Raw genomic sequence first — 60,948 nt, 5'->3', positions numbered from 1 at the left:
CCGCCAAGGTTCCGTAGCCAGATCCCCAATTCACCTCAGGTTCCAAGTGCAAATTTAAACGGATTTCTTCCATCATTCAATTCAAACATATGGAAAAGCAGTATTTGAGAACAAAGAACTGGGTTCAAATCTCAACTCTGTGAACATACTAGCTCTGCTACATTGGGCAAGTTATTTCCTAAAAAACTACTTTGCTTGCCATCTGTAAAATGGGTATTCCCAATTGTAAAAGGTAGGTAAGGAGCATAACATTGCATCTGCCACAAAATGGGCGTTTAGTGTTAGTGCTTTTCCCACCCCTCCCTCCCCAACTAGCAAACGCAGGGGGAGGGACGTTTCATCCACCAGAGAACCCTCACAGGAAATCAGCTGCTCATCCAGATAAGAGCTGAGGCATAAAGCTGGCAGAGGGTCTTGGGGCAGGCACAGAAGAACCATGCGGTTCATCCTGCCTGTGGGTCTGATTGCTACCACCCTTGCAATTGCTCCTGTCCGCTTCGACGGGTAAATCTCCCCACCCTGTGTTCCAGGCTCTGTATAGGATGAGGGTGAAGGAATGCTGCTTTACAGTTCACGTGTTTCATCTTCTTGCATTCTCAAAGGGAGAAAGTGCTCCGCGTGAAGCTCCAGGATGAAAAACAAGCAAACATCATAAAGGACTTGGCCCAAACCAACCAGGTAAAGCATCTAGAGGGTTATTTTATCTTTTCTTTCTGTTCTCTAAAAGCTGCCTCTTTTGTATTTTATTTTTAATGCACACGGAGCTTCCCGAAACAAAGATGGAAGAAGTGGCAGGAGCTACTTGGGTAATTCAGCCAATTGCCGCTACTTCCCTTGTTTTTGCTTATTTTTTTCCCAAATTACCTGTCCTGTTTTCCCTCCCCAAAGCTTTGCAAACAACAGCTTTTTCTAGGTAAAATTGTGAAATAAGGAGTCAGGCACTTGTGATACCTTTATGGGGGGCTCTTTCCCCTCCCTCCTCTTTGCCACCCTGATCTCCACCAGTGGCATAGTTTCTCTTAAAATTATGATACCATCAAGGTACTGGTTAACTGATAACATCAAAGTAATGGTTGATAATACCAAGATGTGACCCTTCCCAAGAGTAGGTCCACTTTGAAAGGAAAGTTTTAAAGTTCAATCCTATTTAAAATTCAATCTAAAGTTCAAGTCCTAAAGTTCAATCACTATTTTAAAATCCAAAAAGCTAGGAGCACCTGGGAGGCTCAGTCGGTTAAGCATCCAACTCTTGATTTCGGCTCAGGTCATGGTCTCACAGTTGTGGGATCGAGCAGCACACTGGGGTCTGCACTGGGCATGGAGCCTGCTTAGGATTCTCTCTCTGCCCCTTCCCAGCTCATTCTCTCTCTCTCTCTCAGAACAAATAAATAAGCATTTAGAATAAAATAAAATCCAATGAGCTAACACAGTCACTTTATCATTTACTCAGCTGCTCCCATACACTGTGCCAGCCACCCGATACATGTCACTTCAAATTCTCCACCAGATTTTCAGTGTCAGTGGCATAAACCCACTTAAAACAAAAGGACTGAAGTTCAAAGACAGTTACTTAAATGACCTAAACGACACAGCAGACTTAAACCCAGAACTGAATCTGGGATTTATTCCAGTCACACACACCCTCACCACCACATCAAACCAGTCAAAAGTTCTGCTCTTCTAATTCCCAAATGTGTTTCAAATCCACACTTTTCATTCCCTTGCCACTGCCAAATTCATGTCTGCCCTACATTTTACCAGGACACTTTCAATAGCCTCTTATCCTTCAATAGCCTCTAGCCCTGCCTCCCACAAACCAAATCTGCACTGCAACCTGATTGCTCTAAAACTTGATTATTCTATTCCTGCACCTGAAGCTTTTTAGTGAGATGTCGCCTAGTGTGGAAAGAGCATGGCCTTCAGAGTTTCAAATACTAGCCATACGCTAGCTCTGTGGCCTTAGGCAAGTTACTTAACCTCTCTGGATCTCAGTCTCCTCCTCGGTAATTTGAGGATAATAATCATACCTACTTCCTAAGGTTGTTATAAAGGCTAAGTAAGCTAAGAGTTAATGTTCAGAAGGGCTCCTGGCCATAATAAGCATGGTTAAAGAAGTTTCTGTTGGTATTGGTGTGGCATTTGAAGTCCTTCATAACCTGCCAAACTGCTAGGCTCTACGGTCTCCTGCTCCACCACCCTTTTTCTCACTCTTCAAGCTCCATGAACACCAAAAATGACTTTAAATCATACTGCATCCCTCATATGTCCAATTTATGCTGTAGGAATCCGATAAAAATAAACCAATAAATATTGATTGGTTCATAGCAGCCTCATATCAGCACATAACTGGCTGGCCTAGAGGTAGAATGCGAATCAACTACAAAATAGCCAGGTGGACTTAGACATGTCTACAAGCTTGGAATGGTGGGTGGAAAATGCACCTTTCCTTCACATTTCCCAAGTTGGGGAATTGTATTTCATTTGTTTTCACAATTATGGTTTTTTTTTTTTTAGTTTATTTATTCATTGTGGAGAGAGAGCATGCCAGTGTGTGGGGGAGGGGCAGAGAGTGCGGGAGAGAGAGAGAATCCCAAGCAGGCTCCATGCCATCAACGCAGAGACCAACGTGGGGCTCAAACCCACGAACTGTGAGATCATGAACTGAGCCAAAATCAAGAGCCTGATGCTTAACTAACTAAGCCACCCAGGCACTCCTTGAGCATGGTTTTGAAGAACAACAACAAGAACTGAAATCTTCTCTTATTTATTTTAATCCAAATGTCATCCTTTTGGGTCCATTCACCGAGTTTCTGAAATTCTCAGCTAAAGGAAGAAAAAGAGAAGGGAATCAACAGTTGTTAAATTCCTGCATGTCCCAGACCTCATATGCATTTCACAATCTTTACAACACTCCCGATGGAGTCCTCTTAACCCTATTTTTGGGGAAGAGACTTAAAACCCAAGGAGGTTTGTTTTTTTTTTAAGTGTTATTTATTTATTTTGATAGAGCATGAACAGGGAGGGGCAGAAAGAGGAAGAGAGTGAATCCCAAGCAGGCTCCATGCTATCAGCACAGAGCTTGATGCAGGGCTGGAACTCACCAACTGTGAGATCATGACCTGAGCTAAAATCAAGAGTCAGATGCTTAACCCACTGGGCCACCCAGGCGCCTGTGAAACCCAAGGAGTCTTAGTATTGCCCAAGAACATATTGCTAGAAAAATGACAGGGCTGGCGATTATGCCTTCTGTTGGACACAAACCTTCTAGGAATTTCAAAGTTTACAGAGGCAACTGGTTTTGAGGCCTGACTCAGGGGCAGGGTGGGAGAGCCATTTTTTAATCTATATTCCCAATTAGAGTCAGATTCTATGGCTAAATCAATTGTGAAACAACTCCAATCAACTCCAAGATGGTAGAATCAAACAGATAAACCAAAAGCTACTCTTTTTTTTTTTGTTGCATTTATACATACTATCTATGTCCTGACAAAGTGATCAGTACAAATGGTTTCTTTCTCACTCCCTAATATTCAACAGTATATTTGCAAACTCTCATAAGCTTATTAAGAGAAGAGTCAATACCTTAGCCACATTGAACCCCAAATTCTTTTTGTAGTATATGATACATAATTATTTCTTAAGAAATACGTGTTGAGTGAACAAGGAACTGTGACTAACATTGAACTCATCTCCACAGCTTGACTTCTGGTATCCAGATGCCGCTCACCACGTAGCTGCTAATATGACAATAGATTTCCGAGTTAGTGAAAAGGAATCCCAGTCCATCCAGTCTTCTTTGGATCAAAATAAAATGCACTATGAGTAAGTCCTATGAAATATTCCAATGTGTTAGATGTTCAAAGTTTGAGGAATCTTGAAATTGAGAGGGAAGTATTATTTTTTAATTGGGCCAAGAAAATCAAAGCTCTATGAGATAAAACTCATAGTTACTTCCAGACTATTGAGGCCTAATTATAGAGGGGATAAAATCAAACTTGGCCAATCAACTCCCATCTTTTTTGTTCTGATCTGCAAGAAGGGCAATTACCTATATCTGCCATCTCCAAAACCCATCCCCTAGTAAGGATATCATGCACTGCTGCAGGCATAGATGGTTTAACCACACTCATCACCTCTGACAGGTAATCAACACAGAGCTCAGGCACTATGGTGAGCACCTCATTCTTGAGAATTTGAATTCGCCTGCTAAATAAAAGGAGACCCAAATAACTGTGCTCATCTTTAAGTCAGAGATGTGGGAATATAAGATATATAATAAATAATTCTTTGTGAAATAAATTCTTCCTCAGAGAAAGCAAAGCAATGCAATTAAGACTTAAATTCAACAGGAGAGAATTCTCAAATGGCCAAAGAGACAGAAATGAGTCATTATGGTCCCACAGAGAAATAAGGGAAACTTAAAACTCACTGAGCACCAACCATGGGCCACGCACAGTCTAGGCCCTGGGGCAGTGAACAAGGGAGCTCAGACATGAATATCACAGACCCAGACATAACATAAAAAACAAAATGTGTCTGATGGGCATTGAGGGGGGCACCTGTTGGGATGAGCACTGGGTGTTGTATGGAAACCAATTTGACAATAAATTTCATATTTAAAAAAAAGAAAAAAAGATTCACAGGGAACATAAAAAAAATGTGTTTGATGTAGTGAGGGGTCCTGTTTTCACTCCACCAGCTCCTGTCATCTCAGCAATTCCTTTTAAAATATATATTTTTTTTATTTATTTTGAGAGAGATAGAGGCAGAGGGCAAGTGGGGGAGGGGCAGAGAGAGAATCCCAAGAATCCCAGAGAATCCCAGAGAATCCCAAGCAGGTTCCATGCTGTCAGCACAGGACCCAACATGGGGCTCAATCTCAAGAAAAGTGAGATCGTGACCCCAGCTGAAATTAAGAGTTGGACACTTAAACAACTGAGCCACCCAGGCACCCACCAGCAATTCCCTTTACTGAGACCTTCACCACTCAAAACAGTGCTAAACACTAGCTCTTTCTTTTTGAATTGCTGTTTCATGCCTCTGCTACCCAACATCGAGCAATAACTAAAAAAGCCTTCTTCTTCTGGCTGAGACATTGCAGAGCAGGATTTACTGCTGCTTATCATGACTTGATTGTGTTTATATTGCTACAGTATCCTCAATAAATATAAACTCAATTAAAATTAAGGAAAGACAAATATAAGACAAGTAAGCAAAATTCTTTTTCATAGCTTAATGGATTAAAAAGTTAGCAGGCCATTATCTGTGATTGTTGTTGATCATTGTCTTTGTTTTTGCTGTTGTTTAAAGAGATTGTGAAACAAATGTAGAAGTTAATAATTGAGGAGCACATATTCAAAATTAATTTATATAAGCATTTAACCCTTTGTAATGTATCAATACATACTTTTCTATTCACCATTAAAATTTCACCATTAAAATTAGAAATAGACACTTTTAAATGTACCTCGAAGATCTCAGAAACTGGTAGTGTATTATAGACTCTGCTTATGCTAAGGTTCAGATGGTCTTCATTCTTGCATCTAAAAGAAATCACCCCTCCACCCTGGATACCCCATGGTGACCATGTCTCTTGATTCACTTCACAGCCAGTCTTCTTAAATGTGTGCCTCAATTACTATATTCATTTTACTTCATTACTATAGACCTGCCACAAATTCCTGTGATCAACTAATTCTTACTAAGTATCCATCCTGAGCTAAAATAAATTTTAGTTTGTCAATTTTGTTTAATATGATTTGAATAGCAGCAGAAAAATGAAGTATTATGTCTTCCTTAATATTCTGGTAATGTAGACAAAAAGCTAGTTGCCTGACATGAGTATGGACAGTGGAATAAATCACTGTGACAGAAGATAACTATGCAGGTGGCACCTCTCTCTCTCTTCTTTGGACTTCCAGGTCTCTCCTAGCCTGAAACAATTCTGACTCAAACAGAGGTCTAAATCCAGATCCGCACAAATATAGTGTGCTTTTCACTTCGTCTTATGCCAAAATACTTCTTTGCTATCTACTTCAAGACCCAAAGTGTTAAACTACCAATAAAAATTAGTTTTATCTAATTAGGACATGATTTCTAGAAATTGGTCCAAATTAGCCACAGTTGTGGGAAAGCCACATAATTAGATAGTTACCTTCCTCAGAAATATAAATATGTAAAGTGATCTGTGCAGACAAGGACTACTTAAATCTTGTCTCCAAGTACTAATTATATAGATAATTTTATTTGCATATTAATTATATGTGTTACTTGGTGCCAGTCAGTAACAGAAGAGTGTTCTAAGAACAGAAACATCTGGTGGACCCAGGCAGCAGTCTGAATAAAACCACATTAAGAGGCTGGTTTGACACAATGATTTACTTAGACACCCTTCATTAGACAGTGCATATAAACCACTCTTTAGTTTAAAGTATCTGTGTAATTTTTTTTAGAAAATTAAATTACTAAGACAGATTTGATTTGAAAGTAGCATGTTTGCTCCATTTTTGTTTATACTTTCACAAAATCATAAAAGACCAAGTCCAAAAAACAAACAACATATACATACCAACAAATCTGAATAGACTGGTGAAAAAAATGTCTAAAGAAAAGCACACCTATTGGACGGAGTCTAAAGGAGCAGACACCATATTTATTAGAGTCAGCAGTTAAAAACCCTAGTGTTTTTACTAATTGCTTTACCTTTTAGATATTTGTATTTCAGATACATTTTAGATTATCTGTTCTTTGATCAAAAGTTAAAATTAGAAAATAAAGAATTGTTAATGAAAGGTAATTCAGAAAACTATCAATATATATGATGTAACACAAACACAATAAAACTCAAATTATACAATTAAGTGAAATCATATTAAAATACACCTAGGATTATATATGCAAAAGATATATCTTTTCTTTGATCAAGAGTTAAAATCAGAAAATAAAGAACTGGTAATGAAAGGTAATTCAGAAAACAACTATCAATATATATGATGTAACACAAATATAGTAAAACTCAAATTATATAATTAAGTGAAATCTTATTAAGATGCACATAAGATTATATGGGAAATGCAAAAGAAATCCACATTGAACTGACTATTCTATACCAAACTTACTCATCAACACTTCAGATTAATGCCCAATTACCTAATAAAGCTTAGACACAAATTCATATTCCAAGTATATACACAGTCCTATCAAATAAGTATTTCAGTCAAATAAACCATTCTAATGTCTTGTCCCATTCATTCTTCCTTCTTCTCTACATTTTTATATATTACTTGCCCAAGAGTAAAGCAGGTATAGTTATACCTGATACAAATGGCAAAGAGATGTTGGTCATGGTGGAAAGCAGAAGAGTGTGGTAAATAAGAATTTGGATTCTCCATGAGGCTGTCCAAGTCAAGTACCATTTAAACCACACATTAGCTACTTAAACATTGATGATTTATTTAACTTCTCTTAACCTCATTTTCTTCATCTTTATAATGGTATTTCATAGAGGTTTTCCAAGAGTGACTGGGACCATAAAATTGCCATTTGCCTGGTTCCTTTACTTCTACTTATGCAAGTGAGGGAAAGACCACTTATACATGTGTTTAAATGAGTACACACACACACACATGCACACATACACACTGTATAATAAGGAATAACTAAAGGCTATCACCACATGCTCCCCTTCCCTCCTAGTGAATATATTAGTGCCTTAAAGTTTATATCCAACACAGAGGTATGCCTCAAATGTTGAGAAATCCATGTCAGTAAATGCAAAGTTGGATACATGGTAACTCAGGGGGCTACTAGGGACAAATGGGATCTTGTGGAAACATGAAATCATGCTATTTGAATAGCCCCTATCCTGATGGAACATTGGCATGGAGGAGTAGAGGCAATCCAGACCAGTTTATAAGGCACAAAACAATGACTGCCTCCCTGGAACACGCTTCCCCACTGCATGTACACACACACACACACACACACACACACCAGAGCCTATGGCAGTCACATACATTGACCTACCATTCTCCATTTCTCTGTTACTCTTTAAAACTAACAGATGGAGGGAGTATTGAAATTGTCAAAATAGGGGCGCCTGGGTGGCGCAGTCGGTTAAGCGTCCGACTTCAGCCAGGTCACGATCTCGCGGTCCGTGAGTTCGAGCCCCGCGTCAGGCTCTGGGCTGATGGCTCGGAGCCTGGAGCCTGTTTCCGATTCTGTGTCTCCCTCTCTCTCTGCCCCTCCCCCGTTCATGCTCTGTCTCTCTCTGTCCCAAAAATAAAATAAAAAACGTTGAAAAAAAGAAAAAAAAAATTGAAAAAAAGAAAAAAAAATTTAAAAAAAAGAAATTGTCAAAATAGGATTCATCCTGCCTCTTCTCTGAACTTCTTATCTATTTCCTGACCTTGGGGCACAGCCTTCCAGGAGAGTTGATCAGCTGGGCGAATGCTGCATAGTACTCAGCAGACTAAGACTACAGATTCGAGGGCGATACCCAGGGAATTTCACTCCTTGTGCCTGGAGGCACCGTTGTATAATGGCTCGAGAACACTGAGGTCAGACACCTCTAGGTTAAAATCCCAAATTCTGCATTTTAACAGTTATGTCAGCTTTGGAAACCTCTATCTAACTTTTGGGAGTGAAAATGGTACCAAATTAATAGTGATGATTTGAAAATTAAATGACAGAATGTAAATACTGTGCTGAGCTGAATGTCTGGCACATAATACAGGTTCAATAAACATTAGCCATTTCCATCATTAAATCCTCAGTGATAATTATTTATCCTTTCATCTACATTTAGGAATTTCTTTAACAAATTAAGCAAATCTTGGAACACTAAAATAATATTTGGGAGAAAGTAATTTGGTTTCATCTGCTTAAGCCTGGCTGCTGGTTAGTGGAAGGGCTCATGAAAATAACATCTGGCCCTGGCTCTTAATTTCCAGCCTTAGGCTTAATTTCTAGTCCCTATCAGCAACAATCTGGCACCATTCTCATGTCCTCATGCAGCTGCTTTGTGGAAAGGTCGTATTTTAGCTCACACGATTTTCTTTTGCTGTTGTTATCACAGAGGCTAAATTGATACGTGTAAGTCTAAAAATATTCTTAGATACGAGCTCCCTGTGACTAATTAATACTGCCTTATGTTACGAATCAACCTCTGGGACCATAAAATTTCTCTTTTGCCTGGTTCTTCTACTTCCATAAATGCAGGTAGAGCAAAAGCCTCACACCCTCTTTAGAACTTAAAACAATTAATTAAAGGAATTCATTGTCTATAGTGACCACCCATAATGTAATTTCCAATGGTTCTCTCAGGCTTCGTGAGCTTTAGTGCAACGTGACTCCAAATCTGTTGTCACAATTTTTCTTCTGAGAAATCCCAGATTCATCATAAGTCAAAAAGCCAAGCATACAGTGAATTAGATATAATGTGCATAATAATGTGTTTGTCAGTAATGTTAATGGGAATCAATATTCATGAGTAGTACTTGGTGTCATGTGCTAAATAAACTCTAATTAGAAGTATACCTCATTTATCTTCTGTCTCCAAACTCAGATCAGCCAGTCAATCAGCAAGAAGAAACCGACAAGTAGGGTTGGTGCTACAGTGTCACAGTTCATTATCGTAAGAAATTGAAGTATCAGAGTCAAACAATCACATACCGCCAAAGCCTTGTTTAAAGACACGTTAAGTCTGTGAATTGGTTGTCAATTTTCTGACCCAACTTCCCTGGGAACCTATGGCTTGCCAATCGCTTCCCACAGTTCAATTCATTTCATCCTCACCACAATCCTGGCTGATGTTTGGTTCCATTGTAAAAGTGAGTAAACGGAGGTTCAGAGAGATAGTTAACCTCCCTCCCCCAATATCACATAAAGTATAAGCCACAATGGGGTTGGAACCCAGAAATGACCATAGCGCCTCTTCCCACCAGGTCACCACTTCCTTACATGATAGGATTTATGGAGGTAAGAGTGCATGATACTGTCCTAAATGACTTGAATGAATGTTAAAAAATAGACAGTATCTTCCTATATAGGACTTACTGCTAACAGAGGGAAAATACACATGCATTTCATCCACAGCAGTAATGCTTTTATAAGAAGTCAATGGCAAATATGATAATCCAAATAAGGAAACTGCTCAAGTACAAATTCAAAACATCCCTGATTTTAAATATTTCACTGAAGTATTTCTATTATAAGCCATTGATCTCCGTCTGCCCTGTAAAATACAGTGAATACTATAGTTTAATATAGTTGAGGGATTACTATTACCAACCTAAATTTTCACACTGTGCTATAAAAGGATGATAACCAGAAGGGCTATTTACATTATTAAAATATATTGGGTCTTTGGATTTGCACCAAAGGACCACTGACCTATGTTTGCTAAATCCTTCTATTTATTAGTTTATTTTCCTTAAGCTAACACTGACTGATAGTATGCTTGCTTCCCACAAGCCATTTTACCTATGTCCAATGTATTCCTTCTAGATTAAACAAGCTTTTTAATAATTATATCTAAAATACTATGGGGACACCTGGGTGGCTCAGTCAGTTGAACATCTGACTCTTGATTTCAGCTCAGGTTATGATCTCACGGTTTCTGAGATCGAGCCCCACATCAGGCTCTGTGCTGACAGAGCAGAGCCTGCTTGGGATTTTCTCTCTCTCATCTCTCTGCTTCTCTCTCTCTTTCTCTCTCTCTCCCAAAATAAATAAATAAACAAAAAAATTTTAAATAAGAAGAATGAAGCTTTATGTGAGGGTGTTTGTTAATCTCTTATGGCTGTAATATATTTAACATTAAGGAATCTAATATAAAATTCAATGCAACTGTACATCAATGGATAACAATTTGATCGTATCAATAGACATTGCCATATTAATCTCAAATGGCAATCAACATTATATACTGTGGTGAAAGACAGATTTTCTTGTTGAAACCGGGAAAAAAAATAGAATGCCCTCTTTCACCACTATTATTTTCCATTGTTCAGAGTTCAGCCAATGCAATAAAGCAAGGGGAAAAAATAGTTATTGGAAAAAAGTACAAAGCATAATTTTTTGCAGAAGAAATAACTACCCTAAAACCCTTATAAAACCCATAAAGACATTGCTAAAAAATCCTTAGAAGTAAAAACATAGTTTTTTAACTAATAAGATAGCTAATATATAAGTATAACCAAAGCAATAAGTTTTTTAATATATGAATAATAACCAGTTCAAATGTTTAGTGAGAAAAAAAGCCACTCACAAGGCTAATAAAAATATATAAATACACAAAATATACAAAATTTTACTGGAAAATCAGACAGCTATGTTATCGTCCATTATTAATAAGATTCTTCTCAAATGTATTCTTAATTTAATATAATTCTAATGAAGAGCCTATATTTTTCTAATAATTCTATTAATTTCTAAAATGATCCTGAAAAAAATTTATTAATAACAGGTAAAATTACTCAAAAATTTGGAAACAAGAATAAGGAGACACTACATTAAATATTAAAATTCAGTATTAAAACTATAATTTAATATGGTTTGGTTCTTACACAAGAGCAGGAAAACAGATCAGTGGAGCACAAGAGAAAATCCCAAAACAGACAAAGTATACAAAAATATTTGTGTATATATGAGATGACAATGGCATTTTTAAAATATAAATCTTAAAGTCAGACAAGGTTGCATTCAAATTCCCAACCCCAACATCCACAAATTATGGGTATTTAAGCTTTATGAGCAACAATGACCCCATCTGTAAAAGGGTAATAATATTAGCAAGATAAAAATAATGTATGTAATGTATGTAAAATAATGTATGTAATAATATTAGCAAGATAAAAATAAAATAATGTACGTAAGATAAAGTATGGAACATATGAAACAAATGGATAATCAAGTGGAAATGTCATGTAGGCAATTGGACGCATAAGCCCCGGGAGAGGCAGGGGAAGAGCTAGAGCAGTGGTAGTTTCAGGGGAGAGTCCAGAACTGGAAATACAAATGTGGGAAACCATTAGGTCACCATTAGAGCCACGGAACTGAATGAGGTGATGAGATGAAATAACTCAGGAATAAGATGAAAATAGAGAAGAGGGTAAAGGTATAAGACTTTTGGATCCCCAATATTAGCCTCCTAAGAATTCTTCCTGCATCTTATTTCACCCCCTCCATATCAGCCTAACCATTTTCCAGCTCTACAGCTATGGACAAGTTATTTAAACACTTTGTACCTTGGTTTTCTCATCTGTAAAATGGGGGTAATAATTTCATGTGACAATTAAATGAGTTAATGTATATAAGGTGGTTAGAGCAATGACTAGCACATGGTAAGCGCTAAATACTATTAGCGCTAAATACTATTATTGTTATTCAAGTTTCTCCCAGCTCTGGAAGTGTGAAGTGATAAGGGATGGTCAGCAAATTTGTACATAAGAATATCCACTATTGCCTGTATTGTGTGTATGTGTGCATTTGAAGAAAGTTAGAGAGTGATTACAAATCAAGGCTGACCAACAGCAATATAATGCATGCCACATGTCCAATTTTAAAGATTCTAGTAGCCACATTAAAAAAGTTAAAAAGCAACAGGCAAAATTTATTCAGCAATATATTTTATTTAATCTAATATTAAATCTAATCTAATACTGAAAAATATTATTTTTCAACATGTAATGAATATAAAACTCATTAGTGAGGTATTTTACATAATTTTTATACAAAGTCTTCATAATCTAGTGCATATTTTACATATCAGCAACCTCTTTTTTGGACAAGCCCCATTTTTAAGTGCTCTAAAGCCATATGTGCCCAGACCACCACCTTGAACAGCACAGCTCCAGATAAATGGGAATATATGAAGCCATACATACAACATTTATAAAAGAGATGGTTAGAGAATAATGAAGAAACAGGACAACCCTGATCAAAGATAGAGCAGAAGGAAGAGAAAATTTCTGTAAATGAAAGATAACTGTGGGTTTTTTTCCTCCAGTAAATGTGTATTTTATCATTCCCCTGTCACACAGAATCTTGATCCATGATCTACAAGAAGAGATTGAAAAACAGTTTGATGTTAAAGAAGATATCCCAGGCAGGCACAGCTATGCAAAATACAATAACTGGGACAAGGTATAGTATAAAATGCCTGTAAAAAAACTGTAACCCTTAATATTTGTTCTCATTTATTTTTTTTTTATTCTAATTCCTCAAAATTGGTTTTGCTCTTAAGATTGTTGCTTGGACTGAAAAAATGGTGCATAAGCATCCTGAAATGGTCTCTCGTATTAAAATTGGAACCACTGTTGAAGATAATCCACTATATGTTCTCAAGGTAAAAATAATTCAAGAACTACTGATTCTTATAATTGTTGAAAAAACACTAATTTAAAAGTTACTTTGAGGGGCGCCTGGGTGGCTCAGTCGGTTAAGCGGCCGACTTCAGCTCAGGTCATGATCTCACGGTCCGTGAGTTCAAGCCTCGCGTCGGGCTCTGTACTGACAGCTCAGAGCCTGGAGCCTGTTTCAGATTCTGTGTCTCCTTCTCTCTGACCCTCCCCTGTTCATGCTCTGTCTCTCTCTGTCTCAAAAATAAATAAACGTTAAAAAAGAAAATTTTAAAGTTACTTTGACACAGCTAGTGAATTTTGAGACAATAAAGTCTTATCTTTTTGAAGAACATATAAGCTCTAAATGTCCATTCAAAAATAGAAGTGATAGGTGGTTTTAGGTGAAACCAAGAAAGTCCTTGAATAAACCATTTGTGAGACACAACGGACAAACTCAGACAAATACCTTGTCCCATACCTTTATTATAAGAGTTTATGATGTGCCTGGTGTATAAAATAGTGTTCCATCCATTAAAATTCAGTGTAACTGATGACTAAGTGTTTAAGTCAGAGTGTGTTTAAGTGTTTAAGTTAAGAGAAGTTTAAATATCACAGAATCATAGGGTCCCAGAACAGTAAGTGAGGTATTTCAATCCTATGTTAATAGAGAATTCCCTTCTATGATGGAGCTGACAATTGCCATTCAGCTGCTGCTGGATGCTTGCACATCCAGAGACACTGCTCCCTGAAGCATCCCCTTAATAAATGAGAAGCCCTTCCTTACCCTGAATTCCCATCCATTCATTCTCTCCAACTAGCCAAAACAAATCTAAATTCCCTTCAAAATGACAGCCCTTCAAATATCCAGCCACCATTCCTCTTCCCCACTGCAAACACAACTACAAAATCTTTTCCACCCCAGGCTAAACATCCCATTTATGAAGCCAGAAAAACAAAAGGAAATGGCCAAAACAAAATAACCTATCATCTATTTCTCAAACCAAAGGATATTAACAATAAAATAAGAAAAACAATATATTGTGATTGTTTTAAAAACCATAAAAGCAACTCTAACACTAGGAAAAATTTTTTTAAAAGATATACTATATAATCGATTATGAATTATGTATAGACACTTCAGGATATAGAGTGAAGTGATCCTCCCTGAAAACAATATGTGCATAAACAGTTATTCAACAGAAGGCAGGGGAAAGAATTGCTTTGAGCACAGGAATGAGTTATTGGACAACAAGGGATCAATGTGTGAGTTCATGCAAAATAATATCTCAAGTTTAATTTTAAATAGATTGGGAAAAGGGATGAAAGGAGAAAGGCTATTTTTATGGATTGTGGCATTCATGCACGAGAATGGATCTCCCCAGCATTCTGCCAGTGGTTTGTCTATCAGGTAAGTGAATCGGAACGCTCATACAATTCTCCTTTGATTGTCAAATCTCCAGCACTTCACGGAGTGGCAACACCCCTTTCCAAATGAATGCAGTTCCACTTAACTAGAAGGGCCCACATTTGGTGCTGTCAGGAAATAAATGCTCTGGATTTTACTCATCGTTGGGGTTTTTATAAAATTGACACCTTCCTTCAAAATTCTTGACTTCCAGCTGACAGTTTATAAAAGTAAAAGAATTTTTTTTGGGGGGGGGGGGCATGATACGGTTTCTCCTATAGTGAAGTATGGATGATCTGAAACTATCTTCATATTACAAGCTACAATCTTTGCCTTTCTTCAATGAGCTCAAAGCATATAGATCTCTAGCTCCTGTTTAATTAATTGGCCAATCAATTGGCACTTGGAATTTTCATAGTTAATTTCCTTTCCAAGTGAAAAATAACTTACTTTTTTTAAAGGCAAATTCAGTTTATAAGTTGTTGTTCCTCTCATTCTAGTCTATTCTGACTCCCACCATCTAATAACTTTCTCTTTTCTGCCAGCTTTTGCATACAACATGCTGATGTAATATGAATGACAATGGCTTTCTGGGCATAGATACTTTCACTAGGAACGATTCTGCCAGGAGAACTGATTTATCTCTACACTTGTTTTAGCTCTTCCAGCTGAGGGCCAAGAGCTACAAAGGAATACATGTGATAGGGCTGCAAAAAATCTCTTGGCTCTGGAACAGATGTACCTGGAAGAGATTTTCCAAGAATGAGAGAGATTTTAGGTAGCCATAGAAAGTACAGATAATTAGATAAATTTCAATCTGATAAGAGAAAAGGAGTTGATTGGCCAATCTAAATGCTTGAGCCTTTTATTAATGGAACATTTTTATTTAATCCTGTTTATAATTAATTTATGAATTTTCTCCAATAGTTACAGATTCCTATGTTTATAAACTCAATCTGTATTTACCTAGAGGATGTGAGGGAAAGAATCCATTTAGAACAGTATGTACTGCTAATTTTTCACTTGGCCTCCATTCTTCCTATAAAACATCTTGCATGCTGTATGTGGAATGCTACTGTCTTGACAAAATGATCCTTTAAAGAATGTTCAGTTCAATTAATTTCACCAGTCTGAATAAGTGACTTTTATATGGGTCACTTATTTTTATGCTATTTAGGGGAAATATGTTTGAAATCATGTGAACTTGAGTAAATGACTTAAGGAGTGATAGTTATTACTATTATAACCACAGCTTTCCACATGGTGTTAAACTTTACACCAATAGTTTAATTTTTTCCTACTCCTACAGGCAGCCAAAACTTATGGTAAAAACAAAATTATGACCAAACTCCTGGACCGAATGAATTTCTATGTTCTTCCTGTATTCAATGTTGATGGATATATTTGGTCATGGACACAGGTAACGCTCTATGGTCTCTTGTTCACATTTGGACAACATAGTATTTACCAACTTGAATGCACAGTGATTGCTATGTATTAAGTTGGATAGCCAGTTAATTCTGATTCAGAAAAATATATTTTTAAGAATTTCAATTTCAGACTAAGGCAAGCATGATTTGCTGGTTGCAGTAGGTGTCCCTGAAATAATAAGAAATTTTTGCCGCTGAAGCTGGTGAGGAAAATGAAATTAAGCAATAATTATAAAGGAAATGTATGTTATAGGATATGGCAAAAGCACATTCCACCTAAAAATAAAAGTCATTTAAAGACATTATGAACACACTGGAGCACGTGGGTGGCTCAGTCACTTAAGCATCTAACTCTTGATTTCTGCTCAGGTCAGGATCTCGTGGTTCGTGAGATCGAGACCCACATGGAGCTCTGTGCTCACAGCACAGAGCCTGCTTGGGCTACTCTCTTTCCCTTTTTCCCTGCCCCTCCCCCACTCCCTCTCACATGCTCTGTCTCTTTCTCTCTCTCTCCCAAAATAAACAAATAAAACTTAAAAAAAAAAAAAGATATTAAGAACACTGACCTCAAAGCAAAAGGCACTGTATTCCAATCTATCTGTAACAAAATTTGATGTGGAATAACTATATCAAAAAATAAAGACTGACACAAATAATCTGTCCTTTAACGGAATCCTGTATTGACTCACTGCTGTTAAAAAAGATTCATACTCGGGGCGCCTGGGTGGCTCAGTCGGTTGAGCGTCTGACTTCAGGTCACGATCTCACGGTCCGTGAGTTCGAGCCCCGCGTCGGGCTCTGGGCTGATGGCTCAGAGCCTGGAGCCTGCTTCTGATTCTGTGTCTCCCTCTCTCTCTGCCCCTCCCCCGTTCATGCTCTGTCTCTCTCTGTCTCAAAAATAAATAAATGTTAAAAAAAAAAATTTTTTTTAAAAAAGATTCATACTGAACTTTCAGACAGATACTATCACATCCACTTATTTTCTGGAAATTATACTCTAACAGTCACAATTTGACCTGTATTATACATGAAATCTATAAATGCTGAAGAATTTAATGAAGTTATAATTTAAATCATAGGTAATTTCAGAACATTGTTGATAATTTTCTAGTACCGAGAACTAATCAACAGTTTTTAAAGCTAACTAAATTATCCTATCAAGGTCTTAGAATATTAATATAAAAAACAATGTTGCTGAAAATGTTACAAATTATAAGAAAACAATATATTTTTCTTCATAATAAAGAGCCTCAAGTTAACTAGGTATGTTTCAAATAAAACTGTAGACACCTGCAGAGAGGATCTGAAATGATCGAACTGAAAAATGCAAATTGATCTGATGTAAACACTTCCATCATTCAATCCTGCAGAATCGCATGTGGAGAAAAAATCGTTCCAAGAACCAAAACTCCAACTGCATCGGCACTGACCTCAACAGGAACTTTAATGCCTCATGGAACTGTGAGTAGTAGACCTGATCTCAAGAAAAAGAGCTATAAAGACTGTTCAGACACCAAACTCAGTTAAACCACTTATTTATCTCAGCAAATATTATGTATTCCCTGAGTGTTAATTTTCTAATCTAAAAAATAAAGATAATCATCCCTACCTTAGAAACATTATGAATGTTTTGTTATATGGGAGGAAGTAGGGATGGGGTTGTTTATCAAACCATCTCTTTCTTAATATATCTAGCTTGCTAAAAATCAGACACATCCAGATGCATAAAAATTCAGATAATCTGAAGAGAGGTCTCGGGTCCCTCCTCTTCCTGGTCTGATAAAAGCCAAGAAATACCAGTGGTTAAAACCAACACAGAGATAGCTCTTCAGATGTTTGTGAAAAGAAACAGCTGGGGGCAAAGAAAGTGAAAAGGCTTAACAGAAATGCAATGATAAGCAGAAGTCTGCTACATCAGATGACAGTTGCTAGACAAATATGACTTCATCATTACAGTCAAGGAAAAATTACCACTACCCCAATTCATAAATTTTTTCTGTAACTAATTTTGTTGAAAATACCACCTCAGCTCTTAATTCTATTCTACCATAAAAATTATGAGAATAGCAGCTATCCCTAAGTGAGAGCTGCCTGCTGAACCAGGATGAAGAAACTCAGGCTCAAAAAATGAAATTCACACCAGTCCCCAACAAATTGTGGAGTAGGGTTGAACTGGAACTGGGGTCTATCTGGCTCCAGGCCCTGGGCTGCTTCTGATGTATTATTCCTGTGACCCTGGGAAACAGAAGCAAAATAAACAAGGCTAAGAATATTCCATTGGGCTGGGTCTGTCACCCTATGAGTTTTATGTACAAAGTTGGTCTGCAATGACTATGACACCAGAGAGATTGAGGCAGCCCTGTAAACCCGGGAAATGAAAATGTTTAAAACATTTTGCAAGTCCACATCAGAAGAGACAGAATCTTTACTGATGGGGAGCAAACTGCGATCTCATCTTCCACATCCACTGCAGCTTTTCTGAACACCAAGGACCCATGTGCAGAAACTTATCGGGGCCCAGAACCAGAGTCCGAGAAAGAGACCAAAGCCGTCACTGACTTCATTCGAAGCCACCTGAAATCAATCAAGGCCTATATCACCTTCCATTCCTACTCCCAGATGCTATTGTTTCCCTATGGATATACATCAAAACTGCCACCTAACTACAAGGACCTGGTATGTAGAAAAAAAACCTACGGTTTATGCACTGACACACACCACCACTGACTTTCACGAACAACTGTTCTTTATGAACAACTGCATTATGGTGAAAGAACTTCACACTTTCATACCAAAGAAAAGAACTAATAAAGTTTACCTTAGAGTTAAAATCATAATTCCTAAATTAATTCTTCATGTGATAAAAGGATATAAAATCTTTCAATGTGATTCTAAGATAAAGCCAGTAGGAAAAAATGTGTGGGCCATCCAGAGGAGAATTCCATGAATGCATAAACTGTTATCCAAACATTCACCATGGGTCATACTATAAAACCACACACAGCAAAAGTCTAACAGAACAGCAAAGATATCTGCTATTCCTGTCCCTAAGATGCCATATTTAAGAAGATCCATTGTATTTTTATCCTCCGGATCAACTTGGAAACAATATTAATTATTTTACTATCCAAAGAAAGAACATTATAAGTGTTTGTAAAGCCTCCTCACTGAGAATGCACTGTCTTTCAAGAACAAAAATCTACTATGTATCTTTTTCCTTTGCATAAAAACTGATTTGATCATGTTAGCTTAAAACAAACGAAAACTCTGCATATGGGTTCCAATGCATCACAAGAACTGGAAGTATGAATAGACAAAAATCCATAAAAAGGGATATTGTTAATTGCTGTAAAAGAAAGGAAATAAAGTAGATAAAGTTCAGTGTCCCAGATCCCATGGGGGCTGATAAATATAACACATTTGGTAAAAGCTATGGATGGTTCCAATATTGCCTCATATTTTTAAAAGTATATTTTTTTAAAAGAAGTCACAATTGTCATTTTGACTTCAGACAATTGTATTCAGCACAACAGCATTTAATTTCAGTTGAAGCAGAGATTTAAACTAGTCATCAAAACCATCTGTATATATACAACAAAGAAAATATGCAAGCAATATGTGGCCAATAGTCATTTATTTAACCAAAATAGCTGAGAATCTGAACTCCATGAGTTTGATTAGTTCACAAAAATATACGGCAATGCAATTTCAATCTGCCCTTAAAAAATGGTATTATGAATTAAAAATATAAATACACATAACAAACCACTTTGAGTAAAGAGTTCCTACACAGCAACTAAACTGATTAAGAAAAAAAAATTAGGGGCGCCTGGGTGGCTCAGTCGGTTGGGCGTCCGACTTCAGCTCAGGTCACGATCTCGCGGTCCGTGAGTTCGAGCCCCGCGTCGGGCTCTGGGCTGATGGCTCAGAGCCTGGAGCCTGTTTCCGATTCTGTGTCTCCCTCTCTCTCTGCCCCTCCCCCGTTCATGCTCTGTCTCTCTCTGTCCCCAAAATAAATAAACGTTAAAAAAAATTTAAAAAAAAAAAAAAAAAAAAAAAAAAAAAAAGAAAAAAAAATTATCTTTTGGTTATATACATTACAGACTAAAAGTAAATCTTCATTTAGGGTACAAATACGTTAGTGACTATATTCCATTAAAATTCATTCCAATAATCATTCTCATAGCACAAAACACTAATGTGTATTAAAGGTCATGAAATGCATTAACTCTGGAAAAGAAACTCTAATTTAACGACTATTTTAAAGAGGAGTCAACCATCTTTCTCTTCCCTTGGCATGCTAAAATCCAATGTGGAAAAAGTCCTATGACAATATAATGCCCATAAAAACAAAGGAAACAGGACCATGGGAGAAACTGACTTTGGAAAAGACAAATATCTGAAGCCAAAAAATATCTGAGAGGAAGTAGAAAGAATATTATTTTTAGAAGAAAGGACAAAAACAAGAAAGCGGGGGGAGGGGGGAGAAGGGAGGAAACAAGGGAGAGAGGAAGAAGACAGAGAAAAGAAAGGGTAGAAATACAAAATGAGACATGACTGTTTATAACTTATTTCACATTTGTCTTCACATTGTCTTTACAATGACAATATATCTTCCCAAAAATAAATTTCTCACTTAACCATTGATTTTATTTTCATCTTCAATTGCCAAAAAACCAGTAAAATTTATTTTTAATCCCCAATAAATTAACAGCATTTACATAGTTTCCTATTATTCCAACACTAACTTCCCTTTTTCTCCAGGCCAAAGTTGCAAAGATCGGCACTGATGTTCTATCAACTCGGTATGAAACCCACTACATCTATGGCCCAATAGCATCAACTATCTGTAAGTCTTTCTTATTGTTTACTGTGCCATTTTCCCTAATTCTTTTTTATAGATATTAAAGAAAATTTTAGAACTTGTAAATTAGAACATTTAGAACTGATAATTTAAACCTCAGTTTTAACAGGTGATTCTGAATTTTATGTGAGTCTAGGGAACACATTTTTCCCTTTTGTGGGGATAAGATTTTTCTAGAAACAAATTATACTGAACTTTTACAAGGATACAAGGTCAATGGAAGTTGTTTTATCAAGATAAATTTGCGATTTAATTCATCCACGTTCCTGTTCCCAACCAACATGTATCCTCACTGGAACTCATGAGAATTAGTTGGGGCAAACTCAACAGTTTACTGTGGTTGTTTTGTTTTGTTTTGTTTTTAATTGGACTCTCTTTTTTTGGCCTTGTCCCTATGCAAACACAGTCTTCCTCCCTAGCTCCTGGTGGGAAAATGGGCTGGCCAAAAGTTTCAGCCACTTTGATCACGTAAAATCAGTTTAATGTCTCTTTCACTAGTCCCTTCCTATTGTGTTAAATTGAAATCTATATGGTGGATTAAGAAATAGGATGTAAAGGTTCTAGTTCTGTTGCTTTTGTTTTAGTGTCTAAGTACCACATCTTCAATTTCAACTTATGCCCACATATCTCTAGCTTAGCTCTTGCTTCAAATAGAACTTAGTATTGACATAAAAGTACAGGTCATTATGTTTATGCATGTCAATAATACTTTTTTTCAAAAGACACATGTTAAGCCACAAGCATTATGTTATGTAGACTCCTGTGAACTAAAACCAGATTCCTAATTTGGTTCAGTTTTATTTTGACTTGTTTTGACTGTATTGCAGTAAGTTCCTTGAACCTAATGTGCCTTGAAAGGAGTAGACTTTTTTTAATATCAATATATTAAGAAAATGTCATCAACAACAAAAAATTATCTTGCACAAGTCCAAGAAGACTTCCAATTGGGAGAACTATAGATTGACATACAGTAGGTGGTATAGTACAATGGTTAATAGCACAAACTGAAGATATGCAGCTTGGGTTTGATTCCTTACTCAACTATGTACTAGATAGTGCCTTTGAGCAAATTGTTAATCTCTCCTTGCCTAAGTCTCCTCTTCTATAAAAGAGCAAATGGTACTTAAATCCTAAGGTTGTGATAGGAATTTATGAAATGAGTTAACATACATAAAGCACTTAATAGGGTGCCTGGTATTTAGCAAGTGGTTTTTATAAATATATATACGTATTTTAGTAGGTACAGATGTACACAAATAAAAAGCTAAGTAACACAGTCAATAGATTAAGTTCTAGAAGAATTTATTCTTAAAGTGAGAAGCTTTCGGTGTTGCATTTATTTCATGCCTTATATAGTTTTTGCTTGAAATTTAAGGTTTTAAAGATACGAAAAGTGGTATCATAAAAGAAAATTTATTAAACTTAGTAACATCACATAATTATGAAAAATCACAAATTCTATTCATTCTCAATAACCACTATTAATCTTAATGAGAAATGTCACATAAATTTGCCAAAACAGAATAGCCATACTCTTTAACGTCACAACAGTTTACTTAACTGCAAATGGAGAACTAGTACATCTAGAAATTGACCAAGTTTATTAAAACATCTAGCATACTCTAAACCACCATACAAGACACAATTCCAACTTACCCTAACTCCATTGTTACCAAACTCTTATTTCTATATGCCTTTTTCTAATGAACTTAAACCCAACTCTAGCTAAAAATGGCAGCCTTCTTAATCACTAAAGCCACTACAGTTATCTCAGCTCACACACTCCACAAACTGCCTACAATGCTGGACCCTGTTGATATCCCTTCTTCTTGCCATCCCTTGGCCTTCCTTACCAATGAACTCTCCTGGTTTGCCTCCCCCTCCTCCTTTTCTACTTGGTCTCTGCCGACTGCCTCTAAAAGTTGACATTTTCAAAAAAACAGGTATACTTCACACATACATCAGAAGATTCTCTCTTCAGGCCCCTCCTCCTCCTTCTGCTTCTTTCCCATCAGGGAAGTGCTCTCTTTCCTTAAAGGCTTGAGACTGCACTTGTCACCTGGAAGGCACCAGTGGCCAAGCTAGGGGGATCACTTTTCACTCAGGTAGTAGTTACCTGCAGCAATCAATGGGAGACCAGCAGCACTAGGGGAATCAACCAGACCAAATTAGCAATGCAAAGATTCTGAAAACCATATTGTCATCGGAACCACAAGTCACAGAAGAAGACCAGAGCCTAAATGCTAATCCTAAACACAGTGACTGACTGCTAAAATAGATATCAGTTAATATTTAAGATTTAACATAATAGCCAAAATGTCCAAATACAATCAAAAATCACTATCACACCAATAATGAGGAAAATAACAGCATGAAAGAGAAAAGACAATCAACAGATGCCAAAACTGAGATGATTTATACGTTAGAATTATCTGACAAGAATTTCAAAGTCACCATCATTAAAATACTTCAACAAGTAATTAGATAGCCTTGAAACAAATGAAAATACAGAAAATCTCACTGAAAGAAAGAAAGAGAAAGAAAGAAAGAAAGAAAAAAGAAAGAAAGACATAAAAAGGAACCAAATGGAAATCACAGAACTGGAAAATACAATAAAATATTTAAAAATTCACTGGAAAGGCTCAATAGCAGAATGAATATGATGGAGGGAAGAATCAGTGAACTTAAAGAAAGAATAAGCCAATCTGAAGAGAGAAAACAAATTGAAAAAAGATGAGCAAAGCTTCAGGGACCTGAGGTGCGATAACAAAAGATCCAACATTCAAAACATCAAAATCTCAGAAGAGAAGAAGAGTGAGAATGGAAAAAAAATATGGAAAAATAAAGACTGAAATTTATAAAAGTTCCTAAAAACATAAACCAATATATCAAAAAGCTGAGTGAATGTCAAACAGGATAAACTCAAAAAACTCACATTGAGTGCATCATAATTAAAATTCTGAAAACTAGAGGCACCTGGGTGGCTCAGTCAGTTGAGCGTCAGACGGGCTCAAGTCATGATCTCACAGTTTGTGGGTTTAAGTCCTGCATCGAGCTCTGTGCTGACAGCTCAGAGCCTGGAGCCTGCTTCAGATTCTATGTCTCCCTCTTTCTCTGCCCCTCCCGACTCGCATTCTCCCCCCCCCTTTCAAAAATAAACATAAAAAAAATGTTTAAAATTCTGAAAACTAAAGACAAAGAAAAAACTTTTGAAAGCAACCAGAAACAATCCAGAGGGGGGGAAAAAAAACAATTCAAATGATAGATTTGTTGAAACCATGGAAAGCCAAAAGGAAATGATGATATTTTTCTAGTACTACAAGACAAGAACTATCTACCTTAAACTCTATATTCAGCAAAAATATCCTTCAGAAATGAAGAGGAAATAGGGGCACCTGGGTGACTGATCTGGTAAAGTGTCTAACTTTTGATTTCAGCTCAGGTCATGATCTCAAGATTCATGGGGATCAAGCCCTGGGTTGGGCTCTGTGCTGACAGCACAAGCCTGCTTGGGAATCTCTCTCTCTCCCTCTCTCTCTCTCTCTCTCTCTCTCTCTCTCTCTCTCTCTCTCTGTCCCTCTCCCACTTGTGCTCCCTCTCTGTCTCTAAAAATAAATAAATAAACTTAAAAAAAGGAAAGAAAAGTAAAGAAGAGGAAATAAAGACATTCTCAGACAAATTTCATCACCCAAACACCTACTCTTTAAATATGGCTAAAGGAGGGGTGCCTCAGTGGCTCAGTCAGTTAAGCATCTGACTCTTGATTTCAGCTTAGGTCATGATCCCAGAGTTGTCGGATCGAGCCCTGGTTAAGTGTACGACTGTTGATTTTGACTCAGGTCATGATCTTGTGATCATGAGATTGAGTCCCATGTTAGGGTCAGCACTGAACAAGGAGCCTGCTCAGGATTCTCTCTCTCCCTCTCTTTCTGCCCTCTTTCTGTCCCTCCCCCACTCATACAAATTCTCTCTCTCTCTCTCTCTCAAGTAAATAAACATTTAAAAAAAATAAAAATGGCTAAAGGAGGTTCTCCAAATAAGAAATAAATGGTAATAGGAGAATGTTTGAAACTGTAGAAAGAAAACAAGAACAATGGATTATGTAATGAAAGAATGAATGAACAAATGAATGACTATCTTCTCTTCATCATGGCGGAATGAAAAATTATAACACCATTTGATGTGATGCTCCATGCATATTCAGAAGTACTCAAGACAGCTATATTTAAAAAGTAGGAAGATAAAGAGAAACTAAGTGCAAGATTTCTATATGTCACTTGACATGGTAAAACACTGATATCAGCAGATTGTGATAAATTATGTATGTATATTGTAATACTTGGAGCAACCACTAAAAACTTTACAACGTAATATACTCAAAAATGTTATTATAAATCAATCAAAATGGAATCCTTAAAATGTTCATTTAACCAGAAACATAAAAGAGAGGAATGAAAAACAGAGAGTCAAATATCAGACAATAAATATCAAACAGTATCAAAATAAATATCAAAAAAATAAGATGGTAGATTTAAGTCATATCAAAACTTAACCAAAGATATTAAATAGAGACAGATTGGCAGAGTGGATTTAAAAAAAATGATTCAGTAATACACTGCCTACAATAAACTCACTCAAATATGACACAGATGGGTTGAAAGGCTAGAAAGAGATATACTATACAAACATTAATCAAAGAGAAGTAGCCATATTAAATATCATATAAAGTAAATTTCAAACCAAAAAACTTTGCTAGAAACAAAGAGGGACATTAATAAAGATAAAAGGATCAATTCACCAAGAAAAGATAATGATCCTGAATGTGTGGGAGCTGCTTTCTAAACAACATTTATGATGTTTCTCCCAATAACTTCAAAATTCATTTTCTCAAGCTCCGTCTTAAATGCGCTAAACATCCTTTTGTCTCCCCTCCTTTATCCTTTCTTTTCCTCATCACTATCCTCTCTGAGTTCCTGTTTCTATTAATAATATGTGGATTGTCTTCAGCCACCCAGACTGAAATCTCCATCATTTTGATCAGATTTTGTGACTCTTCCATTCCAGTATTTGTGACATGGACCACTCAATGCTATGCCCAGTGTGATGACTCTACACAAGTTCAGGCTTTCATTTCACAATACCTCCTAACCAGTTTCTACTTTTTCCAGTCCTAAGTATGGAACTAAAATAACTATTATCGCCTCCCAAACAAAACACCTTGTCCTGATTTATCAGGTTTTCTGAGCTTTGCCCACAAACTCTCACTTCTCCATTTGTTCCAGTCCAGCTGAACCTCTCTCGTCATAAAAAGGCCTCCATGCTTTTCCATCTTCGTAGCTCACTGGCCAGAATGCCTTTCTTCCATTTCCATCTGGAAAAACACTAGCTTTTCTTCAAGGCTCTCCATCATAAAGGCGGTATTTAGTAGGCATTGAGCATAAAATGTCAACCTCCTCACCAGACATACATAATTTTTTTTTAATCTACGTAAGAGTCAACATAAAGATTATACTGTTACCTTTCTTATGGTACTTACATATTCTTCCCTTGTCTCTATTGATTTGCATCTTTGACTTCTCTCCCCTAAACTGTAAGTTCCCAAAGACATCAATATCATCTTTATCTTTGTAACCTGAACACACCCACCCTCCACAGTACCAAGTATAGTACACCATGCATATTAAAGGTTTAATAATATTTGTTGAATTGGGGCGCCTGGGTGGCTCAGGTAATTAAGCGTCCAACTTCAACTCAGGTCATGATCTCGTGGCTTGGGGGTTCAAGCCCCACGTCAGGCTCTGTGCTGACAGCTCAGAGCCTGGAGCCTGCTTCGTATTCTGTGTCTCCTCCTCCCTCTGCCCCTCCCACGCTCATGCTCTGTCTCTCTCTGTCTCTCAATAATAAATAAATGTTAAAAAAAATTGTTTAATAAATAAATAATATTTGTTGAATAATTTAAGAGCCAACCCTGTCTATTTCTACCAAAATATTTCTTCTTTTTCATCACAACTTTTGAGTTTTCATCCTTCAAACCTAAAATATTAATATCAGTTAAACTCATCACTTGTCCTGGAACATAAATTATTTTATATACAAAAAAGTAGTTTTTCTATTATGCAAATGAAAATATACATAAATGCATTTATAGTATACACAAGCACTTGTATAAACCTTATATGTGTATAACTTCTAGATGTCTGTTTAGATTTTCAAATAACATTCTTAGTAAATCTCATAAAAATTAACATTGAAAAGTTGGATTAGGGGATTAAATACATCCTTAAAATAATTGATTTAAGCTTTCTTGGTCTTTTAACTAGAAAATAGTTCACCCAAGCAACATGAATAGAAAGGGACCTGAACTATTAGGAAGAACATAATTTTGCCTAGCTTGTATGCATGATTTTTTTTTGGTTGAGTTTTCAGTGACCAGTGACCCCCTCCTTAGTTGGTTTACACAGCTGCTTGCACTTGCCCAGACCACCTCGATCTGCAACACTGTGTGCCCAGTAAACAAACTCAATTTATTTAGAGTACTGGCCCAAACAAAATGTAATTTTGAAAATGCAGCACATATTTAAAATGGGTGGTGGATCCCAAAACCATGATTATGTTTTATTCTACACTCTATACTATATAGACCACTACTCCCATTCCTTACTGCAATTAACTGTACACATAATTATTTTTTATTGCTAATTTTACACCAGTGAATTTCCATTTCAAGAAAAACATTAGCATTTGTTTCTAATTAAATATTTATTGCTTATGTTTTACAGACCCGACATCAGGTTCTTCTTTAGACTGGGCTTACAACCTGGGCATCAAACACACATTTGCCTTTGAGCTCCGAGATAAAGGCAAATTTTGTTTTCTCCTTCCAGAATCTCAGATAAAGCCGACCTGTAAAGAGACCTTGCTAGCTGTTAAATTCATTGCCAAGTATATCCTCAAGCATACTTCCTAAAGAATTGGCCTCAGTTTGGAATAAGCCAAATAATGTTTCTTTATGCCTTCTGCCAGAAAGTCAATCTTCAATTACACCTAGATATAGCTTCCACATTACCTGAATAGGTCCCTCTCTTGCTCACTTAAGTTCTATGTTACTTCTTTTTGTTTTTATTTACTCTCAATAGCACCTTAACAAACAGCTTTAAGTGAAAGCTTTCAACAACCTTTCTTTGATCCAAATAAAGTTTGAAACCATCAAAAAGTATTATTTTGAGTATTTTGAAACATGATATACAGCGGGATATATGTACATCTGCGAAACATGATACACAGAAATGAGAACCTTCAGTTTCTCCAGAATCAGACTTTCCATATGGCTTCATCATTTCATGTATTAATATAATTAAATTAAATTATATTCCAAAATGCATCTTGTCTTTTGATAAACTATACTCTCTGTATTTCTCTATTAGCACTAATAATCAAGCATTAATGTGTCTCATGCAGTCTGTTAATAAGAAATAATATCTTCAATTCAAAAACATATTTTGCCTGCACATATATTTCTTTTTAATAGAAGTAGACATTGTTTATATCTTCACAATAGCAAAAGGATATCCTAGTAGGAAATAAAGTGGTTCATACTGAGATGAATCTCAGAGCTTCAAACAAACAATCCAGTTCTCATCAACATAATGTACATTAAATTCAAAATAGTTTAGGGGCACCTGGGTGGCACAGTCAGTTAAGCGTCCAGCTCTTGATCTCTGCTCAGGTCATGATCTCACGGTTGAGTTTGCGCCCCGCATTGCGGTCTGCGTTGATGGTGCAGAGCCTGCTTGGGATTCTGTCTTACCTTCTCTCTGCCCCTCCCCCCAACTGTGCTCTCTCTCCCTCAAAATAAATAAATAAACACCTAAAAAATTTTTTTTAATTTCAAAATGGTTTAATTTAACCTGTCACAATCTGAGGAAACTACCTGCCAAAACATCTCTTGGTAGTAATAGACACAGCCAAGACAGTCCGGTCAGCTGTGAGCCCTGCCCCTTATAATGGATGGGGGAAAAGCCTGGAAATGTAGTACAAGTGTAAGTGAGAAAGTCTTGTTGACCAAGGACAATGAGAGTAACTTATTACTTTTATACTGTCTATAGTTCCTACTGTTTAAGATAAGAATTACAAATATCTTTTCTCCAACCACGATTTTTCAATGCCTCATCATGTGACAACAGTAGTATCTACTTTCTAGACATCCAGAACACAGATGCCTGACCAGAATCTGAAAGACAAGTAGAGTTGCTTGACTTCCTATGAACTGCCTTCTCATAACACTCTCAAAGTTTTTTGAAGATCCTCAAAGATCTTGAGAAACCAGATAAATAATCTGGGACATCCTCATTAATTCTTTATGGGTCCATAAAAGAAATAATGCCATCAAATCTATAAGGTGATGGTATTTCTGACAGTTGTGAAATAGGTAAAAGTTTCCCATGCAAAACTGTCCAAAGGAAACCAATATATACTAACAAAGTTGTTTTACAGGCAGAGGGGGAAAAGCTGACAGAGTCAAGAAAGTAAAAGGCAAAACTGTGATTATGAGATTACATTGCCTCTTATAAAAAAAAATATAATATCTATACCTAAATATTTAGCAAACTGGCTCAGAAAATGGTGTCTGAGTGGCTCATTTTGTTGAGCTTCCGACTCTTGATTTTGGATCAGGTCACGATCCCAGGGTTGTGGGATTGAGCCCCATTGTTGGGCTCCGTGCTGAGTGTGAACCCTGCTTAAGATTTTCTCTCTCTGTCCCTCTCCCCCACTGACATGCTCACTCTCTCTCTCTCTCAAAAAAAAAAAAAAAAGAATTAGAAGAAGAAAAAATGTGAAGTAAATCTGTTCTATCAAACATACCATATGGAAATTATTCACTCATTCACACTCATTTACTCATCTGAAAAAAGACTAAGAGAAATTCTAACCTTAAAATTCACATAAATATTTCTAATTCCATTAGGTCTTTAGGTGGAGGAGGTAAGAAAGATAATCCCAATTATTGAATATCTTCTGTGCCCACCCACTATTCAGATTATAAAAGATACAAGTTGTATATACCATTCTATTTGAGCTATTATGTAGTTTAATATTTCTTTTCTCAATCAGATAAAAATCATTTGAGTAGCTAAAAACCAAAAAAACCTAACGAGACTATTCTTCACCATAATTGAACAGCTTTGGCATAGTGTCACGTGGGGAATAAGCTTAGGAATTCCTTGAGCTTGCACCCATGGGTCAACAAGGCATATAGGAAGCCTCAGAATGAAAGCATCCAAGATTAGGTAAACAAGATTGGATATTCAGCGTGGAAATGCCCCCCAATTTAGTACAATAGCATAAAGCTGCTTTCACAGGAAGGAAGGACCAAAATAGGTAAACAGGTAAACAGAGCTATAGACCACAGCAGGTCTGAGCAGAGCTTATTAGCAACAGAAACGTGCCTTGTTGACTGTAAGGTACCATGCTCTGTCTGTCTTATCCCCTAGGCTAGCTAAGATAAAAAGACATGGTGCCTCATGCTAGCCATCCAGGTGCCAGGATTTTGTTTTGTATTGACCCAAACCCCTAAAACCTCTTCAAAACTCCCTTTCCCTCATGCCCACGAGTTAATGTTCAGTTTCACTGTCTCTGTGCACGTCCATCAAGCTTGTAAGACTTCCAATCCTAATAAAAATGGAGCAAGGACCCTTACTCAGGACTCTTGTCTCCTCCCAGGCATTAGCCTATCTAGCATTTTAATCCTGTATCCGCTCTCTTGCTGGACAAGAGAGAACTCCTGACCCAGAGTCCATGACAGTGTCACAGAGTATTTGCTTCTTTGACTTCATATGAATTATAAAAATAAATGTGAAGAAACATACATTAAAATTTTAAAACTGAAATGTCATTTATGGGAAAGTTTGAGTAATCAATGCTGTGATTCTTCTCTTGTCATTTTTCATTTATTAGTAAAAGGACTTGGTACCCAAGTTATAAACTGTGCTACCTCCTATTCTTAACAATATGTCTCACAAAACACACACACACACACACACACACACACACACACACACACACACTCTTACTACTAAACCCTCACTCATTTTCTAGTTTTAACTCAAGAGACATTGTTCAGTATTGAACATTTATTATTTTATGGCATTGGTTTAGTGGCTAAGACATACATTGCCATTATATGAGAAAATGAAATATCTTACCATTTTCACTAATTCAAATAAATGAGATTCCAGTGGGCATGTAACTCCAAACTGATTTTAAAATGTCATATCAGAGGTTCCCACCCCATATCCTACACAATGTATATCTTCTATAACTATGTAAGTGCTCATTGGCTAAGTAAACATTAGGTTTATTGACAAGAGTTTCTGTTTCTCATTTAAGGCAAACATCTATGCCTGATTTTCTTTAGATAAAAAATAAATAATTCCCAGAGAAACTTGCAACAGATCACTGAAAATATACAAGTTCTCTCTGTCTCTCCCTCTCCACTAGCAACTTGTTCTCATAAAGAATTTAAATGATTTTGGTAATTCCAAATGGATGGATGTTGGGCTTTTCTGGACATGGGAAAAGATCACAGAGAACTCTTCTTATTCCACCACGTGGTTCTCTCAGTACTATACACTAATCTTTAACCTTTAATATAAAAAAGACAAATTGGAGTTTTTCTAAAAAAGAATATGCATTGGTTCCAAATTTCCAAGGATACATATAATACAAAGTAGCAGTAGTAAGCAATCTTAGTTGAACACTCATTTATTTGAGCATCTACGAGAAACAATGGAGTCCAGAAACTGTGATTGACTTTAAGAACTTCTAGTTGTCCCCTAAAAATCTATTCTTCCTTCTTCCTAGTAGTAGGTCTCCCAATTCTGAACTGGGCACATGGCCACTCAAAGTCTCAAATTCAAAACTTCCCTTTCAAAAGAGATGGCTCTTCAACTGATCTGGCCAGTAAGTTGTAAGAGTAAACAGCATGTGGCAAAGTCTAAGTAGCTAACTTTAAAGACCTCTGGCATATACATTTTGGTCCGTCTCCATCCTTTCTTTCTTTGGAACTGAAATACAATTGTGATGACTGATTCCAAGCAATCATTTTGAACCATAAAATGCTCTCAAGAATCGAAGCAAAAAATAGGATAGTAGAAGCCTATGCTCATGACAATTAGCAGAACAGTTCCAGATGTGTCCTGGGTAGAAATCCTTGGAAAGTGATGTTGTGTTGCACAACATCATAGGACTAGAAATCAGGTTTGGGTTAGAAAACTGAATCTACCACCAAATGACACCCAGTAAGATACAATCACCCTTTCCCATCCGGCCTATCTTCTAGATTTTTTGTGAATATTTGAAATAATAAATGCTTACCAAGGTAAACCACTAATTTCCATTTTGTTTGTATTTGGGACAAAGCACACTTACCTTAGAGGTTGGCTCAGGTGGTTCCTAACTGAGGTAGGTGTTGGTTGGCACAGAAACAATGGCACCACTGCTACACCCAAGGGTGGTTCTTCCCCAAAGCTCTGCTATGGTGGATACAAAGTGACATGTGCATGTGCATATGTACATTTTCTCCCATGCAAAGCTCTCAACAAATTATTACAGTCAAAGGATTACTGATCCTCAAAAGTTTAAGCATAATAGGAAACAAAATTCAACATAATATTGAAAAATATTTGCATACATCAAAGTAACTATTAACTCTAATTCAGGGATCTCAGAATTTGTGTAGCAATTTGCTTCTTTTTTGTTGTTACTACTATTAATTTTTTTTTGTTTGCTTAGCAATATTCAGAAAACATATATAAAATATCTATTACATTTCCAATTACCAAAACCAAGAAAATTAAATACCCTAAAATTTAACAAAATGATTAAAGCCTGCCAATTTATTTGTTATAGAAGTCCAGGAGTCTAGTGGAGAAGCTCCAGCACACCACTGGAGCAAAAATGTCTGCATTTGGACACATCAGAGAGGGTAAGAGGAACAGTTTTACTCTACCCACATCACCTCTCCTGTAAGGTGGCACAGCTCGGCCCAAGAGGGCCCTCTTGGCCTGCAATTTTCCCCACAGAGGAAAGAGAGGGTGTGTGTGTGAGCCCCTGGCCTCCACAGGTGTGTGGGATGCTCCCAAAGAGACCCATTTCTCTCTCTCCTCCAGAGCAGTGAGTCATGAGCTGCATGACTAGGGAGCAAAGAGCAGTTGGGAGGATAGCGGCCAGGGCTTGGAATATATCTAAGGAACACAGATGCTAACCTTATCAGGAACTCCATCATAAGGCCCACCCACGCGTCACGGAGACAGACACGCGACCTGCAAATCCCCCATCTAGCCCACAAGCGCCACAGTGCCACATGCTCATCACATACACACACCCACACCCTATGGCAGGCTCCCTGTGTGTGCTACCAATCACAGTGAGAACAAGCTTGGCAGACAGGTAGCGAACCTGCCAAAAGCTGGGCTGAATCTTCATGCCAAGGAGAAACCACAAACTTGAACATTTAGCTCTGTAAGAGGGAGGCTGTCAGTACACCAAACACCAAGCACCAAGCCTGGTGCGCTGCAAGATCAAGACAAGGCATACAAGCTTAAGAATTCTGCCATGAGAGGGAGCAAGATGTGTGGAACAGACATATCCACAGAAAGTCTGAAAAAAGCCTCGGAATCTCTAGCAGGACTGACAGAAGGTATTTCTTCCCCAAGGTCAGTCAATAAAGACTGGATAAAGTGATTGCTACTTCACATGTGAAGACAGCAACATAAGATTTCAAGAAACATGAAAAATCAAACAAACATGGCACTATCAAAGGGTAACAATAATTTTCCAGTAACTGACCCCAAAGACATGGAGACCTGCAACTTACCAGCTAATTCAAAATAGCTATTTTAAGGAAGCTCAATGAGCTATAAGAAAATGCACAAAGAACATTCCTGCCCGCCCCACCCCTGCCAGAAAAAAAAAAAAAAACCACAGGAAAACACTACATGAACAAAATGAGAAGTTTAACAGGGACAGAAATTATAAAACAGAACCTAACAGAAATTCTGGAGCTAATGTAAACAATGAATGAAATGAAAAATGCAACAGCATCAATAGAATGACTCAACCAGAAGAAAGAATCCATGAAATAGAAGACAGAAACTTTGAAATTATCCATCCTGAGGATTAAAATATTTTAATGAATGAAAAGAGTAAAGAGGGACTCATGGGTGGCTCAATGACTTAAGCATCTAACTTCGGCTGAGGTCATGATCTCACGGTTTATGGGTTTGAGCCCCACATCAGGCTCTGCACTGACAGCTCAGAGCCTGGAGCCTGCCTGAGATTCTGTGCCTCCCTCTCCTTCTCTCTCTCTCTCTCTCTGCCCCTCCCCAACTTGTGCACACACACGCTCTCTCTTTCTCTCTCTCTCTCTCAAAACTTAGAATTCTTTAAAAAAAGAGTGACGAAAGTCTATACGGACTATGGCATACCATCAAGAGAAACAAATGCACATTACTGGAGTCACAGAAAAGGAGAGGGAGAAAGAGCCAAAAAGCTTATTTAAAGAAAAAATAGCTGAGAACATCCCAAATCTGGTGAGAGATTTGCCCACCCAAGTTCATGAAGCTCGTAAGTCCCCAAACAAATATAACTCAAAAGATCTTATCCAAGGCACGTTAAAATAAAACTGGCAAATATCAAAGACAAATATAGAATCTAAAAAGTAGATTCTACAATAGAATCTAAAAAGTAAAAAGAAGTTTATCATTTACAAAGGAATCCCCATAAGTCAATCAGATTTATACACAGAAAACTTACAGGCCAGGAGAGAATAGGATGACATATGACAAATACTGAAAGAAAAAAAAAATGCCAACCAACTTTATCTAACAAAGTTTTCCTTCGGAAATGAAGAAGAGAAAAAATTTTCTCAAACAAAAGCTGAGAGAGTTCATCATCACTAGATCTGCCTTATAAGAAATACATAGGGAAGTCTGGGGGACTCCACTGGTTAAGCGTGGCTCAGGTCATGATCTCACAGTTCATGAGTTCAAGCCCCATATCAGGCTCTGCACTGACAGCTCAGAGCCTAGACCCTGCTTCAGATTCTGTGTCTCCCTCTCTCCGCCCCTCCCTCCCTTCCCCTCCTTCCCTCCCTCCCTCTCTCTCTCTCTTTCTCTCTCTCTCTCAAAAATAAATAAACTGGTTTTTTTTTTTTTAATTTTAAAAAGGGACATCTGGGTGGCTGAGTTACGCGGCTGACTTTGGTTCAGGTCATGATCTCATGGTTCGTGAGTTTCGGCCCTGTACTGACAGCTCGGAGCCTGGAGCCTGCTTTGGATTCTGTCTCCCTCTCTCTCTGCCCCTCCCCAGCTTGCACTCTGTCTCTCTCTCTCAAAAAGAAAAAATAAATAAAAACCTTTTTTTATTTTTTAAATTAAAAAAAAAGAAATACTGAAAAGTTCTTCAAGTTGAAATGAAAGGGCTCTTTCATATTAGTAACATGGAAATATATAAAAATATGCAACACACTGGTAAAAGTAAGTATGTAATCAAATTCATAATACCCTAATATGGTGTTATATTAACCACTTAACTATAGTTTCAAAAACAGTTAAAGGAAGACTGGAGGAAGATGGCAGGGTAGGAGGACACTGGGCTCACCACGTCCTGCTGATCACTTAGATTCCACTCAAAGCTGCCTAAATAATCCAGAAAACCACCAGAAGTCTAGCAGAGCGGACTCTCCAGAGCCAAGTAGATGAGAGGCCCACAGAAGAGGGTAAGAAGGGTGGAGAGGCGGTGCGCACTACACGGACTGGCGGGAGGGAGCCGGGGCGGTGGAGGGGCAGCCCGCCCAGCAACACAGAGCCCCCAAGTCTGACTTGCAAAAGCAGAGGGGCTGGACAGAGTGAGTTCTGATAGCCAGCGGGACTTAACATCTGGAATGTTATAAGTCAACAGCTCTGCTTGGAGAGCGGGAGGGCGAGAGGACAACGGGAGGGAGAGTTGTTGAGCCCCGGAGGACAGAGCTCAGCTCAGCGGGAAACAAAGGTGTTGGGAAGTGCCATCTCCCTTGCCCATCCCCCAGCCAAAATCCCAAAGGGAACCAGTTCCCATCACCGAACTTGCTTGCACAGCGCAAACACCCAACGCTGTGCTTCTGTGGATCCATCCCTCTGACAGGTCTGCCTCCCTCCCAGTGCCGCAGGGCCCCTCCCGCAGCGGACCACAGAAGGCAAAGCAAGCTGAGCCTGCCCCTCCCGCCCCTGTGCACCTTGCAGATCCACCCCAGCTAATACGCCAGATCCCATAGAAGCAGCACCACAAGCCTGGCAGTGTGCAAGTAGCCCAGACAGGGGCCACGCCACTCCATAGTGAGTCCTGCCCCTGGGAGAGGGGAAGATAGGGTACACGTCACTCTGACTGTGGCCCCAGCGGTGGGCTGGGGGCAGACATCGGGTCTGACTGCGGCCCCACCCACCAACACAAGTTACTCCAGACAGCACAGGAGAAGTGCCCTGCAGTTTGGAGCCACCACAGGGACACCAAAATGACGAAATGGAAGAACTCTCCTCAAAAGAAACTCCAGGAAGTAGTGACAGCTAATGAACTGATCAAAAACGATTTAAGCAATATGGCAGAGAATGAATTTAAAATAATAGTCATAAAATTAATGCTGGGCTTGAAAAAAGTATAGAGGACAGAAGAGAGTCTATTGCTACAGAGATCAAGGGAGTAAGAAACAGTCAGGAGGAGCTAAAAAATGCCATAAATGAGGTGTTAAATAAAATGGAGGCAACCACAGCTCGGGTTGAAGAGGCAGAGGAGAGAATAGGTGAATTAGAAGATAAAATTATGGAAAAAGAGGAAGCTGAGAAAAAGAGAGATAAAAAAAAAAAAAAGCCAGGAGTATGAATGGAGAATTAGAACTAAGTGATGCGATGAAACGCAATATCCGTATAATAGGGATTCCAGAGGATGAAGAGACAGAGAAAGGGGCTGAAGGTGTACTTGAACAAATCATAGCTGAGAACTTCCCTGATCTGCAGAAGGAAAAAGAGAAATCCAAGAGGCGCAGAGAACTCCCTTCAGACATAACTTGAATTGATTTTCTGCACGACATATCATAGTGAAACTGGCAAAATACAATGATAAAGAGAAAATTCTGAAAGCAGCTAGGGATAAACATGCTCTAACATATAAAGGGAGACTGATAAGACTAGTGACGGATCTATCTACTGAAACTTGGCAGGCCAGGAAGGAATGGCAGGAAATCGTCAATGTGATGAACAGAAAAAATATGCAGCCGAGAATCCTTTATCCAGCAGGTCTGTCATTTAGAACAGAAGGAGAGATAAAGGTCTTCCCAAACAAAAACTGAAGGAATTCATCAGCACTAAACCATCCCTACAAGAGATCCTAAGGGGAATCCTGTGAGACAAAGTGCCAGAGACATCACTACAAGCATGAAACCTACAGACATCACAATGACTCTAAACCCATATCTTTCAATAATAACACTGAATGTAAATGGACTAAATGTGCCAACCAAAAGACATAGGGTATCAGAATGGATAAAAAAATAAGACCCACCTATTTTCTGTCTACAAGAGACTCATTTTAGACCTGAGGACACCTTCAGATTGAAAGTGAGAGGATGGAGAACTATCTATCATGCTACTGGAACTGAAAAGAAAGCTGGAGTAGCCATACTTCTGTCAGACAAACTAGACTTTAAATTAAAGGCTGTAACAAGAGATGAAGAAGGGCATTATATAATCATTACAGGGTCTATCCATCAGGAAGACCTAACAATTATAAATGTCTATGCGCCAAATACAGTAGCCCCCAAATATATAAAACAATCACAAACATAAGCAACCTTATTGATAAGAATGTGATAATTGTAGAGGACATTAATACTCCACTTACAACAATGGATAAATAAAGGATCACACACAGGATCAATAAAGAAACAAGAGCCCTGAATGATTATTGGATCAGATGGACTTGACAGATATATTTAGAACTCTGCATCCCAAAGCAACAGAATATACTTTCTTCTCGAGTGCGCATGGAACATTCTCCAAGATAGATCACATACTGGGTCACAAAACAGCCCTTCATAAGTATACAAGAATTGAGATCATACCATGCATACTTTCAGACCACAATGCTATGAAACTTGAAATCAACCACAGGAAAAAGTCTGGAAAACCTCCAAAAGCGTGGAGGTTAAAAAACACCCTACTAAAGAATGAATGGGTCAGCCAGGCAATTAGAGAAGAAATTTAAAAATACATGGAAACAAATGAAAATGAAAATACAACAATCCAAACACTTTGGGATGCAGCCAAAGCAGTCCTGAGAGGAAAATACATTGCAATCCAGGCCTATCTCAAGAAACAAGAAAAATCCGAAACACAAAATCTAACAGCACACCTAAAGGAAACAGAAGCAGAACACCAAAGACACCCCAAGCCCAGCAGAAGAAGAGAAATAATAAAGATCAGAGCAGAACCAAAAATATAGAATCTAAAAAAACTGTAGAGCAGATCAATGAAACCAAGAGCTGGTTTTTTGAAAAAATAAACAAAACTGATAAACCTCTAGCCAGGCTTCTCAAAAAGAAAAGGGAGATGACCCAAACAGATAAAATCATGAACGGAAATGGAATTATTACAACCAATCCCTCAGAAATACAAGCAATTATCAGGGAATACTATGAAAAATTATATGCCAACAAACTGGACAACCTGGAAGAAATGGACAAATTCCTAAACAACCACATGCTTCCAAAACTCAATCAGGAGGTAATAGAAAGCTTGAACAGACCCATAACCAGCAAAGAAATTGAATCAGTCATCAAAAATCTCCCAACAAATAAGAGTCCAGGACCACATGGCTTCCCAGGGGAATTCTACCAGACATTTAAAGCTGAAATAATACATATCCTTCTCAAGCTATTCCAAAAAAATAGAAAGGGAAGGAAAACTTCCAGACTCATTCTATGAAGCCAGCATTACTTTGACTCCTAAACCAGACAGAGACCCAGTAAAAAAAGAGAACTACAGGCCAATATCCCTGATGAATATGGATACAAAAATTCTCAATAAGATACTAGCAAATCAAATTCAACAGCATATAAAAAGAATTATACACCATGATCGAGTGGGATTCATTCCTGGGCTGCAGGGCTGGTTCAACATTCACAAATCAATCAACGTGATACATCACATTAATAAAAGAAAAGATAAGAACCATATGACCCTGTCAATCGATGCAGAAAAAGCATTTGACAAAATTCAGCATCTTTTCTTAATAAAAACCCTCGAGAAAGTCAGGATAGAAGGAACATACTTAAACATCATAAAAGCCATTTATGAAAAGCCCACAGCTAATATCATCCTCAATGGGAAAAAACTGAGAGCTTTCTCCCTGAGATCAGGAACACGACAGGGATATCCACTCTCACCACTGTTGTTTAACATAGTGTTGGAAGTTCTAGCATCAGCAGACAATAAAAGGAAATCAAAGGCATAAAAATTGACAAAGATGAAGTTAAGCTTTCACTTTTTGCAGATGACATGATATTATACATGGAAAATCTGACAGATTCCACCAAAAGTCTGCTAGAACTGATACATGAATTCAGCAAAGTCTCAGGATACAAAATCAATGTACAGAAATCGGTTGCATTCTTATACACTAATAATGAAGCAACAGAAAGACAAAGAAACTGATCCCATTCACAATTGCACCAAGAATCATAAAATACCTAGGAATAAACCTAACCAAAGATGTCAAAGATCTGTATGCTGAAAACTATAGAAAGCTTATGAAGGAAATTGAAGAAGATATAAAGAAATGGTAAAACATTCCATGCTCATGGATTAGAATAAATATTGTTAAAATGTCAATATTACCCAAAGCTATCTACACATTCAATGCAATCCCAATCAAAATCGCACCAGCATTCTTCTCGAAGCTAGAACAAGCAATCCTGGAATTTGAATGGAACCACAAAAGGCCCCGAATAGCCAAAGTAATTTTGAAGAAGACCAAGGCAGGAGGCATCACAATCCCAGACTTTAGCCTCTACTACAAAGCTGTAATCATCAAGACAGCATGGTATTGGCACAACAACAGACACATAGACCAATGGAATAGAATAGAAACCCCAGAACTAGACCCACAAAAGTATGGCCAACTCATCTTTGACAAAGCAGGAAAGAACATCCAATGGAAAAAAGACAGTCTCTTTAACAAATGGTGCTGGGAGAACTGGACAGCAACATGCAGAAGGATGAAATGAGACCACTTTCTTACACCATTCACAAAAACAAACTCAAAATGGATAAAGGACCTGAATGTGAGACAGGAAACTATCAAAACCCTAGAGGAGAAAGCAGGAAAAAAAACCTCTCTGACCTCAGCCGCAGCAATTTCTTACTTGACACATCCCCAAAGGGAATTAAAAGCAAAAATGAACTATTGGGACCTCATGAAGATAAAAAGCTTCTGCACAGCAAAGGAAACAGTCAACAAAACTAAAAGGCAACCAATGGAATGGGAAAAGATATTTGCAAATGACATATCAGACAAAGGGCTAGTATCCAAAATCTATAAAGAGCTCACCAAACTCCACACCCGAAAAACAATCCAGTGAAGAAATGGGCAGAACACATGAATAGACACTTCTCTAAAGAAGACATCTAGATGGCCAACAGGCACACGAAAAGATGCTCAATGTCGCTCCTCATCAGGGAAATACAAATCAAAACCACACTCAGATATCACCTCACGCCAGTCAGAGTGGCCAAAATGAACAAATCAGGAGACTATAGATGCTGGCGAGGATGTGGAGAAACGGGAACCCTCTTGCACTGTTGGTGGGAATGCAAACTGGTGCAGCCACTCTGGAAAACAGTGTGGAGGTTCCTCAAAAAATTAAAAATAGATCTACCCTATGACCCAGCAATAATAGCACTGCTAGGACTTGACCCAAGGGATACAGGAGTGCTGATGCATAGGGGCACTTGTACCCCAATGTTTATAGCAGCACTTTCAACAATAGCCAAAGTATGGAAAGAGCCTAAATGTCCATCAACTGGTGAATGGATAAAGAAATTGTGGTTTGTATATACAATGGAATACTACATGGCAATAAGAAAGAATGAAATATGGCCTTTTATAGCAACATGGATGGAACTGGAGAGTGTTATGCTAAGTGAAATAAGTCATACAGAGAAAGACAGATACCATATGTTTTCACTCTTATGTGGATCCTGAGAAACTTAACAGAAGTCTATGGGGGGAGGGGAAGAAAAAAAAAGAGGTTAGAGAGGGAGGGAGTCAAAGCATAAGAGACTCTTAAAAACTGAGAACTGAGGGTTGGTGGAGGGTGGGAGGGCGGGGAGGGTGGTGATGGGTATTGAGGAGGGCGCCTGTTGGGATAAGCACTGGGTGTTCTATGGAAACCAATTTGACAATAAATTTCATATTTAAAAAAACAGTTAAAGGACAAAAGTATTAAAAATAACTACAGCTTCAGGATGCCTGGGTGGCTCGGTCAGTTAAGTGTCCGACTTCAGCTCAGGTCATGATCTCATGGTTCGTGGGTTTGAGCCCTGCATTGGGCTCTGTGCTGACAGCTCAGAGCCTGGAGCCTGTTTCAGATTCTATGTCTCCCTCTCTCTCTGCCCCTCCCCCCTCGTGCTCTGTCTCCCTGTCTCAAAAATAAACATTAAAAAAATTAAAAATAACTACAGCTACAATAATTTGGTAATGAATACACACTATAAAAAGAGGTAAATTGTGGCATCAAAAACATATAAGGTGGGGAGTAAGAGAGAAGAGTTTTTGTATGCTATTGAATTTACATTCTTGTCACTGTAAAATACCCTGTTATATCATCTAGAAGACATCTTATGTAAGCTTCTGGTAACCACAAAGTAAAATTCTTTAGTATAGATGAAAGATAAAGAGAAAGAACCAAAGCGCACCACTTGAGAAGTCAGGAACTTGCAGAGGAAAACAGCAAGAGAGGAAGAAAGGAGCAAGAGAACTATAATACAGCAGGAAAATATAAGATGGCATCAGTAAGTACTTACCTATCAATAATTACTCTAAATGTAAATGGAATAAATAAGACATAAAATGGATAAAAGAACAAAACTAACCATATGCTGCCTATAAGAGGCTCACTTCAACTTTTAAGGACACACACAAGTTCAAAGTGAAGGAATGGAAAAAGATATTCTATGCAAATGGAAACCATTTAACCCAAAATGGATTACAGATTTAAATGTAAGACCTGAAACCATAAAATTCCTGGAAGAAAACATAGGGTAAACCCTCCTTGACATTGGTCTTGGCAATGATTTTTTGGATATGACACAGCCACAAAAGCAAAATAAATAAGTGGGACTACATCAAGCTAAAAAACTTGTGTAGAGCAAAAGGAATAACCAACAAAATGAAAAGGCAACCTACGGAATGGGGGAAAATATTTGCAAACCATCTACCCGATAAGGGGTTAATATATACAAGGAACTCATACAACTTAATATCAAAAAAAAAAAAAAAAAAAAAAGGCAATCCAATTAGGCTGAGAACCTGAATAGACATTTTCCAAAGACATACAAAAAGCTAACTGGTACATGAAAAGATATTCAGTATCACCAATCATCAGGGAAATGCAAATTGAAACCACATGACGTATTACCTCATACCTGTTACAATGTCTATTACCAAAAAGACAAGAGATAACAAGGGTTGATGAGGATATGGAAAAAAAGGGAATGCTTGGGCACTACTTGCGGGAATGGAAATTTGGTGCAGCCACTATAGAAAATAGAATGGAGTCCTCAAAAAATCTAAAAAAGAACTACCAGAACTACCATATGATCCACTAATCCCACTTCACGGTATATGTCCAAAGAAAATGAAATCAAGATCTCAAAGAAATATCTGCACTCCCATGCTTACCGCAGCATTATTCACAATTGCTGAGACATGGAAACAACTTAGATGTCCATCTATACGTGAACAGGTAAAGAAGATGTGAGATACATATAGGGTGTGTGTGTATAATATACATATATGTGTGTAACATATGTATATACGTGTGTATATATGTACATACACGTACATACATATACACCGGAATATCATTCAGCCTTGAGAAAGAAGGCAATCCTGCCATCTGTGACAACATAGATAATCCTTGAGGGCATTATACTAAGTGAAATAAGTCAGACAGAAAAAGACAAATACTGTATGATATCACTTCACATGCAGAATCCAAAAAAGCCAAACTCCTAAAAACAGCAGAATAATGGTTGCCAGGTGCTGGGGTGGGAGAAATGGGGAGATGTTAGTCAAAAGGTACAAACTTCCAGCTTTAAGATGAATTAGTTCTGGGTATCTAATATAGATCATGGTGACCATAGTTAACAACACTGTACCATATACTTGAAAGCTGTTAAGAGAGTAAGCCTTAAATGATCTCAGCACAAAAAAAAAAAAAAAAAAAAAAAAAAGGTAATTACGTAAGGTAATGGAGGTGTTAACTAATTCTATTGAGGTAATCATTTCACAATACATATATGTATCAAATCAGCAGGTTGTACACCTTAAACTTACACAATGTTTATGTTATTACATCTCAATAAAACGGAGAGGGAAAAAATAAAAAATATGTGGCCTTTATAGATGCTGTGATATTTTTAACTGCATGTGTCACAATACTTTGAGGCAATATATACTTTCCCTCAAAAAACTGAAGCCACTGAAATGGGACCATAAGCAGTATTCTACCACTTAGGAAAGAAAGAATTTGCAGGAAACGATATGAAGTTCAGACTACCTCTAATTACAGAGGACATCTCCTTTCATTCAACTAGTGACATGCAGAAAATTATGATTGGAAGTCACATTAGGAATAGCAAATATATGCAACCTTCCAAATTAAAAACCATCTTAAAAGCAACATTTACTAAATAGTGCAGCTAATATAAATACATGACAATATTTTAAAGATCATGCACTTACACTTTACACTTCTTTCCCCTTTTCTTCACAACTGTATTTCGTGATTAAAATACCAAGCCATTTTTCCGTAATGAGTAGAAATGAGTCATAATAGCATCTTGAAAATTTTGGCAGCATATAGGCTACTGTCAGAAATTCCTTAGGCAAAGCTTTTGGGAGACTCTCTTGCATTTCATTGTCACAAAATCCATTATATCAGGACAGATCTCAGCCTGCCTGAGTAACAGCGATCTGAGGGTTATAATTTTGTCATAAAAATTTATTCTCACGTGAACTTAGCATAAAAGGTCTCCGTCCAGAAAACAGGAATTGAAATAGATATATTATCACTTGAACTGCTTTTTTGCTCACTTATCCTTCAATTACAAGCCTTAAGTTCACTGATGTCAAGAGAGGTTAAACCAGAAAAAAAATGTAAAACAATTTTTGAAATATGTGAGGGAAATTTGACACTTAACGTTCCAAATGCATTATCATTGCCATGGTATCACTGAAGTGTGCTATTGATTCATTTTACATTGTGGATTAAAGGCTTAAAAGACTATTCATGAAACAAAGAAAAAAGCCACATGTATCATTTCATATATAAAAGAAATTGCAAGAACTCTGGTTTTTTTCATTTAAAAAGTCTCCAATTTCTTCTTTTTAAACATCTGCTTTGTAAAATGTAAATTTTAAGAGGTAATTAAATTTTATGAGGCCGGGACAGGGGAAGTGAGAAGGGTAAGTTTTGAGAATTGCAATCACACTGGCAGCAATGTTGTATGAAAACTAACACTTGCACAGCACTGGATAATTTACAAATTGTCCTCACATGCATGTCTTCATGCGATCACAGCAACTCTAAGAGACTGGGTTGTGGGGAGGCTATCATTATCCCCATTCAATAGATTAGAAACCATGGTTCAAAGTACTTAAGTGACTTGCATACATAAAGGTGCAAATTGAAACCAGATCTTCACACTTCAAAATTCAAATTCTTTAAATTATACCATCATGCCCAATGGTCATACTTCTCTCAAGACAAAGAGAAAAAGAGGTTATCTAATTTGTGAGTCATCAATTTAGGTTCCAATTCTTGAACCTTGCTATGAAGTTATATCATCCTAATGACCCACCGGACACTCTATTGGATGGTCTAGACCAGAGATTCTCACACTTGAACATGCACAGGAATCACCTGGGAAGATTAAGCCTGCTGGACCTCTCCACCAGAGTTTCTGAAACAATAGGTCTGGGGTGGAGCACAAGAATTTTCGTTTTTAACAAGTTCTCAAGTAATGCTGATGTTGCTGGTCCAGAAGCCACACTTTGAGAACCACTGACAGAGAATAATTCTAAATTTCCTTCTATTTTTCAATGGTTGGGGTTTTTTTTCTAAGAATTTTAGTGACCTTTATTGAACTGTGCACTTTATTTGCAAAAGTAATTTGCTCATAGGTTTTATCTTCAATTAAAATTGTAGGCAAAACAAATAGACGACACAGGGATAATAGTTCCATTTCAATTCCTATCTTTTATAAAAATATTTGTAAATAATAAAACCAAGCATTTAAACACAGTTACTTATTTCAAATACCTAACACATTAAAACAGTTTAAAAATATACATAAATAAGTATACCAAAGGGTCCCTACTTTGAAATTTTGTTGATTCTACAGATTTTAAGATAACTGGCATTAATTTATTTTTTATTATTTATATTTATATTTTATATCAGTTTATTGACTTTTTAAATGTCTTCAGTTTTTATGTTAAATGTCATATTCAAATCCATTTTTAGAACATAAAAAAATGTGACTTCCAGGGTGCCTGGGTAGCTCAGTAGGTTAAGCGGCTGACTATGGCTCAGGTCATGATCTCAAAGTTCATGAGTTACAACCCAGCATTGGGCTCTGCGTGCTGTAAGGGGAGATTCTCTCTCTCTATCTCTCTCTCTCTCTCTCCGCTTGGGATTCTCTTTCTCCCAATCTTTCTGCCTCTCCCCCACTTGCGTGTGCGCACTCTCTCTCTCCTAAAATAAATAAACTTAAAAACTGTGACTTCCCCTGAGGCCCAAGGAAACTGGCTTGGAAACCACTGTAAGAATTCCTTTGGCAATAAGCAGTAGCTTTCTTAATAGTAAAACTGAGCAAATTCTGAGAAGTATCTGCAGAAGTATTTTTGGAGTTTGGAGCATTTGTTCAATGAAGACTAAGGGAAGGATTCCAGCTGATATGATTCTCTGGCTGTCACACAAAAAGTTTAGGCAGGGTAATGGGATAATCTGAGGACTTTCTATGTTCAGGAATCCCTTGATGTTGCCACTTGACAAAGCTCACTTACATCTACTCCAATTAAATTTTTACAAAAGCAGAGAATTGAAGAAAGGTAAAGAACATGTGTCTGCTCGTTTTGGTAGAAGACTAGAAAGAAAAGTGTCAAGAAGAAAAAAGTAATAAAATCAGATTTTCCCTAGCTTCTTCCACAAACTCCCATCCTCTCCCAGGATTATGTAAATATTCTGTCTCTAAGCCTCATCTTAATCCAACTGTCCATTGTATTCTGTCTACAAAAAGTAGATTTTTGTCGTAGAAAGCAAGTCTTCGAGATGAGTCACCTTTGCTCAGACTTTAGTCCATGATTCTTGCATGTCCAGTATATTCTTATTCACCTATTTTTTATGAACTTTATGGAAGTTAAATATCTATTATTCCTTTACCTTACTCGAAAACAAATATGCTTCTGATATACATTTTGAAAGACTACATAAGAATACAGCAGCAACACTTAATTGTACAACGGATGTAATGGAACATTCACGGACTATGATGAAGTCATTCATTGGCAGGTTTGAACAGAGGCTTCACCACTTACTAGCCATGGCCTATCTGGGAAATTCGGTTAATGATACCTGTGTCACAAGACTATTGTGAAGAGTTAAAAAGAACTGTATAAAGCATAAGAGTGACCAACTGTTCTGGTTGGCTCAGAAATGAGGGGTTTCCCAGGACAAGACACTTTCAGTGCTGAAACCAAGACAGTCCTGGGAAAACTGGGACCAGTGGTCACTGAGTTGCCATGAAATATTTCTCAAGCAAAAATAAATAAATATTAGGACTCCTCCTCTCTCCTTCTAATTTTCTAAAAATTATTTTCACCAGATGAAATATAAATTAATATTTACTACTAGTTATCACTTTGCTATTAGGTGTTAAATACTTTATGTGGGTTGTATCAGTTATTCTTTAAATGAACTCTTGGAGCTAAATGCCATTTTAATCGCTTCCATCTTGACAGATGCCAAAATGGAGGCACAGAGTAGCTAAACGTCCTACTCAAGGTCATAGAGCTAATGAATAGTAGAGCAGCCATTCAAACGCAAGCAGATTTTCAAATGGGCACACTGAACTCTTTCTGCTCAGTGTGGCCCTCGGATGAGCAGCAGCATCACCTGGGACTTAGTGAAGGAAACTGAAGTTAAAGTAGAACTTGCATCTCTAGAAGTAAGTTTAAATACACTAAGTGAACTTGAAACTGAAACAATGCTCTCTTATAGCACAGAGTTCAGGGGGTTTTCCTCAAAATATACCTACTTAGAACATGACCAAGACTATACTTTCTTTCTAATACAAATGCATCACAAAGCAGGAAGGGCAGAGACCAAAGTATCAAAGCATTCTGAAAGGAAACTTTGAACTGATCTACTTTTTGTGCTGTTCAAGTTCCTGGCTTTCACATAAAACTGAAAATAGGAGGGAAATTCATAATTAGAATACTTACTTATGTTTAGCACAGATTTAGAGTTTTGGATACAAATATAAATTAACAAGTATTTAATGTTCTTTTCAAAAACAGGATCTTAGCAGTGATAGTCTATCAAGCACTCTTACCGAAAGCTGAAAGCACAGCAATAAAATCTCATTCCCGGCTGAAACCAGACACACAAAGTCAGAAGTGATGAAGTCATTATCGTTTGCTAGATTAAAAACACTCAGTCTCAATAACAACTGAGACCCAGTTCAAAATAACAGCTTCAGTCTATCAGAGTAAATATTTTATGTGCCAAAATATGTTGGGTACACAGTCTGTACCAAATTATGTGTTTAATTAGCTGCATTTCATCAGATGCCTTTATACCAAGGCTATCTCTTCTATATGACATAATTTTTTCCATATAAAGTGAATAAAATAGTCACTGGAAACAAATGCAGTTAGGAAATAAGACTATAATTCTACCTTCAAAATTCCTCAGTTTAAATCTAAAGATTTCTCTCATTGTGTTTTTTTAATAATGCATAAATATCTTATTTTTTCATTAAATTTAAATTGAATTTTTAAGGCTTTAGCTTCAGGTATCACAACTGACATATTAGGCTATATTAGAAGGAAACTACATTTCTGGAGCTCCACGCCAGGGACTTTAATCATTATTTTATTTAATCTCCCAACAATGCTACAAGTATAATTAACCACCATATAAAGGAGGAAACCAAGACTCAAAGAATCTAAGAAAATCACCCATGATTTTCACCAGAGTGGCTGTATCAGGACTTGAACCCATGTATGAGACCCAAGCACACAGCATTCCAAAAATGAGCATAAGTCCTTGTGGCACATCATTCAAGGCCCTAGAACTAGAAGTGAACTGCTCCCTGTGACAGTTTAAGGACAAAATAGACTCACAAGGAATGAATAAACAAAAGGAAGGTTTAATGTTCCACCCAGTCACCTTAGCCCCCTGCCTCCACGACACCACAGCCCATGGTAAAGTAAATAGTTATAACTCTTCCCTAGTGATGAAAGGTGCTGGAATAGATATGCAACGGCTCTACAAAGTACAAGTCTACCCAGGAGCTGGCCAGCACCATCCAACAAGCCAGGGACAGGAATTCCCCAGCACAGGTAACACAATGGCTTGGACCCAAGTGCATGGACTTAAGTATGTCTGGCTGCCCCAAAGAGCAAGCCACCAGGCTCTCCTCTTTATGGGTTCCACTGCATCAGTGGCTCTTATCCAGAGATGCCAGGCATTCCAGAAACTGAGCTTCCCATTCACAAGTAAGCCACCCAGCCTCTCCAAGGACACTGCTAAATGTCAGTCACCCACCTCTTTGGCAAACATAACATCTGAACCTACAGTCAACCTTAATCCCACAATCGAGTTGCCTGCTCTTAAGGTTTAGAGAGTTTAACTAACTTCTCAGACATTTGGTGACCAGGGAGGAATAAGATCACATTTTAAAATGGCATTTACTTGGGAAGCCCAGTCTCCAAAAAGAATGTGTCCTAGGAACCCTTACCAAAATTGATCCCGCAATTCAAATTTATTACTCGGATATGGTCCCCTCCTGGGGCCTTTCCAAAAGGTTCCAGTGCACACGAGAACTCTCTCTCAACTCCTCCTCTCTCTCAACTGCCCCGAGTTTGAGTTACTGTCTTGGCAAAATTCCCCTTGTAGAGGGTTGTTACCGAGCATACATCAATATTCCTCAAAATCAGCCACTATTGCATATACTTCTTGTTTATTCCCCCACAGCGCCTAACACATCTATGACATGTAAAAGGACAAGACCAATCCTGGCAGGCTGCTTCAGCAAGGCCTCCTGGGACGGCAACGCCTAGCTGGAGTAAGCACAGTCTGGAATATGATGTGCAGAAATGTGACGAGGACTAAACAAGCACTGCTAAATGAACACATGTCAGTCAGATTCAGTAGGGCCTGACTTGCTTCCACATAAAATTGCCAACCTATTCATCTACAAGGGGCCGATGGGGGTTTGGAGGGAAATGGAGAAAGCAGAGTAGATACAGCTGGGGTACACAGCATCCATCCCAAGCAGTAAAGAGACAGAAATTCAAACAGGCTGGGAGAATACATGTCGTAAGATCATGCTAAGTCTCAACTTCATGCATTCTGGACTAGCAAGTAACATGGAAGAAACAAAATTGGCAATATGCTCCCAGTAGCCAACTCTCAGCTTCATCACTGCTCTTTCCCTTTATTCAAAACAATAAGGTGTCTCTGCTCTTCTACCTCAGAGAAACCTGGCAATTAGGGGGTGGGGACAGTAAATGGCCCAAGGGCAAATTTAATGACCCTAGAGGGTCAGGTGCTTTCAGTGAGCACTTTCTAATAAATACATTCTCTATGCACCCACATCCTTGTCTCAGGCTCTGGTTTTAGGGGAACCCAAACTAAGAGGGAAATCAAGACAGGAGAAATTGCCAAATCACCCTGAAGAGCTGAAAAAGTGGCTTTTGTGAATTATTTATTTACCATCCAAGATTATCCTTAAGGCCATAAGTATCTATTTGCCAGAAACCTTTTGTAGACTGTGAACAGAAGTTACCTATGTCAATAACCTGTGATTCAACTGAGGAAATTAATAAAACCATGTCTTTGGTCAAATAGAAAATGCTAAAGAACTCCAGGGCTGATACTATCACTATTAAAGATGATAAAGTTGATGACATCATGACACAGGTTCTAAAAAGCAGCCTAAACCTATAAAGCTATGCATAGTTACCAATAACAAGATTATTGTTATATCTAATATTTTCATAGACTTTTTTAGATTGTTTAGAACGATTTTGGGTTCACAGCAAAACTGAACAGAAAATACAGAGTTCCTGTATTTATACACCCCCTGCCCCACACATGCACAGCCTGCCCCACCAATATCTCACACTATGGTGGTATATTTATTATCATCAATGAATCAACACTGATAACCATCTATCATTCAAAGTCCATATATACATTAAGTTTCACTCTTGGGGTTGTACATTCCATGGGTTTTAAATTTAATTTTAAATTGCAAAATGGTATAAAAAATTCGTTCTTCCCCCAAGAAGTCATAGTATGCACTCAAAAAATAGAGTGCATACCCATGGAACTAGTTAAAAGTCCTCAGAATAGAGACCTAGGAATCTTACACAACACACCAATTGGTTCTTGAAACATGGCAGAAATGTGGATCAAGATGGATAAAGAATATGCTCATAGAGAAGTACAAAATCGCATGGTCATTCCCAGCAGCAAACTGAACCATCGTAAATCCTCATACATTGAATCCAGGAACTATTTAAGTACTCTTTGTGAATGGAATATGAATTGACATAAAATTAAGACAACTGAAGCCAGACTAGCAGAATGGTTGTTAGTAGCTTGGAAGAAATGACAGTAGATAATGATGGAGTACTCTTTTAATAAGTGATCCATTGCCAATGGTCCCAATACCTCCTGATGAGTGGGAAAACACACATTCAGAACTCTAAGTGGAAAAAAATGATTCATAAGAGCAAAATTCCTGGGGCGTCTGGGTAGCTCATTGGGTTAAGCATCTGACTCTTGATCTCGGCTCAGGTCATGATCTTGTGGTTCGTGAGATCAAGCCCCATGTTGGGCTCTACACTGATAGTATGGAGCCTGCTTGGAATTCTCTCCCTCCCTCTCTGTCCTTCCAATGCTTGCATGAGCACATGCTCTCTCTCTTTTTCAAAATAAATAAACTTAAAAAAAAAAAAGAAGAGCAAAATTCTGAATATGAAGTTATTTCAGGAATAACAGTGTATTGTGACTGTATTGGAATTTTTACATATGTACAATTATATGTGCAGGTGTTTTAAAACCTATCTAATTAAGTCTAAAAGAGCCTTTTTAAAAATATGGAATAAAAATCTTAGGGATAAAAAAAAATTAATCTAATTAGTAGCTTTTTTTCCTTTCTTAGTGACACAATTGATGGCATCTTAAATTCAGTAAAATATGACAAGTGCTTACAAAATTGTGGGAAGGTCTGGGGGAGCAAAGGTAAGGGAAAATCACCACTGGCTTTCAGAGGTCAAAAGGTTTAAGGAATCACAGAAAACCTCTGCTGATGATCTCAGCTATAGGTAGCACCAAAGCAAGTGATTCTAAAAAGAATGCCCAGAAATCAAAATAAAACCTCATGCCTGTCACTGCCCTTACTTGTCCCCCCGCTGACAGTTTGAGTGGACCCCCATGATAGAATGTGCTCTTATAAGAAGACACTAGAGGGGCACCTATGTGGCTTAGCCGGTTAAGCATCCAATTCTTGATTTCAGCTCAGGTCTTGATCTCAAAGTTCGTGGGTTTGCTGTCAATGCAGAGTCTGCTTAGGATTCTCTCTCCCTCTTTCTGCCCCTCCCCTGTTCACGTTCCCTCAGTGCTCTCTCTCACTCTCTCTCAAAATAAATAAATAAACATTAAAAAAAAAAAAGACACTGGAGAGCTTGTACCTTTTCTCTGCCTACCACGTGAAGGCACAGTGAGAAGGCAGCAAGACAGGCAAAGAGCCCTCACCAGAACCCAATCACACTGGCATGCTAGTTCCAGGCTCCCATCCTCTACAACTGTGAGAAATAAATTCCTATTGTTTAAGCCACCCAGTATGATAACTTGTCATGGTAGCCCAAGCTAACTAATAAACTAGGCTTCTTCCCTAAAATGCAGTTCAATCAGCACCTTTAATATTACATAGATAAAGAGGATGATAGTTGTTTAATAATAAACAATCTGCACAATTGTTTTGAGAATTATGATACATAGCATTATCATTCTCAATTCTTCACTCACTCCTTAATAAAGTTATACATCCACACTCTTTCCCACATGACTCTGCAGTGCCTCCTACTGCACTGTGGGCAGTGCAACCTACTGCAGTTACATATGGCCATGTGATTTGCATGGGACAATGGAATTTACTAGATGTGATGCAAGCAGAAGTTTTAAATGTTTTTTTTTTTATTTTAACTTTATTTATTTTTGAGAGAAAGAGACAGAGTATGAGCAGGGGAGGGGCAGAAAGAGAGAGGGATATATAGAATCTGAAGCAGGCTCCAGGCTCTGAGCTGTCAGCACACAGCCCGATGAGGGGCTTGAACCCACAAACCACAAGATCATGACCTGAGCTAAAATCGGACGCTTAACCAACTGAGCCATTCAGGCGCCCCACAAGCATAAGTTTTAAATATGTTTGTGTGGTTTGCCTGCCTACTTATACTTCTGTTGTCTGCAATAAGAAAGGCATGCCCCAGACAGCCATTGGCCCTGGGGAAGCAGACAGGAACCCAGCCCACAGCCCAGAGCCAAGGCCAGGCAATCTTGGAACCCAGCTGAGCCACAGACAACCCACAGACCTAGGAGGGAGAAAATGAGTGTTTATTATTGTATACCCTCAGGATTTTGACATTGTTTATTATGCAGCAAAAATTACTTCAAGGATTAAATATATAGCTAAAACAGTGCTTGGCACATATTAACCATAATTATTTCAGGAATCTTGTAAATTACATAGCATGATGTAAGCAATATATATGTGAGCAATATATTCAAGAGTCTTTATTTAAAGATAATAGCAGATATGAATAGCAGGCCTTCAATATGTAAAAAATGTTACATTTTACGTTTTCTATATCAAATAATACCTAATTCGAGCACCAGATATTAGGGCTAGCAAGAAGTCTAATAGCTGTCCTTTTTCCATCCTCATCCCTTTCTTGCATGATACAAAACCCCCAGGACTTATATGGTTCCAAACAAAGGGGGAAGACCAGACTTCCAGACAACTTGTGAAAGTAAACAGATTTCAAAAAATATTTTGTACCTTTCTGAGACACCTAAGACCTCAAACTATATGAGTAATACATGCTCTCTATATTGCTGGAATCTGAAGGAGTAAATGTCACCCATTGCCTTAATTTATATTTATATTCCTAATTACTTAAATTAGAATTAGAATTAAGAGGATTTTACAGGGCTATTTGGAAGTAATAGTGGTTTAAAAAAAAGGAGATGGTCTATCACCATTTTAATTTAATGTATCCTTAAAAAATGTAATCAGAGTAGTGTAAAAAGACAGAAGAGGATTTGTCTTAAGTGATATACAACAAGTTTGTGCATATGCAATTAAGTATACATCAGAATAAGTATATAGAAAACCATTCAAAGAATAGCATCATTCTTTGAAGGGCAATTTGGCAATACTTATCGAGAGCTATAAAGTTTTTATGTCCATGGACCTTGTAATCTCATTCTTAAAACAAATCTAAATCAATAAATCAAAGACGAAAGATATATTTATAAAGATGTTATATTCATCTCTAATTGTGAAAAGTAAAAATAACCTAAACATAAGAGAGCTTTGGTAATGTAATTTGGTATGTAATTTTTAAGAATATTATACAATATATTAAAAATAAGCATTGTAGAATCATAAAAATCAACAAAAAGAATCAAAATAAGTACACTCAAAATAAATGTGTGGTTAAAAAAAAACCCACAGCATAAAAATAATGTAATTGCGTGTGGCAGAAGATTGAAAATGGAACACAAAGAGTTTGGGTGTAATATTTTGCATGCTAGATTTATATTTCTATTCTAAACACCTTTTGTAATAATAAAACCATGAGAAAAATCATATGTTAATGTGTGCTAAAAAATGATGGTCCCTAAAAACAGTACCAAAAGGTGGGTGGATCCATTTCCAGATCCTACTAGAAAGTGAACAGGCAACTGTTACGGACTCTCACTCTCAAGACCAACCAAAGACACCAAGAAAGATATGAGAAATCCCTGAGATGAAGACAGAGGGCTATTTTGAACTGATGTGAGAGGGAAAGACTGGCATAGGCAAACACAAGAGGTGCCCAGTAGAGTATAGAAAAGATGGAAAATAGAATAAAATAGAAAAGGTACTGTTGGGGAGTGCCTGGGTGGCTCAGTCGGTTAAGCGTCTGACTCTTGATCTCGGCTCAGGTCATGATCTCACCGGTTCAGGAGTTGGAGCCTCACATCGGGCTATGTACTATCAGTGCGGAGCCTGCCTGGGATTCTCTCTCTCCCTCTCTCTCTGTCCCTCCCCTGTTCACACACACACACTTTCTCAGAACAAATAAATAAACTTAAAAAGAAAGAAAAAGAAAGAAAGAAAGAAAGAAAGAAAGAAAGAAAGAAAGAAAGAAAGAAAGAAAAGAAAGAAAGACAGACAGACAGACAGACTACTGTTGGGATAAAGAATACCCACCCTACACCTATAGCAAATCAGATTTGGTTCAAGTGATCTCAAAAACAAAGGCATATCACAGACAGAAGCTACTGTGATGTGGTGTGAAAAGGAAGTAATGACTCTGGTTAAGTCGCTATGCTTAAGGATGATCCCCACCTAAAGCTGCTCTTTCCTGAGGGACAAAGAGCAAAGCCCCACATCAAGTTCTTCTGTTAGGGTGAGGAGATATCGACTCAGTTTTTCACTGCCTGGGCCTCTCCACACCAAGGCTTATGCATATACCCCACTGCTCACCCCCTGAGCTAACAGGTGACAGAAACAGGGGTATGACCTTCCCCTATATGTTTTGCTTGACAGGAAAAACAAGCCCATAAATCAAAAGAATAAGATATTTGAGAAGTACAACTACCTGGATTTTAGATTCCACCAGAAGCACAAACATACACATCAACAAATTTAAATCAGCTTAATGAAATATTTTTAAAGGAAAGAATGTATCACTATGATTAAAAATATATTAAAAGGGTGAAGCAGGGGGGAGCCTGGGTGGCTCAGTCAGTGACTCTTCGTTTTGGCTCAGATGTCACAGTTCGTGGGTGAAAAAGAACACTACTGAGAAATGAAAGGCAAAGAAGGACTAGAAAGAGAAGTGCTAAAATCCAAATTACAAAAATAGAAGAAATTTTAAAAGAGGATTAAATATTTGAAGATGTAGATAAATGTTTGATTTTCTTAAAGATAACAGGCCTAAGATGGAAAGAGCCTACAGAGTGACAAGAAGGAGAAAGAAAGAAAGAAAGATCCACACCACATTATATAATTAAAAATAAGAAAGACAGGGGCCCCTGGGTGGGGCCTCAAGTTAGGCTCAGCACTGAGCAAGGAGCCTGCTTGGGCTTCTCTCTCTCCCTCTCTGCCCCTCCTCCACTCATTCTCTGTCTCAAAATAAATAAGCAACTAAAAAAAAAGAATAAAAGGGGCGCTGGCCCGGGGGGCTTCCTCAGTTAAGCATCAGACTTCAGCTCAGGTCATGATCTCACAGTTTGTGGGTTCGAGCCCCATGGCAGGCTCTTGTGCTGACACTTCAAAGCCTGGAGCCTGCTTTGGATTCGGTGTCTCCCTCTCTCTCTCTGCCCCTCCCTTGCTCATTCTCTGTCTCTGTCTCTCTCTCTCTCAAAAAGCTAAATAAACATTTTTTTAATTAAATTTTTAAAAAAAGAGTAAGAAAGATAAAGAAAAAAACCATAAAAGCTATCCAAAAGAAAAAGCTTATCACATCAAAGAAATAAAAATCAAATTACTCAGAAGCAACACTGCCCTAGCAACTATGTAAATAGAATTTCCAAAGTACTGAAGAAAAAAACCTTAGAATTTAGGATTTTATATCCAGCCCAAAAATAAATCAAATCTAAAGGATTTCTCAGAAATATAAGGCCTCAAAAGGTTTGCTATGCAAAGATCCATAATGAAAACAGGGTGGGGATATGCTTAAAGAAGAGGACAAATATAAGAGACACTGCAAGTGATAAGTGAATAAAAGAGATCAAATATCTTGGTTGCAATCCTAAAGTTGGTTGCTATATTAAAAAGAGGGCAAGAAAGAAATCTGTGATCAAAATAAAAGAAGAAACATTCTAATAAAACCGTATTCAAAAGCTTAAATGCTATCAGTGTGTTGAGCGTTAGGTTCTCACAAGGGATGTAAAGAACTCAAACTAGTTCACCAACCTAGCTGGTCTCTTGTCAGTTCTTGACAAGAGAAGTTTCTTGCACCGAAGTATCAATCACATCACTAAATATACTGCTTAGTTCAGGTAACATGATGTTTACATAAAGATTTTCTCAATGAAAGGAATGGTACATGAGGTCCTTACCTCATTATGGATCAGTAACAATTCCCAGATGAGCATTTTAAGTAGGTTTAGCTATTAATTTAAAGGAGAGAAGATGAAGTGGGTGAAAAGAAATAGGAATAGAGAAAAAAAACAGAAATAATGACATATTTTGAACCCCAAATATATTAATAATTAGAATAAATAAATATTAACTAAATTTTTAAAAAAAAAACTTTTAACGTTTATTTATTTTTGGGACAGAGAGAGACAGAGCATGAACGGGGGAGGGGCAGAGAGAGAGGGAGACACAGAATCATAAGCAGGCTCCAGGCTCTGAGCCATCAGCCCAGAGCCTGACGCGGGGCTCGAACTCACGGACCGCGAGATCGTGACCTGATCTGAAGTCAGACGCTTAACCGACCGAGCCACCCAGGCGCCCCAATATTAACTAAATTTTAAAAGATAAAGTCACAGTTGGATTTTATAAAATCTAAAATATGCTGTTTATAAAAGATATTCCTAAAGCGTAAGAACACATAAAAGTTAAAAGTAAAAGGATAGAAAATTAAATATGAAGCAAATTTAACCAAAAGAAAGTTGCTACAGCCATTACTAACAACATATAAATGTCAAAGTAAAACGTATTATTAAGGACGGAGAATTCAATTCACTATTTAATGTAATTATCCAAGAAGATAAAATAGTTTTAAATATGTAGTTACTAATAAAATTGCCTGAAAGTATATGAAGTAAATTTTATTGGAACTGCAGGAACAGAGTAATAAATCCACTATTTTAGGGAGGGATTTCAGCACACTACTCTCAATTATTGAGAAGTCAAAGAGAAAAAAAAAATGACAAAGATATACAAGATCTGAATTACACAACTAAAAAACTTAACCTAAAGAACATTTGACACTTAGAATAAAAATATTATTCTCAAGTACAGATGACTATTCATAAAAATTATCATGAATTAGGACATAGAGAAAGTCTCAATAATTTTATAAAAATAAATATGCAATTAAATTAGACATTAATATACAAATCCAAGGGGCACCTGGGTGGCTCAGCCGGTTGAGCGTCTGACTTCAGCTCAGGTCATGATCTCGCGGTCTGTGAGTTCGAGCCCCGCATCGGGCTCTGTGCTGACAGCTCAGAGCCTGGAGCCTGTTTCAGATCCTGTGTCTCCCTCTCTGTCCCTCCCCTGTTCATGCTCTGTCTCTCTCTGTCTCAAAAATAAATAAACGTTTAAAAAAAAAAAATACAAATACAAATTTTTAATTCCCACTTACTCAAAATTTATTTTTCAAAGCCCTGATAAATGACTTGTGGATTAAAATGATATCATAATGGAAATTTTAAAATGTCTAGAACTGAGGGGCCCCTGGTTGATTCAGTCCATTAAGTGTTCAACTCTTGGTTTTGGCTCAGGTCATGAGCTCACTCACAGTTTATGAGTTCAAGCCCCTCATCAGGCTCTGTGCTGACAGTGCAGAGCCTGCTTGGGATATTCTCTCTCTCTCTCTCTCTCTCTCTCTTCCTGCCCCTCCCCTGCTCATTTGTGCGTGCTCTCTCTCTCTCAAAACAAATAAACTTAAAAAAATAAAATAAAATATCTAGAACTGATTTAAATTTTTTTAATTCTATGTCAAAATTTATGTGATGCAAAAAAAGCAGTGATCTGAGGGAAATTTATAGCCTTAAACATGACTACTGAGGGAAAAAATTGAAAGCCTCAAAAATCAATGAATTAATTGTCCATCTTAAGAGATCAGAAAAGGAACAACAGGATAAAGGTAAAGAAAATACAAGAGATAAATGAAAACAAAGAATAGAGAAGACTAACAAAGCTAAAACGCCAAAATATGGCTATTTGGAAAAACAAAGTAAATAAACTTTAAAAAATTAATCAAGATAAATGGAGAAAAGATACAAATGATTTTATAAATAAATAGAGGCAATTATTATAGGAAAAATAGGAGTTAAAATGATTTGAAAAGACTTCTAATTCCAAACAAGATGGAAAAATCAGATTGACTCATCTGCCAGAAACAAACAAACAAAAAAAAATCAAACATATATGGAACAGTAGTTTTTAGATATTGGTCATTATGCAATAATTGACAGCAAATGATGCCAGAGAGAAGGGAAATTTGAGGGGAGTCCCACAATCACCCCATCAGCTTACTGTTTGGGAGAGATTTTAGACTTCAATTTAGTAAGAATCTGTAACGCAAATTAATGCAACCACTTTGTTAAAGAATTTGGCATTATATAGTTGAAGATTTACATAGTCCGTAGCCTTCTGTTCCTAGGTATATCTCAACAGAAACTCTAACACATGTAGGACAGGATACATGCAAAAGACTGTTCATACGAGCACTGTTCACAATAGCAAAAACCTGAAAACATCACAAATATTTATTCACAGGAAAACTGCATGAATGAAGCATGCCATATATATATATATGCATATACATATACATATATATATATGTATATGCATATATATATATACATATATATATAGTAGAACTAATTAACTACACAGGGACTTGCTTGGCATAAGATAACTCCTAACAACAAGCTATTAAAGTGGAAAAATAAAGTCCCTAAAGAGTAAGTTGAGCATGATGTTCTTTCTGGAAAGTTAAAAATAACTAAAATAAAGGCTACATAAAAATAAGTAAAAATACAATTAATCTATCTGTATAAAACGGAAAGTAACTTCCACTTCTGGGAGCATAGATGTATCTTTCCCTATTCTTCCCACTAAGTAGAACTAAAACCTCTGCTTTTAATATATAAGGCAAACATCATGCTGTACATGACATCCCCGTGACTTATTTTATAACTGTTAGTTTGTACTTTTGACCCCCTTCATCTATTTCACCCACCTAGGATATGCCTGGAGTATTGGTGACCCCAGCCAACAAAACAACACCCAGTGGCCTCCACCTGCTGGTACTTAGAGGTTGTTACAGAATTTTCTCTTCACCACTCAATCGTATCTACTTACATTAGCCATCAGCAAAAGAAGAAATATCTTTTTCCGGAGACCAAGAGATATTTCACACAGTATAGTTTTGACGGCTTCAGTTTCTTCATTCAGCTCATCCAGTCGCTAAACACCTAGAAGCCAGGATTGTACCCGAATGGGGAGACAGCGGTAGAAGTTAAGAATGAAGCTCAGATTCAAGGGATTCTTCAGGCTTGTCAGCTGGAGGGACATGACCTCCTCCTGCCTGAGAAGAGCTTAAAAATTGACATGACAACTGAAAACATAGCAGCTCCTGTTCATCAGGAAAACAGCAGTCCTCACGCCTATCCCTCACCTCTAGGTTATAGAGGTTTCCCAAAATCTGTAACTCTGTAAATAACGTGCCATGTCATGGTATTCCTGGCAACTGACCTCTTCGGAATGGAGATATGATCAACAGATGTCAGGGTCTATTACAACAGCTGCCCCAGAGGCACCTCTGAAATATTTTTGGTGGGCAGTGGTGGATGAATGCGATTAACAACTTGGTGGAGGCTGCCAAGAGGTGTAGACATGAAGCAACGTGGCTTACGGGGCCGTCTCCCTTCTCTGTCACTGGAAACACAATCAGCCAGAACTCATCAGAATGCTTTGCAAGCCTGTCCACAATTGGTGGGTCGCGGGGCAGGGAGGCTTATCTTCACTTCCGCAGGATGGATGGGGCTGGGGCTTCTCACGCAGCTGCCCGACGGGTCCCGTGGAGGCAGCAGACAGAGATGGCAGAGGCCACTGCGGACACCACCGTCCAGGTCCTGGACTGTACCGGTAATCTCTGCCGGGCCACGCTTCCTCCGGCCCAGTAGCCAGCGGCATCTGCTGGGGCAAAAAAAGCGGGGCTGCGGCTTCTTCCCCGGGGGGCCGTACTCCACACGTTCCCCCACAGACTGAGCGCGCACCACGTGGCTGGATCCGCTGGAAGCTCTTCCGGTGCAAAGTTACTGCTCTGCGCCTCGCTCTGGTAACA

The 60,948-nt window shown here is 37.7% G+C and overlaps 1 protein-coding gene and 1 pseudogene across 2 annotated transcripts; both read left to right on the top strand.

Annotated features, from left to right (window-relative positions):
- The first annotated feature begins 419 nt into the window (after positions 1-419).
- On the top strand, positions 420-28,365 carry CPA3 (carboxypeptidase A3). Of its 2 annotated transcripts, XM_042955100.1 has the most exons (11): positions 420-504; positions 603-678; positions 3,698-3,822; positions 13,044-13,146; positions 13,247-13,348; positions 14,650-14,751; positions 16,058-16,168; positions 17,549-17,639; positions 18,652-18,854; positions 20,943-21,027; positions 27,822-28,365. In XM_042955100.1, the coding sequence occupies exons 1-11, from the start codon at positions 437-439 to the stop codon at positions 28,007-28,009; spliced, it is 1,254 nt and encodes a 417-aa protein (XP_042811034.1). In that variant the 5' UTR covers positions 420-436; the 3' UTR covers positions 28,010-28,365. The 2 variants fall into 2 exon arrangements, with proteins under 2 accessions (XP_042811034.1, XP_042811035.1); XM_042955101.1 differs by lacking the exon at positions 14,650-14,751.
- A 31,483-nt stretch (positions 28,366-59,848) lies between these two features.
- Positions 59,849-60,872, top strand: LOC122229334 (annotated as a pseudogene).
- Positions 60,873-60,948: the final 76 nt, after the last annotated feature.

Source organism: Panthera leo, chromosome C2, assembly GCF_018350215.1.
Source record: "Panthera leo isolate Ple1 chromosome C2, P.leo_Ple1_pat1.1, whole genome shotgun sequence".
Taxonomy (NCBI): Eukaryota; Metazoa; Chordata; class Mammalia; order Carnivora; family Felidae; genus Panthera; species Panthera leo.
Note: the sequence above shows the minus strand (reverse complement) of the source record. Positions and strands in the feature narration are given on the sequence as shown.

Bases quoted from the DNA above. Each gene is read 5' to 3' on its own strand.
- CPA3 (XM_042955100.1), top strand. From the start codon at position 437: ATGCGGTTCATCCTGCCTGTGGGTCTGATTGCTACCACCCTTGCAATT. The intron at 16,169-17,548 runs GTAACGCTCTAT...TCAATCCTGCAG, and splicing joins ATATTTGGTCATGGACACAG to AATCGCATGTGGAGAAAAAA. The intron at 17,640-18,651 runs GTGAGTAGTAGA...CATCCACTGCAG, and splicing joins CTTTAATGCCTCATGGAACT to CTTTTCTGAACACCAAGGAC.